We start from the raw sequence: 71,499 nt of genomic DNA, 5'->3' as shown, positions 1-71,499 counted from the left end.
AAGAAGATTATATGATATAATCAAAAGCTCCTGAACAGCTACAACATGGAGGTAACATTGTTTTGTAACTGTAAAAGTGTTAAAACGAATGTATTATTCATCTTTCTTTTAATTATATCATATTACTTTACATGTACACTACCGGTCAAAAGTTTTAGAACACACCAACTTTTCCAGAATTTAATTGAAAATGATGCAGTTTAATGTCTCAGTGTACTCTGAAATTAATGCACATTTGCAACATTTGAAATTCTTTATTGTGCATGATAGTGTTTTGAAAGTAAAAAAAAGATTCAAAATCACATTTTATGTTGGACTAAAGGACTAAAAAAGACACAAAATGACTAAAAAAAGACACAAAATGACAAAAAAGACACCAAAAGACAGAAAATGACTAAAAAAGACACAAAATGACAAAAAAAGACACAAAATGACAAAAAAAAGACACCAAAAGACACAAAATGACAAAAAAAAGACACAAAATGACAAAAAAAAGACACCAAAAGACACAAAATGACAAAAAAAAGACACAAAATGACCAAAAAAAAAGACACAAAATGACAAAAAAAGACACAAAATGACTAAAAAAAGACACAAAATGACCAAAAAAGACACAAAATGACTTACAAAGACATGAAAAGAATTAAAAAATGGACAAAATAGCCCGAGACTCCATAGAGTTAAGTTGTTAACCCATTTCTTGTTCCCTGAAAAAGGCCTACTTGTATAATTCTGAAATGTACATTATTTTCCAGTTTTGGTTAAGCTTACCTTTTTTTATTTACCTCTGGCAGTTCACCACTTACCTTTGTACCCTCCCTAGCTGTTCATTTGACTTGAACTGCTTGATTTTCAATAAAACCTGGAAAAATTGGGGTGTTCTAAAACTTTTGACCGGTAGTGTATATTGTGTTGCTCTTCACCAGAGAGAGCTTTTTTTTTTTTTTTTAAATCTTTGCTACAATTAAAATATAAATAAAGATATAATTTGTCCAAAACAATGGTACACACCCACTTAAACACAAATATGCACATGTCTTTTTTTATATACAGACAAGGCTGAACTTAGCTTTTTCCAATGAACCCAATGAAATCTGATCAACTTTACCGCGGAGACTCAGAGCCTTGAGCCTGGCGTGTCCTGTCAGGTCGTCTCCGGTCACCGTGGTGATGTTGTTAAAGGAGAGGTCAAGGGTCAGGGCTCGGTCCGTGACAGAGGGAACCTGGGTGAATCCTCTGCAGGAGCAGTTACAGGAGAGCCGCAGGTCGCAGCTTCTGCAGGACGGCCTCCCGCCGTCCGGGTTGGACATCTGAGCCCAGCAGAACGAGAGGCTGAGGAGGGCCAAGCTAAGGCTCGCCGGTCCCATTCTGCAGCAGCAAAAAAGATGTCCAGTGGACGTATAAGGCAATGGGTAAATGAGCAGAAACAAATGTGAAAGAAGCTCAGAGAGGAACTGACATATGAGAAAAGAGGAAGTGTTGCCCGTTTATGGTAAATGGTAGTATATAAAACTGGATGGTGACAGACACCTCACAAGTGACGATAGCCTCCTCAGATTTCAGACCAAGGTTATAATAGTTTTGGATTAAATAAAAGGACAATGGATTAAATAAAAGGACAAAAAAGACACCAAATTACTAAAGAAAGGGAAAAAAAGACAATAAAAGACACAAATGAGTCATAAAAGAGCAACAAAAACCATTAAAGGACAAAACAAGACACACAATTTTAAAAAATGACCAAAAAAAGAGACAAAATAAGCAAAAAAAATCATAAAATGAGCAAAAAAAGGTCATAAAAGAGCAACAAAAAACATTAAAGGAAAAAACAAGACACACAATTTTAAAAAATGACCAAAAAAAGAGACAAAATAAGCAAAAAAATTATAAAATTAGCAAAAAAAGGTCATGAAAGAGCAACAAAAAAACATTAAAGGACAAAACAAGACACACAATTTTAAAAAATGACCAAAAAAAGACACAAAATAAGCAAAACAATTATAAGATGAGCAAAAAAAAAGTCATAAAAGAGCAACAAAAAACATTGAAGGACAAAACAAGACACACAATTTTAAAAAATGACCAAAAAAAGACACAAAATTAGCAAAAAAATTATAAAATGAGCAAAAAAAAGTCATGAAAGAGCAACAAAAAACATTGAAGGACAAAACAAGACACACAATTTTAAAAAATGACCAAAAAAAGACACAAAATAAGCAAAAAAATTATAAGATGAGCAAAAAAAAGTCATAAAAGAGCAACAAAAAACATTAAAGGACAAAACAAGACACAATTTTTAAAAATGACCAAAAAAAGACAGAAAATAAGCAAAAAAAAAGTCATAAAAGAGCAACAAAAACCATTAAAGGACAAAAAAAGACATAATTTAAAAAATGACCAAAAAAAAGCAAAAAAGACACAAATGACCAAAAAAGTCATAAAAGAACAACAACAAAATAAAATGACAAAAAAGACACACAACGACCAAAAAAGACACAAAATTACAAAAAGTGACCCAAAAAAAAAAAGACAAAATGACCAAAAAAAAAGTCATAAAGAGCAACAAAAGACAACAACATCCTGAAACTGTTTGTTGGAGTTTCCGAGGGGTAATAATTCATCTTTTTGGCATATTAGAAAACGTTTTAATCATCACTCTTGTATGTGAATGTGCTCCAGTGCAAGGTTATAATAGTTTTGGATTTTTCATTAATTTTAGTTTTAATTTCGTTGTGAATTTTTGTTTTCAAATTCAGTTAGTTTTTAGAGTTAATTTTCTAGTTTTAGTTTAGTTTTTATTTTTTTTGAAAATGCTTCGTTTTAGTTTAGTTTTTATTAGTTTTAGTTTTTTGTAATGGGCTATGTGTTGGGTGCAAGATTCAAAGAGGCCATAATAAATGTTTCCTTTATTTCCTTTGGTTTATCATCTCAGCCCCAATAAGGTTATTAACTGTTTTGAATGTTGGTTCTAGTGTAAACATCCCAGTCTCAGTAAACATATTTACCATGTGTTGCATGTTCAAATAGAAACACTGAATTATGAATGAAAAAAGTTGACAAAAACGAAAACGAAGGACATTTTCACTGTAATTTTAGTTAGTTTTAGTTAGTTTTGTAACCACACAATACAGTTTCAGTTAGTTATCGTTTTTTTAAAAACTCTAGTTTTTATTTTTATTTCAGTTAACGAAAATGTTTTTTCAATCCTAGTTTTCGTTATTTCGTTAGTTTTCGTTAACTATAATAACCTTGGTTTGGACTCTTTACTGCAAAAATCTACATCGTCAATGGAGCAATTTCACGTGTCAAAGTTCAACAAATTCAGAAGAAATCATGTGAATTCACTGCATGTGGCAGTTCTGTTAAAATGAACCGATTTCACCACAAAATTCAATTTAAAATCCTTCCATGATGCTGCAGTCAAGATCTTTTACATCAAACTGGGAAAAAAACATTTTACACACAAAAATTTGAAGTAACCTTTTAGCAAAATATAAATGCATGGTAATGGTAGCATAGTTTCATAATTCAGAGCACTTAAATGCTTCAACATACTGTCAAATATATGTATTCTGTATTTTTGTACAAGAGTGAGACAGTATGTGCACACGTACCTGGCTGATAGAGATCATTCTGATTCTGATTCTGATTCTAATTCTGATTCTGATTATAAACTGTAGAAATTGAGCACTAAGCATAAAGTGTTTCCCCAAATTTGGGCATACAGTGACCAAAAGTGTACCAAAAGGCACCCTTTTTCACATAATAATTATAACATATATGAAGAATTTTTTTTTTAACAATGCACACGGATTTGCAACAAACAAGAACAAAAACAAACTGTTTTCTGCTTTAATTGTGACGTTGATGATCATGAGAAGTTAAATTCAGGTGCAGAGTTTCAGCAGTAAATACCTCACCAGGATCATCATAAAACTGACGTTGCTCTGTGTCAACCTGGGGCTAAGTTCAATAGATAACTACTTCCCGTTATTCATCTTTTTTTTTATCAGTAACACGTCAAACCTGCTGTAGAAAAACAGAGAAGTCCCAACGATTGATCGGTGTCACCTTACCTGATTTTAGTGTTTTTCACTGAGCAGATTCCTGATATTGAGGGGAAAACTGTATGAAGGTTTATAGTTATAAAAACAGATCATGCTTCAGAGTTTTATGGCTGATCAGAGAGGAAGTAACAACTTGAGGGTGACAGCTCAAACTAAAGTGTGAAAAGAGGTAGTGGTTCTTCCGGAAGGAAACCTGCTCTGAGTGTCTGTAAAAACAAATATGAGTGCATGATTATATTTAAAGAGAAGGACAGTAAATTCACTTCTCCATATCAGGTCAAAGTGTTAGAATTCAGGAGATTTCAGTCAAACTTTGACAAGTTACAAGTAAAAACAGTGTTTTTTAATTATTTTACCTGCTTTATTTATGGTTGAAAAAGCCATCTGATGTGGTGTTATTATCTTACGTGAGGTTTCTGTTACATAAGATACAGTAATCATTGGAGCATGACCACAATGACTTCCTCTCTGGCTTTGCCCAACTTCCCTTTTAACACACAGCACACAAGCTGTTAAAAATAACTATGTAGTTAAAGATGCATCACTTCACTTTGTGACTTACTTTATGACTCAACAGTATAACTATTGGTAATACTCAAATTGTCCTCAGTCTCCAAAACGTTGTATTTTAAGAGACAAGTCCCCACTTTAAAGGTAAAAAATAAGAGTTTGGAGACAAATTACAGGTTAAGTCTCAAGTCTATTTAGGTAGCACTGTCGGCCTGTTGGTCGCACCACAAGATTTCTGCGAAATTCTGCACCATCAATGGAGCAATTTCATGTGTCAGAGTTCGACAAAGTTAGAAGAAATCATGTGAATTTACTTTCTCCTGCATGTGAATTCACTGAGATTAGATGTTTTCTTTAGTCGTTTTGTGTCTTTTATTGGTAATTTTGTGTTTTTTATTGGTAATTTTGCACGTTCTTTGGTAATTCTTTGTCTTTTTTTGTAAGTTTGTGTTTTATTTGGTAATTCTGTTTCTTTTTTTGTAATTTTGTGTTTTCTTTGGTAATTTTGTGTTATTTTAATCATTATTCATCTTTTTTTGTGGTAATTTTGTGTTTTCTTTGGTAATTTTGTGTTTTTTATTGGTAATTTTGCACTTTCTTTGGTAATTTTGTGTCTTTTTTTGTAATTTTATGTGTTTTATTTGGTAATTTTGTGTTTTATTTGGTAATTTTGTGTTATTTTAGTCATTATTCGTCTTTTTTTGTGGTAATTTTGTGATTTCTTCGGTAATTTTGTGTTATTTTAGTCATTTTCGTCTTTTTTTGGTAATTTTTTTGATTTTATTTGGTCATTTTGACTTATTTTATGGATATTTGTTTATATTTTTATTTATTTATTTTATGGTTTTATTTGGTCATTTTTTGGTTATTTATTAGTCAAAAAATATGTGTATCATGGTTGTGTGTTAACATTTGACAAAGTTGAAGTTATCGCTTCAAACGGTCCGACTAATCCACTTTAGCGTCATTTACACACTACTGGTCAAAAGTTTTAGAACATCCCAATTTTTCCAGTTTATTATTGAAATTCAAGCAGTTCAAGTCAAATGAACAGCTTGAAAGGGTCCAAAGGTAAGTGGTGAACTGCCAGAGGTAAATAAAAAAAGGTAAGCTTAACCAAAACTGGAAAATAATGTACATTTCAGAATTATACAAGTAGGCCTTTTTCAGGGAACAAGAAATGGGTTAACAACTTAACTCTATGGAGTCTTGGGCTATTTTGTCCATTTTTTAATTCTTTTCATGTCTTTGTAAGTCATTTTGTGTCTTTTTTTGGTCATTTTGTGTCTTTTTTTAGTCATTTGGTGTCTTGTAGTGTCTTTTTTTGTCATTTTGTGTCGTTTTTTTGTCATTTTGTGTCTTTTTTTGTCATTTTGTTTCTTTTTTTGTCTTTTAGTGTCTTTTTATGTCATTTTGTGTCTTTTTTTGACATTTTGTGTCTTTTTTTAGTCATTTGGTGTCTTTTTTTAGTCATTTTGTGTCTTTTTTTTGTCATTTTGTGTCTTTTTTTGTCATTTTGTGTCTTTTTTTTGTCATTTTGTGTCTTTTTTTGTCATTTTGTGTCTTTTTTTGGTCATTTTGTGTCTATTTTTAGTCATTTTGTGTCTTTTTTTGGTAATTTTGTGTCTTTTTTTAGTCATTTTGTGTCGGCACAAATGTAAGTAAAAAATGACTTTTTTAGTCATTTTGTGTCTTTTTTTAGTCCTTTAGTCCACCATAAAATGTGATATTGAATCTTTTTTTTTACTTTCAAAACACTATCATGCTCAATAAAGAATTTTAAATGTTGCAAATGTGCATTAATTTCAGAGTACACTGAGACATTAAACTGCATAATTTTCAATTAAATTCTGGAAAAGTTGGTGTGTTCTAAAACGTTTGACCAGTAGTGTAAATTGTTCTTAGATTCACTTCAAACACTCCCTGTGAAATACCCCTAACTGTATGCGACTGTTTGCATTACACTTAATTCTGCCACTTGATGGAGCCAAACTCCACCAGACAATCAATGATTGTGCAGCTATAAATATCATTACATTGGAAAAGAAAGAGAAGCCCATAAAGAAGTTCATGCAGGGTTCCTACATCAAAAATTCAAGCATTTTTCAAGTATTTTCAAGGTGCATTTTGAAGCTTTTCAAGCACCTACAACTGTGGTGAATTAAATATTTATACATTCGTGCAGTATATACAACTATGGGAAAATTATTTGACAAATTTCTTCAATTTCTTCTTCATTTTAACGATAATCTTGATAAATAACCAAAATCATAATCAATAAAACCATGGAAATGTCTAGATATCAGCTCTTAAATTAAACTCTTATCAGCTATTTTTGTTATTATCTTTATATTTGTCCAAACAAATGTACATTTAGTTGTACCAGGCATTAAAATGAACAAGAAATTGAAGAAAACAAGGGTGGTGTAATACATTTTTCCACGACTGTATGTATTTTGACTTCTTTGTGAAATTAAACTACATTTTATTGTGTTTTAAACAACCCAAATTGTGTATAATAATTAAAAAATGTGTCACCTGTTTGTAAGTAGACTTGACATCTTGTATATTTTCACCAATATTATTTTATTATTTTTTAATGTAATTTTGCATTGACTTTGGAAACTTTATACATTTATTAAACATTTCTTTTTCTCATACTGTAAATATAGTTTAACTGAAAAAACCTAGATTCATAAAAAAAGGTGAATTACATGCATATACACATACTTTTCTAATATAAATATTAAAAAAATAATAAATAGATTGAGATATTTAACATTAATGATGCTCTAATGTTAGTGTGCCTACTTAAAAAAAACATATTTAATGCTTAATTTAAACTGTTTTATACAAACAAACAATCATGTTCCAACCCCTTCTAACACCAGGTTACATGTTTTTATTTGAATGCAGTAAAAAGCTTCTAGTATTAATCTATTTTCTTTGTTCTGAAATGTTTTGTCACAGTGACTCATGTAAACAGCGCTGCAGTAACAGAGGCTTGTGTTTTCACAGCTAATCTGTGTTGTTATGGTGAGTTTTGGGTTTCATCATTGTTCCTCTCATTGTTCTCTGTGTCTCCGCTGTCCAGGCTGTCTCGTCTCTTTTCCAGGTTAGTCAGGGACAAAAGATCTAAAGCAGGGGTCTCAAACTCACGGCCCGCGGGCCAATTGTGGCCCTCGTGACGATATTTTGTGGCCCTCAACTTGATATGAAAGTTTAATGTGTTTTATATGAATGGCACTTTACCGTGTTGTGTGTGGAAGGTCCCTTTAATTCCTTTTTTTGGTAATTTTGTGTCTTTTTAAAATAATTTTGTCTTTTTAAAATTTTGTCTTTTTTTTTTATTTATTTTTTTAGTAATTTAGTTTTTTTTGGTCATTGTGTCTCTTTTTTGGGGTCATTTTGTTTCTTTTTTTTTTTTTTTAAGAATTTTGTGTCTGTTTTGGTAATTCTGTGTATTTTTTTTTTCATTTTGTGTCCTTTTTTTCTCACTTTTTTGTGATTTTGTGTCTTTTTAAAGTAATTTAGTTTTAATTTCTGTCATTTTGTGTCTTTTTTTTGTAATTTTGTGTCTTTCTTTGGTCATTTTGATACTGCCTCCAGTGGCCCCCAGGTAATTTGAGTTTGAGACCCCTGATCTAAAGGATGCAGAAATAACTACAATATAATGCTGATGTGTGTTAAAATGACAGTTTTCTGAATGGAGTCTGGTGCAGCAGACCTGACCTGAATTAGATGCTTAATTAATAAAGTGAAAATACATATTTTTTCCAAGTCTTTTATTTAATCTATTCCGTCTTGTTCCGCCTTGAATAAAGTTAATTTGTTACCAACATCTGAAAAACGTATAAATATACTTGTTATTTTAATACTTCTACAATTTCTGGGGATTTTTGTGACGTAAACAGGAAGTAGGTACAAAGTTGCCATGGAGACGTCAGCTGTGGACTCTAGCTCAGTTTTTAAAACTTGGTATTCTTTAAATATCTTGTTTTGATAACAACAGATCATTTTGCTTCTCATAATTTATGAAGAAAAAACGTTTTTGTGTTATTACATAGCTAACTACTTGGCTAAGTAGCTTGCTAAGCTAACTACTTAGTCAAGAAGTTAGCTAAGTGGTTAGCTTAGCAAGCTACTTAGCTAAATACTTAGCCAAGAAGTTAGCTTAACAAGCTACTTAGCTAAAAAAAATGGATATGGCTCATTTTTCACCCATGTTGTGTATTAGAAGAGTAGTGACAGAAAAAAAGTATTTTATTTAAAAATGAATAAAGGAAAACATAAAAATTAAGATGTATGATGATCAAAAACAAACTAATTGAGGAAAACCTGGAATACTGAACGATGAATTATTGCAAAGATATAGAATATAAAAACTCTGCCGGGTCACTTTAGACCATGTTGTGCATCAAAGGGTTAAAAGGTCTCCAAACATACAGTAAAAACACATTATCATAGAAATTTGACAATACTTACACAGAGCCGAGAGGAGAGGACAGGAGAGGCTGTTTACACAGAGCAGAGAGGAGAGGACAGGAGAGGCTGTTTACACAGAAACTGGAAACATGATGATACTTCAATATTTATGTATGTAATTGTGTGTGTTCTTTGGTAATATTGTGTCTTTTCTGGAAATTTTGTGTAATTTTAGTAAATTTCTGTCTTTTTTTTGTCATTTTCTGTCTTTTTTATAACATTTGCCACACTTGTGGGCACTTGAAATAGTGTTTGTATAAAAATTGCATTTTATTCCAGTTTAAACAAATATATTCATCAGAGAAATTCAACTTGTGTTTCCTTTTTTTTTCTGATTTCTGTCATTCTAACTGTGTTATTCTGCACAAAGACATGTTTGAGTTGTTCTGATTGTGCTGATTCCACAGAGCTGCATATTTATAATATGTTGCAGTGAAATACAAGGACACAGAAAGGAGAGTGTCAAAAATCTTCATCCGGAACAATCAGGGGGTTTAGTAACTACGCCTGTTTGGTTTCAGATTTTCCAAGAAAAACAAGCACATGACAGGAAAAGACACAATTTGTCACAAGTTCTTTGTCTTTTTTTATAGTGACCTAAAAAAATTGCCTCAAAGAAACACAGAGATCATCAATCATCATCAGTTTCTCTCTGTTCATGATGAATGTGTGGGAAGGAGACACAAAAACAATGCAGGTTTGTTGGATTTTACAAGTCATGATGATTTTGCTGCACAACTTAATCCAGCCACGTTCCCAAGTGGTGTCAGTGTTTACTTTCCAAAACACTCTGTAACCCAGATTCACACAATGCAAGGACGGTAAAATAAGTTTCTGATGAGATAAGAAGCCAGACAAGACAGTCTGGGAAGCTGAGACGCTGAGATGAAAGATGATGTGACCCAAAACTCACCCACTGACAATAGCCTGAGAGATACACCAGGGATTATCTGCTCATATACATGAAAGTCATATATTAATAAGTAAGGACATGAAAGGGGTCATTGTTGGGGTAACATCTGACCCTTAAATCTGCGATGAAATCGTGAGAAATGAACTAATGCCAGCAGAGAGGCGTCACCCTAACCTGCAGGATAAAAGGCAGCAGCAGCCGAGGCTCCACACAGCTGATCCTGAGACAGGTGAGTTCAGACGCTCTTCTCTTTCTTTATTCTTCTTTTTTTATACTTATATTTTTATTAGTTTTTATGTCAGGAATAGTCAAACATGACAACATCACAGTACATTCAAATGAAAAATAACATAGCCAGGCAATTGTATCACGTGAGGACGATCAACAAATACAATTTTGCTCAGTCCAAACAATATATGTCCCTTGGAATGTATCTGGCGGTTATACACCACGTTAAACAGAGCATTAGCAAGACAATAAAATAAAAGTAGAAGGGGGGGGGGGGTCATCAGGGCCGGTTATTCCTACAGGCCACCAAGGCGGCTGCCTAGGGCGCCAAATTGGCAGGGGGCGCCCCTGCCAATATTTATTTTTATTGCATTTGTACATTTTATTTATTTTCAGTCTTTACAATCAACAGATCTGTGTTTTCTCATTTATTTATTCTTATTTTCAATTCAGTTGTTGTTGGTAAAGTTCCAAAGTTTCTAAAAATTAAAATGTTGAGACCATTATATTGCCTGTATGTAGTTCATGTATCAAATATAAATGTACATTTAAATTTCATTTTTATGTTTATTTTTATTGCATTTGTATGTCTACATTTTATTTATTTTCAGTCTTTGCCATTCTCAATTTGATGAAGATCTGTGTTTTCTTATTTATTTATTCGTATTTTCAATTCAGTTGTTGTTGGTAAAGTTCCAAAGTTTCTAAAAATCTCAATATCGCCTAGGGCAGCCGATGGGCTAGAACCGGCCCTGGGGGTCATGAATGACCCTCCTCGTTTGTCAAGAACGCCGTCCATTTTTTCCATCTTGCATAATACAGGCCTTTTCTTAGTCTGAGCAGGAAGGTTAGTTTCTCCATCTGGTGGATTTCTTTAATGACCTCTAACCAGTCAGAGGTTGTGGGTGGCTCTGGCTGCAGCCACTTACGGGTGATAGCTTTTTTTGCTGCTGCAGACATTATCCTCAAGAGATATCTATCATTTTCTGCCATCCCGTCTGGTAAATCACTCAGAAAAAGAGTTGTAAATGGCAGAGGAACCTGTTGTCCCAGTATCCTTCGTATGGTTTCCACCTCTTCTCTTTCTTTATTCTTTTTTTTTTTTGTGCCGCAAAAGACCGAAAGTCACCGAAATTGGGCAGGTTGGTTCCACTACTGAGGCACATGAATTGAGGCCTATTGAGCTAAAGGTGGCGCTGCAACAATCAGGTTTACGCTTTAACAATCACCTGCAGCTCAGGTCTTCAGTGTCTCTGAGGAGCAGAATTTAATGTTTTTAACAGGATCTGGTTCGTGCAAATGCTTTTTTTTAAAATGACACATGTAGAATACAGAGATTCTGACACAAATATCAACATTTTAACACAAGATTTGGTCACTTTCTGTTAATAAACCATTGTTTTTACCTGCTTTTTCCAAATATTCAGGACTATCCAACAAATATTCTACGTCCCTGATTTAGTCTAGGGATAGGGGAGTAACCTTTGATGCTAAAACTCAGGGAAATAGACAGAGTTTTAGCATGTTTGGACACGTTTTAAATGACACAAGTAGGATAAAGTGAATCTGACAGAAATAGCAACATTTTAAGACGGAAACGTTCGTAAACTATGATCAAATTTCTATGATAATGCCTGTTTCTACAGTTTCTTTCTACAATAAACTGTTTTTTGGAGGTTTAAAGCATGATACTTGGACAAAAGGACATCAAAATACTAGAGATTCACAATATAATGAAATATTTCATCCAAATTTGAATTGGATGCAACACATACAGGATCATCTCAATACATTAGAATATGATGGAAAAGTCCATTTCCTGTAGTTCAAGTCAAATAGCCCCAACCAAGTGTCTTCTGTTATATTCTTTTTTTTTTTGAGACACTGAATTTTAGGTCTTCATTAAATGTAAGCCATAATCATTATAGTCAGAATAAATTAAATAAATGAAGACATGAAATGTTTCATTCTGTGTGATATGGATCTACAGTCATGAAAAAAAATATTAGACCACCCATTTTTTTAAATTTCTTGTTCATTTTAATGCCTGGTACAACTAAAGGTACATTTGTTTGGACAAATATAATGATAACAACAAAAATAGCTGATAAGAGTTTAATTTAAGAGCTGATATCTAGACATTTTCCATGGTTTTCTTGATCAAGATTTTGGTTATTATCAAGAAAACCATGGAAAATGTCTAGATATCAGCTCTGAAATGAAACTCTTTTTGTTGTTATCATTATATTTGTCCAAAAAATGTAAGAATGTAAAAAAAAATATTAGAGCACCCTTGTTTTATTCAATGTCTTGTTCATTTTAATACCTGGTACAACTAAAGGTAGATTTGTTTAGACAAATATAATGATAACAACAAAAAGAGTTTAATGTAAGAGCTGATATCTAGACATTTTCCATGGTTTTCTTGATAATAACCAAAATCTTGATCAAATGTCTAGATATCAGCTCTTAAATTAAACTCTTATCAGCTATTTTTTGATTTGATTTTGAATTTAATGTTTTTAACAGGATCTGGTTCGTGCAAATGCTTTTTTTTTTTAAATGACACATGTAGAATACAGAGATTCTGACACAAATATCAACATTTTAACATAAGTTTTGGTCACTTTTTAGAACGGAAACTTTCCTAAACTATGATCTGTTGAAGTACTGTCAAATTTCTATGATAATGTGTTTTTACTGTATGTTTGGAGACCTGTTAACCCTTTGATGCACAACATGGGTCTAAAGTGACCCGACAGAGTTTTTATGTTCTATATCTTTGCAATAATTCATCATTCAGTATTCCAGGTTTTCCTCAATTAGTTTGTTTTTGATCATCATACATCTTAATTTTTATGTTTTCCTTTATTCATTTTAAAATAAAATAAGTTTTTCTGTCACTACTCTTCTAATACACAACATGGGTGAAAAATGAGCCATATCCATTTTTTTTTAGCTAAGTAGCTTGTTAAGCTAACTTCTTGGCTAAGTATTTAGCTAAGTAGCTTGCTAAGCTAACTACTTAGCTAACTTCGGTCATGTCTTCAGTGTCTCTGAGGAGCAGAATTAATGTTTTTAACAGGATCTGGTTCGTGCAAATGTTTTTTTTTTAAATGACACATGTAGAATAAAGAGATTCTGACAGAAATATCAACATTTTAACATAAGTTTTGGTCACTTTTTATAACGGAAACTTTCCTAAACTATGATCTGTTGAAGTTCTGTCAAATTTCTATGATAATGTGTTTTTACAGTTTGAACCGTATGTTTGGAGACCTTTCAAAGACGGTTACAGTGTTACAGTGTTTTAGCATGTTTGGACACGTTTTAAATGACACAAGTAGGATAAAGCGAATCTGACAGATATAGCAACATTTTAAGACAGAAACGTTCGTAAACTATGATCAAATTTCTACGATAATGCCGGTTTCTACAGTTTCTTTCTACAATAAACTGTTTTTTTTTTTTTGAGGTTTAAAGCATGATACTTGGACAAAAGGACATCAAAATATTAGAACATTTTAATGCCTGGTACAACTAAAGGTACATTTGTTTGGACAAATATGATGATAACAACAAAAATAGCTGATACGAGTTTAATTTAAGAGCTGATATCTAGACATTTTCCATGGTTTTCTTGATAATAACCAAAATCTTGATCAAGAAGACCATGGGAAAAATTAAACTCTTATCAGCTATTTTTGTTGTTATCATCATATTTGTCCAAACAAATGTACCTTTAGTTGTACCAGGCATTAAAATGAACAAGAAATTTAAGAAAATGGGTGGTCTAATATTTTTTTTCATGACTGTAGATCCATATCACACAGAATGAAACATTTCATGTCTTAATTTCGGTTTCCTAACTTTTTTTAAGTAAAGTGAACTTATTACAATTTACAGTGCTGGACTTTAGATTAACAGCATCATTTTAGATGTTTTATATCTAAACGTCATAATAAATCAGCTGTGAGAGTCACCCAAAGAATTCCACTCTTGCTCCTTTCATTCTGTGTGATATGGATCTACAGTCATGAAAAAAAATATTAGACCACCCTTTTTCTTAAATTTCTTGTTCATTTTAATGCCTGGTACAACTAAAGGTACATTTGTTTGGACAAATATAATGATAACAACAAAAATAGCTGATAAGAGTTTAATTTAAGAGCTGATATCTAGACATTTTCCATGGTTTACTTGATCAAGATTTTGGTTATTATCAAGAAAACCATGGAAAATGTCTAGATATCAGCTCTTAAAGTAAACTCTTTTTGTTGTTATCATTATATTTGTCCAAAAAAATCTACCTTTAGTTGTACCAGGCATTAAAATGAACAAGAAATTGAATAAAACAAGGGTGTTTTTTGTCCATGACTGTATATAATGTGTTATTTCCACTTTTCGAATTGAATTACTGACATAAATAAACTTTTCTATGATATTCTATATAAAAAACACATTCTGTAATGTATCGAGCATACAGGACTTTAGATTAACAGCATCATTTTAGATGTTTTATGTCTAAACATCATAATAAATCAGCTGTGAGAGTCACCCAAAGAATTCCGCTCTTGCTCCTGTTTGACAGACCACACTCCCATTCATCACCATCAGCATCATCAGCATCATCACCATGAAGGCGCTCCTCGTGTCTCTGACACTCGCCACCTTGGTGGCCCTGAGCCGAGCCATGCCGCACAACAACACCACCACTCATGACGTCGGCATGTCCCGGCAATGGGGCCTCTGCGCGTACAAGAGGGCTCACCTAGTGCCCAGGCCAGGACAGTTCATCCCGCAGTGCGACGATAATGGTAACTTCCTCCCGCAGCAGTGCGACGGCTCCACCGGGTACTGCTGGTGCGTCGACATCATCTACGGAGAGGAGATACCGAACACGAGGACGCCACCGGGGGTCACACCCATCGACTGTGGTGAGTGTAGAGCTTCACAGATTATCAGTTATTCAACTAGTTGTCAAATATTTTGTGATCAATTCAGGAAAAAAACTAGCCTGGGTATACCCAGACTGCCTTGCGCGCTCAAATTTCATTTCGAACCTCCATCCAGTCTGGCAACCAGAGAGGTTTCTTAGCCCTGTTTTAGGGATCCAATCACAGAGCGGGGAGGGACGGCAAGACGATGACGCGTACTACTCGGCACTTGGAAGCTTGTAGTTTTGTAGTTTTCTTACGGATCCAACATGGCTGCTGCAGACGCGAAACTCTCTTTAGCTGTAGATGGTGTTTTAAATAGTTTAGAGCCAAAGTTGAAAGGCGAAAGGTCTCTGGGCGGCTCCGCTGTCCCCCGGCTCATAGCGAGATCACCGGTAGCGGGGGTAGCGGCGCTAATCACCGGCGCTACCGTAACGCCGGTGATCTGGCTACGAGCCGGGGGACAGCGGAGCCCCCAGAGACCCGCAGCAGCATGTTTATTGCCCATAAAATCAGTGGATGTGTGTGGCTGAATGACATGAGGGGGAATAAAGCGTGAAAATAAATAATCTTGCAGAAAGCGAGAACTGGAGAAGCAAAGCAGCAAGCAACGCTCTCTCACCTACACACACAACAACAAACATCCATTTCTGTAGCTCTACTACGTCATCTGGTATAACTGATCTGATTGGCTAAGAGCTACCTACAGACGCTTTGATAGACATTCTAAGCGCCCAATAAACGGCTCTGGAGGATTGTAAACCACACCTCCTCTACGAAGAAATACATTGTTGGTTGCCAGACTAGACCTCATTTGAGATTAGTCTGGTGTTAGCCGTCTAGAAAAAAACACAAAATTTATCTTATTCCATCTTTTTAAATGTGTTCATTTTCTTATTAGTTAACTGAATTTATTTGAGTTGTGGACAAAACAGGACATTTGATGTGATCTTTGCATTGGGAAACAACCGATTTACAGACAACTGCTCAATTAATTTTCAGAATCAACCCACAGGTAAATCAGGGTTTCCTATTTGTGAAAATAATAACCTGGAAAGTAATAATAATACTATTAATAAAAGTTTTCAAGTAGTCTTTGAGACCTTGTGACTCTGTACTGTGCGTTTACTTCACCTCATATATCTTTTTATTAACAGATTTATTGTTGAATAATGTTGTACAATATGAACGATGTGCCAACCTCTTCTATGAAAAGAACTCCAAATTCCTTCAACCACTACTAAATATGAATATGGTATGTATATATATATATATATATATATATATATATATATATATATATATATACACACCACTACTAAATATGAATATTAATATGGTATATATATATATATATATATATATATATATATATATATGGGTAACCATATAGGGTTATCTTTTATCTGTTTTAAAGAGTGTTTTATGTTATAAAAGGGACAAAACGAAGCTTATGATTTAGATATTTCTGTCAGAATCACTTTATTCTACATGCGTCGTTTAAAAGTGTTTGCACTAACCAGATCCTGTTAGCAAAACATTAAATAAATAAAAAAACATTAAATTAAAAAAAAACATTAAAAAGTTGCTTTCAGATGGACAAACCTTTAAACCAAGTCTTCCAAAATACAAAATCTGTGCGTTTAAACGAACTGAAACGCTGCTAAATCAAACCATTAAAATACAGTAAAGGTGTTTTTCTACATATGTTTTGCAGCGTCGCACTTCTGTCCGATTGGCTGGTCCCGCTTAGGAAAACGGTGTTTCAAGTTCATGAGCGAGCCGAAGAGTTGGATCGGAGCCGAGGTGAGGACCGACGGAGCCGCTAATGTCATAACCAATCAGATGTGAGGATAACTTTGTGTCTCTCCTCTCCCATCATCTACAGTCTTACTGTCTGTTTGAATCGGCCAACCTGGCGTCAGTCCACAGTCCAGATGAGAATTACTTCATCCAGTCTCTGACCAAAGAACACACCGCCAACTTCCCCCATACCTGGATCGGCGGCCATGACACCATATATGTACGGTTATTACCTTAAACACTTTTAGAACGACGTGAGTTCGAGAGTTACTGTAGTTTTTTTTGTTTTTTTTCAAACTTTTTTTATTGGGTTTTGCAGATGAGTACAACCGTGTTAAAACATACAAAGAGTAAATTAGTCATTTTTGTCTTATAGAAAAAACAAACAAAAAAAAACAAGAGTGATCATGGAAGTATTGCTGCATACCCGAACAACCCACAGCACCAGAACAGCAAAAACAAACAAAAACAAAAAATAAATAAAATAAAAACAAACACAGGCACATCAGTCAGGTAATAGTAAAGGAGATCTGTCGTCTTAACAAATTGTAGGAATGGGCCCCATAGTTTCCCAAATTTACTGGAGCAGCCAGATAAAGATAGTCTAATTTTCTCCAATTTAAGGAAAAAAAGAGTGTCTCTAATCCAGCGGACATGACAGGGCGGTGTTGTTGATTTCCAATTAATTACAATTAGTCTTCTGGCTAACAGAGTAGCAGAAGCCAGCACATCCTTTTGGGCTTAGTGAGAGAAGAGGGAGAAACCCCAAAAAGTGCACTCAGAGCATTTGGCTTTATCTCCACCCCAATTACCTCTGACAGGGTATTGAAAATCTGAGTCCAATAATTATACAGGGATGGACGAGTTACTGTAGTTTTTAATAAACCTCAAAACCACAATCAGAAATAATACAGTTATCATGCAGTACATAATAGGTAAGGTACTTGCACTTGAGTATTTCCATTTTCTGTAACTTTATACTTGATGCACAACATATTGACACCCCTTCTAATGCACAACATGGGTCAAAAATGACCCGCATTCATTTTTTCCCATGTTATTTAATGATTGCTGTGTGTTTCTGTGCTCTATCTTTTGGTATGAACTTATTTTATGATTGAATATTCCAAGTATTCTTTAAATATCTTGTTTTTTATAACAACAGACCATTATTTCCATTTTGCCTCTCTTACTTTATGACTAACTACTTGGCTATGTAGCTTGCTAAGCTAACTACATAGCCAAGAAGTTAGCTAAGTAGTTAGCTTATCACGCTACTTAGCTAAATACCTAGCCAAGAAGTTTGCTAAGTAGTTAGCTTAGAAAGCTACTTAGCCAAGAAGTTAGCTAAGTAGTTAGCTTAGCAAGCTATTTAGTTAAAAAATGGATAGGGGTCATTTTTGACCCATGCTGCTCATTAGAAGAGTAGTGACACAAAAAGGGATTTTATTAAAAAATGAATAAAGGGAAACATAAAATTAGGATGTATGATGATCAAAAACAAACTAATTGAGGAAAACCTGGAATACTGAATGACGAAAATAATTTATTGAAAAGATATAGAACATCAAAACTGTTGGGTCACTTTAGACCCATGTTGTGCATCAAAGGGTTAAGCCGACAGCTTTAGTTACTTTTTCAGGCCGAGATTTAACATTAAAAAAAAGGATCGAATAATAATAATAATCCAAAAATGTATTTGTAATACATAAAACATTCTGCATAAAGAGTACTTTTACTTTGATATTTTTGTACTTTTGTTGGGGTTTAGGATTTAAGGTTAGGGGTTAGGGTAGGGTTATAAAATGGCTTATTAATGCAAAATTAAAAATAAGAAGATATAAATATATAGATACATTTAGGGTTATAAATTATGTTGAATACATCAGTTTCAGGGTCATCCCCAAATGTCCTTCCATTTCACCTGCAAACTAAAGCCTGATACATAATAAACAGTTGTTTTTTTGTTTTGTTTGTTTTTGGGACAGATACATACTGAGTGAGGACCAATAAACTTTTCTGTTAGTCAGTAATAATAAGTGGATAACAAAAAGAAAAATAGAAGGAACTGAAATTGTTTAAACTAACATTTTGGTGCAATTTGAATAAAATAGAATATCTTTATTCGTCATTATGCAATTTGGTACTTTAACAAAACAGTTGAAGGCAAAAACTGTAAATGTAATCATTATTAATTTGATAATAAGCTTTTTTTTGTATTAAATAAATTGACAGCTGTATGATATATTTGTTATACACTACAGGTCAAAAGTTTGGAAGCAAGGCCAATACAGGCAAAATATTGGGAAGCAACTTACATTTTTTGTTCACAATGGCTTTCTTAACCCTTTGATGCACAACATGGGTCCAAAATGACCCTCATTCATTTCCCATGTTATTTAATGCTGCTGTGTGTTTCTGTGCTCCATCTTTTGATATCAACTTATTTTATGATTGAATATTCCAAGTATTCTTTAAATATCTTGTTTTTGATAACAACAGATCATTATTTACATTTTGCCTCTCATACTTTATGAAGAAAAAAAGGTTTTGTATTATTAAATAGCTAACTACTTGGCTAAGTAGCTTGCTAAGCTAACTACTTAGCCAAGAAGTTAGTTATAAATTTGATCTTGCTTCCAAACGTTTGGCCTGTAGTGTATGTCTTTATTAATGTTTGTGTCTTTCTGTCCATAGTATGGACATTGGATGTGGAGTGATGGCTCCATGTTTGACTACACTGACTGGACCATGGAGAAGAACATCAGGGGAAACTGCCTGATGATGAATTATGGATGTAATAAGCTACACAAACACACATACAAACATTTCATATTAACCCTGGAGCATATCATCCCAACCAAGCAGCAACCTCCGGGTCTGAAAAGTGCCTTAAACCTGCATTATTTCTAACGTCCAGCAGGGGGAGACTCCACTGGCTGCTAAAAGAAATCTGGATTTTATAGATTGTTTGCACTAACCAGATCCTGTTAAAAACAGCTCTGTTTACACAGAGCCGAGAGGAGAGGACAGGAGAGGCTGTTTACACAGAGCAGAGAGGAGAGGACAGGAGAGGCTGTTTACACAGAGCAGAGAGGAGAGGACAGGACAGGCTGGAAACATGACAATACGTCAATATGTAAAATATGTGGAGAAACTGTTTTTGGTAAATTAACATAGTTTTTGTTGTCTTTTTGTGTCTTTTTTGAGAATTATATTTCCTGTTTTTGTCATTTTGTGTATTTTTTGGGTGATTTTGTGTCTTTTTTTTGGTGATTTTATGTCTTTTTTTGGTAATTTTGTGGAGCTTTTTTTTTTTTTACAACATCCGTGATACTTGAGGGCACTTGTAAAAGTGTTTATATATATATATATATATATATATATATATATATATATATATATATATATATACCTTTTTAGTGTACTATGTGTGACCAAAACTCTGGGAGGATTAGTCGACCAAAAAAACATGGAAGAAACGAAAGAATAATAAAATTAAGCCGGTGAATAGTATATAGTGCACTCTACATATATATATATATATATATATATATATATATATATATATATATATATTCATTTTTTCATCTAATACTGTGTTATTCTGCACAAAGACTTGATTGTGCGGATGACTTTTGAGAAGATTGTATATATTGCAGTGAAATACAGCATCTTCCTTCTACATTCAGCTTGAAACCCTTGAATTGACGTGTTTCTTTCGTTTTTTCAACATTGCAGACCAGAGGCAGTGGAACTGCTACTCCTGCGACGAGGAGCTGCCTTTCGTTTGTGCCAAGATGATGGATTTGAAGTCGGGGAGCGGACACTGAAGAGGTCTGAGGCTTTGTGCGCCACATCTAACCAGTTTCTCTCCTATCTGCATTAATTCATTGTGAAATCATTGTAAAGGTTTGTGTCAACGGATCAGAGGATTCTGAATCTGTACGGAGACTGTAGTGCATGAAAAGGAAAATATGAATGTGATGTCCAAATGAAGCTTCATAAACCATTGGCTGGACTTGTTGGTCCCACTAGATGGTGCTCTCAGTTGAAAGAAAATGGTTCAACGAATGGCAATAGAATAGAGAGTGCCCTCTAGTGGGCAGAAACTGGTAAATGAAGCTTCATTTAGCATTCACTAGGAAGTGTTTCGTAAATTCCTCCTTAAAATTTGTAACTTCTGCCTTCAAATAAACATCTTTGCATCTATGTTCCTTACTTATTTCGGTTTTTAGTGGATAAAGTTTTGTTAGTTGTCTAAAGCCCTTTTTTTATTGAGTGTGCTTGAAAGAGTGCACTATATACTATTCACCGGCTTAATTTTATTATTCTTCCGTTTCTTCCATGTTTTTTTCGGTCGACTAATCCTCCCAGAGTTTTGGTCACACATAGTACACTAAAAAGCAACATGGTCTCACAGAAATCCGTGAAATAGCCACGGATTTCGCTTAACTCAAAATCCGTGGAATAGCCACGGAATCGCTCAAATTTCCGTGAAACTGACACGGATTTCGCTACAATGCAAGTTAATGACAGTCATATCCCGTGGCTACTCCAACATACAAAGTGATTATGTACATTCACTGAGTGAAGATTTAGAAAATAAAACATATATTTCTCGCTAGAAATGTGATCAAAATCCATTTTTATGCAGAAACTAAGTCAAAATATTGATTTTTCACTAAAAATGAGAGAACTGTCCACCATGTTTTTTGTTCTGACCGCCGGGACCTTGAAAGTCACGTGACTTGGAACAAACCAATAGGAACAAATATCCATGGAATAGCCACGGGATATGACTGTCATTAACTTGCATTGTAGCGAAATCCGTGTCAGTTTCACGGAAATTTGAGCGATTCCGTGGCTATTCCACGGATTTTGAGTTAAGCGAAATCCGTGGCTATTTCACGGATTTCTGTGAGACCAGGTTCCTAAAAAGGTATAAAATCGACCAGCTCGGCCATGATAAGTGTGCTATGATTTTTCTAAGGGTTTCTTAGTTTTCAAATTATTCGACAAAACAAGCCAAAAAATCCCCCCAATGTAACCCTATGGAGAGGCTAGAGTGGATGACATCATCGCAAGAGTGGAGAGGGAGAGAAAAATATGTGAAAAAATAAATTTGGAAACTGCGCTAAAGGGCGCAAATGCCACTCTACAGAAATAATTTATACATAGAAACGTAGGGACATTCGTCTTCTGACTCACATTGGTCTGCAAAGAGTTTTAGTTTGGGCGTAACACGCACAGGTGCGCCACCAACACGCACCAACAGCCTCATAGACCGCCATGGTAAAAAGGCGGGAAAATTTCTGGAGGAAAGCAGAGGTACCAATTTCTTCTGATCGCTCAAAAAAAACACTTTTTCTTAATTTTTCTTCACAAAACACATATGTAGAGGTTCAGGAAGAGCTCAGGATGCTCAAAATGAAGTCGAGTTTGAGACCCCTGGTCTAGGACAACATTGAGTTTTATTCATGTAAGAAAAACAGGCAGTTAACCAAAAAAGGTGAAATGGATTATAAAAATATTCTGACACAATCTCTGCATGCTGATCACACGTCCTCTTTCCCGTAACTTTAAACAGTTCGACCAGCACATGTACGTTTTTTACAGTGTTGGTTTGTGTTTGTTTGTGTTCCCTTTTCAACTCAAACAAATCAGTTGCTCAATCGTCCTCATTTCCCGAAACTGACACACAAAAACAGCTTCACTGTGAACCGTCAGAGACATATTCACAGTAAATATCACCCTGATAATAATAAAAAATAATCATGGAAAAAATATGAATCAAGCCAACATCTCCAAAAGATGCCATCATATTTAAATATATATATTTGTAATAAAAGTAATTGATTTTTTTTTTGGCATTTGCACTTAATGAGGAAAAAAATAAAGAAAAACACTGTAAAATAATACAATTAATATAATAAATAAATCACAAAAAAAGTTAACAACTAAGTTATTTTTTTATTATTTTATTTTATTTTATTTTTTTTTATGTCTTATTAAATCTAAGATAATAAAAACTCAATATCAGTATTAAAAAAGATAGTTTTATGTCAAAACGTATCTGTAGAAAATCGAAAAAAAAAAAAAATTTACAATTTCTTTTAACATTAAATTTAAAGTTTGACTGTTTAAAAACATTCAGCAATATGAGGTTTATTTTTCTTTGACAAAAAATTCACATTCAAGATCATTAAGCAATTGAATAATACTGTAAAAATAAATAATAATAATAATAATAATAATAATGATAATAACTTCACAGTATATTAATCAACAGATTTCTTCCATATTATTTAATTTAATATTTGTAATAAAAGTAATTTTACTTTTTTATGGTACAGATTCTGGCACTTAATGTAGAAAAACAAAAGAAAACCCTGTCAAATAATACAGTAAATTAAAAAAATATATATAATTTTTACAGTGTCGACAACAATTATTTTTTTATTTATTTACCTGCACTGTAAAAATATTTTAAAAATGTATTAAAAAACGTACAGTTTTTACATTAAACTTTAAGTTTGAATGTAACAAAATAGAAAATTGTTCTAATTTACATTGAGCAATAGGTTGGATGGATGGAGGATTTTTTTTTGTCTTTTTAAATAAAATTAACTGTTATTTTAATGTTCAAGACCATTAACAAATGGAATAAAATATTTAATGTTATATTATATTAATTTATGTAGTTATTATTTGAAATAAAAGTAATTACATTTTTTTTTTTACGGCATTTGCACTTAATGTAGAAGAAATCAGGAAAAAAAACCTGAAAAACAGGAAATTGACCATAAAAGGTACAATGGATTACGAAACAGTCACCATGGAGTCCTGTCCTGGTTTTCTGTGTCTAAAAATGTCATGACTAAATAAAAAGTCATAGTTGTTCTACACTGTAAAAAAAATAAAATAAATAAAATAAAATAATAATAATAATAATTTCTAGAAATTCCAGGCTTTTTTTCCTGATTTTTCTCTACATAAAGTGCAAATGCCATAAAAATGTAAATTACTTTAATTTACAAATAATAACCATGGTAATTGATATAATGTGAATTAATTATTTTATTCCATTTTTTTAATGGTCTTGAACAATAAAATAACTGTTATATATTATTATATGTAAAAAAAAAAAAAAAGAAGTTAAAAACATTTATTTTGTTACATTAAAACTTTGCATTTAATGTAAAAAGAATTCGGAAAAATATGGTAAAAACTTAACTTTTTTAAATTATTTTTAAATATTTTACAGTGCAAGTAACATTTAAAAATGTCTTGTTTTTGTTTTGATTTTCATAGTCCATTGTACCTTTTATGGTTAATTTCCTGTTTTTCTTTATAAATAAATAAAATGTCATAGTTGTTTACACTGCAAAAAAAAGTACTTATATATTTTTAAGAAATTTGCTGTATTATTTCCCAGGATTTTTCTTTTGGTTTTCTACAATAAGTAATTTAAATTACTTTTATTACAAATATTAACCACGTTAATAATATTCCATTTGTTCAGGATTTTGAGCATTAAATTCTCAGTGAATTATATGTAAAAAAAAAAAAAGAAGATCCTTATTCCAATTTTTTTTTACAGTGTAGGACAACCACGACTTTTTAAAAACGATGGTTTTATTATTTTACGTTCCACATAACCCGAATGCACCCTACTGTATTTAAGACTTTTTTTACACCGAAAACATGAAATTAACCAAAAAAGGTACAGTGGATTATGAAACAATCTCATGGAGCCACTTTTTTTGGGTCATTTTCTGCCTTTTTTGGTCTTTTTTGCTTATTTTGTGTCTTTTTTTGGTCAATTTTTAAAATTGTGTGTCTTGTTTTGTCCTTTAATGTTTTTGTTGCTATTTTATGACTCATTTGTGTCTTTTATTGTCTTTTTTTCCCTTTCTTAAGTCATTTGGTGTCTTTTTTTGTCCTTTTATTTTGTTGTTGTTTGTCTTTTTTTGGCTTCAATGTGTTTTCGTTGCTCTTTTATGGATTTTTTTTTTTTTATCATTTTGTGCGTATTTTGGTCTTTTTTGCTCATTTTGTGTCTTTTTTTGGTCAATTTTTAAAATTGTGTGTCTTGTTTTGTCCTTTAATGTTTTTTGTTGCTCTTTTATGACTCATTTGTGTCTTTTATTGTCCTTTTTTTGCCTTTCTTTAGTCATTTGGTGCCTTTTTTTGTCTTTTTTTGTCCTTTTATTTTTGGTCATTTGTGTCTTTTTTTGCTCCTCGTGTGTCTTATTTTGGTCGTTTTTTAAATTGTGTGTCTTTTTTTGTCCTTCAATGTTTTTTTGTTGCTCTTTTATGACTTTTTTTGCTCATTTTTTCTTTTTTGCTCATTATACGATTTTTTTTTGCCCATTTTTTGCCTTTTTTGCTCATTTTGTGTCTTTTTTTTATGTTTAATGTTTGTAATGAAAGAAAACAGAAAAAACATGTAAATGTCTGTTGAAAAACTTTTTTTTTACAGTAACTATATAGGGTGGATTCGGGTAATGTGGGACACTTCAGGTTTGGCTGGTTTATTTCCTGCTTAAAGTCAAAATTGCAAAAAGTGTCCCACATTACCCGAATGCACCCTACTGTATTTAAGACTTTTTTTTTTACACACAGAAAACATGAAATTAACCAAAAAAGGTACAGTGGATTATGAAACAATCTCATGGAGCCACTTTTTTCTTCTTCTTCTTTTATTTTATTTTTTACAGTGTACATATCGAGCCCTTTTCCCACTTTTGGCTCCAGTAGCAGATTGTGAGTTATCAGTGAACTCTGTTCCTCCTCACTGACTCAGGCTGAGCAAACAGATATCGATCAGTTTCCAGCAGATCAATAAAAGAGAGGGAGGGAGGGAGGGAGGACGCCCACTCAGAGACGGAGGTAGAGAGGATAAAAGCAGGTGAATCAGGTTCAGGAGCAGAACTTTCCAACAGAGAGGATGAAGACGCTGCTGCTGCTGCTGCTGCTGTGTGTGAGCGCCGTCTGGCCTCAGGGCGTCCTGGAGTACGACGACTACGGCAACACGGTGAGTCCTTTTATTTATAAAGGACCTGGACTTAAAGGTTCCCTCTCTGCTACACTGTAAAAAATATTCTGTTTAATTTACGGTAAAATACCGGCAGCTGTGGTTGCCAGAACTTTACCGTAAAAAATACAGTGAGTGGGTTTTCTACTGTAAATTTAAATGTAAATATCAGCTAAATCTGTCATTTAGACTGAAAAACCACTTGCCATTTCATCCCTATTGTGTCTCTTTTTGGTAATTTTGTGTCTCATTTGATAATTTTACGTATTTTTTAGGTCATTTTGTGTCTTTTTTTGATAATTTCATGTCTCTTTTGGTCGTTTTCTGTCTTTTTTTGGTCATTGTGTGTCTTTTTTGATGGTTTTGTGTCTCTTTTGGTCATTTTGTGTCTTTTTTGATGGTTTTGTGTCTCTTTTGGTCATTTTGTGTCTTTTTTGATAATTTTATGTCTCTTTTGGTCATTTTGTGTCTTTTTTGATGGTTTTGTGTCTCTTTTGGTCGTTTTCTGTCTCTTTTTTTGGTCGTTTTGTGTCTTTTTAGATAGTTTTGTGTCTCTTTTGGTCGTTTTGTGTCTTTTTAGATAGTTTTATGTCTCTTTTGGTCATTTTCTGTCTTTTTTTTGGTCATTGTGTGTCTTTTTTGATGGTTTTGTGTCTCTTTTGGTCGTTTTCTGTCTCTTTTTTTGGTCGTTTTGTGACTCTTTTGGTCATTTTAGGTCCTTTGTTAGGTCCTTTGGTCTGCTATTATTTTTAGGGTAGTTATGTCCTTGTGACGTTATGGTATTTCTCCATCCATTTTAAATGAAAAATCTAATATTTTTTACAGCAAAACTGTGTTTTCTAAAGTTTATGACAGAAAAAAGTAAAAGTTTTGTGCTATTCTTTGATTTACGGTAATTAAAAGGGTCTACTACGGTGATATTACATTTTTAATTTCACGCCCTATTTCTGATATAATTTGACAGTGTTTTACTGTAATTTCTACAAACATTTTATACAGTGTGGGTTTTCTACTGTAAATGTGCATGTGAATACCAGCAAAAAAATAGTAATTTAGACTGAGTAGTCCCTTTATTTTTAGGGTAATTGTGTCCTTGTGACAATATGGTATTTCTCCATTAATTTTAAATGACATTTTTTTTATATTTTCACTGTAAAACTGTGTGTTTTCAAAAGTTTTGTACTATTCCTTGATTTACGGTTATTAAAAGTGTCTGCTACGGTGATATGCAATTTTTTATTTTACGCCCTATTTCTCATGCAATTTGACAGTGTATTACTGTAATTTCTACACATATTTTTACAGTGTACTTTACAAGAGGGAAATATTCTACTTTTTACTGGAGCACATTCATATTCACATTACAAGAGTGATGATTAAAACGTTTTCTAATGTGCCAAAAAGATGAATTATTCGGCTACCCTTCGGGAAAAAACCCAACAAACAGTTTCAGGATGTTGTCGTCTTTTGTTGCTCTTTATGGCTTTTTTTTGGTCATTTTGTCTTTTTTTTTTGGGTCACTTTTTGTAATTTTGTGGCTTTTTTGGTCGTTGTGTGTGTTTTTTTGTCCTTTTATTTTGTTGTTGTTGTTCTTTTATGAGTTTTTTTGGTCATTTGTGTCATTTTTGCTTTTTTTTTGGTCATTTTTTGATATTATGTCTTTTTTTGTCTGGAGCACATTCACATACAAGAGTGATGATTAAAAAGTTTTCTATATAGATGTATAAAGTCATAAAAAGCGAAACACATGTATGCATCAATTATATTTTCATATATTATTCTGAAATTCTACTTATACTTACTTAGGTAAAAACATGAGGGAAATATTCTACTTTTTACTGCACTGGAGCACATTCACATACAAGAGTGATGATTAAAACGTTTTCTAATATGCCAAAAAGATGAATTATATATTATATTATTATATTAAGATGAATTATTACCCCTCGGAACTCCAACAAGCAGTTTCAGGATGCTGTTTTTCTTTTGTTGCTCTTTATGACTTTTTTTTGGTCATTTTGTCTTTTTTTTTAGGTCACTTTTTGTAATTTTGTGTCTTTTTTGGTTGTTGTGTGTGTTTTTTTGTCCTTTTAATTTATTTTTTGTTGTTGTTCTTTTATTACTTTTTGGTCATTTGTGTCTTTTTTTGCTTTTTTGGGGTCATTTTTTAAATTATGTCTTTTTTTGTCCTTCAATGTTTTTTTTTTGCTCTTTTATGACCTTTTTTTGCTGATTTTATGATTTTTTTGCTTATTTTGTGTCTTTTTTTGGTCATTTTTTAAAATTGTGTGTCTTGTTTTGCTCTCTTATGACTCATTTGTGTCTTTTATTGTCTTTTTTCCCTTTCTTTAGTAATTTGGTGTCGCTTTTGTCCTTTTATTTTGTTGTTGTTGTTTTTTTAAGACTTTTATTAATAATAATAATAATAATAATAATAATAATAATAATAATAAATGTAAAAAACACCACAATGAAATATACGACATGATGAATTAAAATAAAAAAATAAAAAATTGGTTTATTTAGGTCTTTTTAACTTATTTTTGAGATTTTTTTTAGATATTCTTTATAAATGCATCATCAAACCACCACTTGTTTTATTATTTCTCTGTTTTTGTCGACTCATAAAAACAGTTTCAAATCTTCAGCTATATTCTAATGATTTTCATTTCATCTTTTCTGCAGGATGCCAATCCTGCACCTGCTGCAACAGTGAGTCAACATGTTGTTTACCTTCACACATGATTTCTGTTTAGTTTTTTCATATTTTTAACTCCTCGTCTTGTCTCGTTCCCTCTGCAGGCCGCCTCTGATGGCGTTGACGCTCGGGGTCACCGTCCATCGACCCGGGGCCGGGACCGCTACAGCCACAACACCTACGCCCCGCCCCCCATCAGCGGCGGCTCCCGGTACGTCACAACAACAACAGATACGAGAATGACCATTATAAAGTTTTCTAATGTGCCAGAAATATTTAATATTAACGGATGTTGTTGCCTTTTGTTGCTCTTTATGACTTTTTTTGGTCATTTTGTCTTTTTTTGGGTAATTTTTTTTTTTTTTTTTAACTGTGTCTTTTTGGTCACTTTGTGTCCTTTTTTTGTCCTTTTATGGTTTTTTTGTTTATCTTTTATGACTTTTTTGCTCATTTTGTGTCTTTTTTGGTCATTTTTTAAAAATTGTGTATCTTTTTTTGGTCATCTTATGAGATTTTAGGTTCTTTTTTGTCGTTTTTTTTTGTTTTTTTTTTACTGTTTTTTGTTTCTCTTTTACAACTTTATTGATCATTTGTGTTGTTTTTTGTCTTCTTTTGTCGTTTTGTTTTCGTTTTTGGGCTTTTTTTATTATTTCATAATTTTTTAATTTTTTTTTGTCTTTTTTGGTTGTTTTTGAGACTTTTTTGGTCTTTCTGTATCTTTTTTGGTCATTTTTTAAAAATTGTCTATGACATTTTAGGTTCTTTTTTGTCGTTTTTTTGTTTTTTTAATGTTTTTTTAATGTTTTTTTTGTTTCTCTTTTACAACTTTATTGATCATTTGTGTTTTTTTTTGTCTTGTTTTGTCATTTTGTGACTTGGTCATTTTTGGGCTTTTTTCATCATTTCATCATTTTTTTTAAAAAATGTTTGTCTTTTTTGGTTGTTTGTAAGACTTTTTTGGTCTTTTATGGTTTTTTTGTTTATCTTTTATGACTTTTTTGCTCATTTTGTGTCTTTTTTGGTAATTGAAAAAAAAATTGTGTGTCTTTTTTGGTAATTTTTTAAATATTGTGTATCTTTTTTGGTCATCTTATGACATTTTAGGTTCTTTTTTGTCGTTTTTTTGTTTTTTTTAATGTTTTTTTAATGTTTTTTGTTTGTCTTTTACAACTTTATTGATCATTTGTGTTATTTTTTTGTCTTTTTTCGTCGTTTTGTGACTTGGTCATTTTTTGTTTTGGCCTTTAATGTTTTTTGTTGTTCTTTTATGACTCATTTGTGTCTTTTATTGTCTTTTTTCCCTTTATTTAGTAATTTGGTGTCTTTTTTGTCCTTTTATTCTGTTGTTGTTGTTCTTTTATGACTTTTTGGTCATTTGTGTCTTTTTTGCTCCTCTTTTTGGTCGTTTATCTTTTCTGACTTTTTTGCTCATTTTGTGTCTTTTTTGGTCATTTTTTTTTTAAATTGTGCATCTTTTTTGGTCATCTTATGACATTTTAGGTTCTTTTTTTGTCGTTTTCTTGGCTGTTTTAATGTTTTTTTGTTTCTCTTTTACAACTTTATTGATCATTTGTGTTGTTTTTTGTCTTCTTTTGTCGTTTTCTGACTTGGTCATTTTTGGGCTTTTTTCATCATTTCATCATTTTTTTAAAAATTGTTTGTCTTTTTTTGGTTGTTTTTAAGACTTTTTTGGTCTTTTTGTATCTTTTTTGGTCATTTTTTAAAAATTGTCTATGACATTTTAGGTTCTTTTTTTTATGTTTTTTTGTTTTTTTTTTATGTTTTTTTAATGTTTTTTTGTTTTTTTTTATGTTTTTTTATGTTTTTTGTTTCTCTTTTACAACTTTATTGATCATTTGTGTTGTTTTTTTGTCTTCTTTTGTCGTTTTGTGACTTTTTTGGTTGTTTATAAGACTTTTTTGGTCTTTTTGTATCTTTTTTGTTGTCATTTTTACATTGTTTACTACAAAGAACTTTGAACAAAATGTTGAACTAAACTTTGATGAAGTGAAAACACGGTGAAAGGGTCTTCCGTGTGGTTGCCGTGACAGGTTGCCGTGACATGTTGCTGAAGTCTCCCTTTGTTTCTCGTCTCAGGTATCGCGGCCGTCCCACCGCGGCTCCGGTCGGAGGTCGGCAGGTGCAGGAGAAGGTTGTTCATCCGGAGGACGGAGGCTGCACGCACGCTGCAGAGGAGATGGTAGGAGCACCAATCCCACATGTCGTAGCTCAGGAACCAAAAACTGCTCGCCGTTTTACAACCAGTATAACCAGTCAGCAATATGACAGGGGCGCCATCCCCACTGTTAGCAAAAACAAGTGTTATTTGGTTGGAAATGTTGACTCACTGACCCCTTTCCCTGAATAATGATTGTGCAGGTTCAAACTTTTTCTCTGAATTACAAATCAAGCACATGTGTGTCTTTGTTATGCAATCAAACTGAATATGTTTGAAAGCAATACTTCTATTATTTAAGTTCAAGTTCAAACTCTGACAATATTTTTTTTCTACGATATAGTGTATTATTGCCGATTTCTTGTAGAAAACATACTTTTCTTTCGGCCCCCCTGTGGATTGGTGGCTTAATATTTACTTGAAGTTTTTTCTAACTAAAGGCAAAGTGCCAAATCAGCTGAAATGTACCTAAAGAGAGTTCAGTTCTCAATAGGTACATTTGTAGATTTCATCAACAGAAACCAAAACTTTTGTAAGTTTTTGACTTGCAATAATACTTTTTTTTAAAATCAAATATTTCTGTGACTCTCAATAAAACATTTTAAAAATATTTTTACTCTGAAACCTCTTTGATTGCATAATATAACACAAAAGTAACCCAATAACAAGTCACTTACTAGGTTAGGTTTGTAGACTTTCTGGACTCAACAGGCAGAAAGTTGAATTTGAAAGAAAGTTGAAGGGTGTTCCATGCAGATTTGTTCATTAAAAATGGAAGTCAATGGGTTTTCTATGCAGATGTGTTCATTAGAAATGGAAGTCAATGGGTTTTCTTTGCAGATGTGTTCATTAGAAATGGAAGTCAATGGGTTTTCTATGCCGATGTGTTCATTAGAAATGGAAGTCAATGGGTTTTCTATGCAGATTTGTTCATTAAAAATGGAAGTCAATGGGTTTTCTATGCAGATGTGTTCATTAGAAATGGAAGTCAATGGGTTTTCTATGCACATGTGTTCATTAGAAATGGAAGTCAATGGGTTTTCTATGCAGATGTGTTCATTAGAAATGGAAGTTAATAGGTTTTCTATGCAGATTTGTTCATTAGAAATGGAAGTCAATGGGTTTTCTATGCAGATGTGTTCATTAGAAATGGAAGTCAATGGGGTTTCTATGCAGATTTGTTCAGTAGAAGTCAATAGGTTTTCTATTCGGATTTGTTCATTAAAAATGGAAGTCAATGGGAGTTAGATAACTAACCAGAGAATCTGTGTCCACCAGGGTATTCTGTGTCCCAACGGCTGCGAGCTGAAGACCACGCTGCTGAAGCAGGAGAGGAACGTCAGGACGGTAAAAATTCAATAACAGTTTTATTATTTTGGCCAGTGCAAGATAATTTGGAAATCAATCAGTTTAAACTTGCTATGAATTTGAAGGCATTGAATTTGCAACGTTATATTTTTTTCGCAAGAAAGCATTGGGGTTGATTTTGTTTCGCAAACATTTCCCACAGAGCATCAACGAACTCAAACCTCAGATCAACGATTTGTCCCGAAACACCAACAACGTCTACAACTACGTCCACAGCATGTCCAACTCTCTGAGGGAGAGACAGAGGGTCGTCAACGGTGAGAGAAAAAATTACATTTCATGAGCAAAAATTACTTTAACATTATGGTGGTAAATTGTTTGGTTTAAAAGTGCAAAACGGAGCCGCGAGTTTAAATCGTTGTGCAGAACACGTCAAAGTAAACTGTGGAATCAGCATTACTTACTTTCTTTTTAAATAGTTTATTCTATAAATAGTTAATTATGTGTCATAATAAATCTTTATAAATTAGGTTTAACTCTTTTTCAGGAAGTGATTTTTATCGTTTTGTAAGTTTTTATTTAAATCAATTAATGATGACTGTAAGTGACTGTTTGTTATTGATAAATAACCCACTCTGTAGAGGATTAAAACCTGTTATTTTCTAATAATTTCTTAACATGAAAACTACAAACTTTAAAGAAAAAAAAAGAGGTTAACTAACAAAGCCTCTAATGTTAAAGAGTTAATTTATGACAAATAATAACAAAGTGTGTAGAATGCATTTTTTTGTAATTACCACAGGATTAATAACCATAACATTTTCCAAATTATGACTTCGTTTTATTTTCAAAAGATATTAAACTTTGTATAAAACAACAAAACATGCTCTTTACATAGAAAGTTTATTCTACTATTAAAATTAATTTGCAACTTATCAATTACATGATTTTTTTAATGCAGAATGTCAAATACAATGAAGGGAAAAACATTAAGGGAAAGGTGTTTTTTTTTCTTTCTTTTACTCGTTACATTTTCCCACATTTTGAATCTTCTCCTGAGAATAGGGGAAACATAATTAAACATAATTTTTAAAATGGAACAAGCCAAAAACCATAAAACATTATCCATCATGACAATGCTTATTATAGCTAATAATACACTACTGGTCAAAAGTTTTAGAACACACCAACTTTTCCAGAATTTAATTGAAAATGGTGCAGTTTAATGTCTCAGTGTACTCTGAAATTAATGCACATTTGCAACATTTAAAATTCTTGATTGAGCATGATAGGGTTTTGAAAGTGAAAAAAAGATTCAAAATCACATTTTATGTTGGACTAAAGGACTAAAAAAAGACACAAAATGACTAAAGAAAGACACAAAATTACCAAAAAAAGACACAAAATGACTTACAAAGACATGAAAATCCTCAAAAATCAATGAAAATGTAATTGTTTTGTTCAATGTTAACATTTAAATCATTCTAACTGATGGTGCCCGTCTCTCCTCAGGCAACAGCCATGTGGTCAGTCAGTACACGGACCGAGTGGAGGAACAACACGCCTACATCAAGGAGACGGTGGACACCGTCTTCCCGTCCAGCATCAGAGTTCTGCAGGTAAACGAAGAAGAAATTAATCATTGTGATCATATAGTTCATCCTTAGTCACAGCTGGAGCAAAACAGGAGGTCAGATGTCCAGATCAAAGACGTCTTTCATTAAAGTTAAAGCCAATTAGGGACGTTTCCATGGAATAAACAAAGCTGCAGTAGCGTCCTTTGGTCAGCAGGTGGCAGTTTAATGTGCTGTAGGCTAATCCATCAGTAAACAGGAGAAGAAGAAGAGAGAAAACAACAACAAAAAGAGAAAAAACAGCTATGGAAACAGCTAAATGGTTTATTGAAATAATTGGGCTGGTCTATACAATTCACTTCTATGTTTATATGCAGTATGATTATTAAATACTACAATTTATTATAATTTTGAATAATTGCGTAATTTAAAAAGTTGACAATTAAATTGACAGCATCTTAGAGTCAAGTACTAAAAAAACAAAAACAAATACGGGCAGTGGGGTAATATTTTGAAAAAAAAGAAAAAAGTCACAAATTTGACATTAAAGTGGCAAATCTATGAGAAAAAAGTGGCAGATTTGTGAGAAAAAAAGTGGCAAATCTATGAGAATTTTTTTTGCAGATTTATGAGATTTAAAGTGGCAAATCCACAAGAAAAAAGTTGCAGATTTATGAGATTAAAAATGGCAAATCTACGAGACAAAAGTCACAGATTTATGAGATGAAAAGTGGCAAATCTACGACAAAAAAGTTGCAGATTTATGAGAGGAAAAGTGGCAAATCTACGAGAAAAAAAGTCGCAGATTTATGAGATGAAAAGTGGCAAACCTTTGAAAAAAAGTAGCAATTTCATGAGAAAAAAAGTAGCAATTTTATGAGAAAAAAAAGTAGCAATTTTATGAGAAAAAAAGTAGCAATTTTATGAGAAAAAAAGTAGCTAATCTAAGAGAAAATAAGTATCAGATTTATGAGATTAAAAGTGGCAAATCTATGAGAAAAAAGTCACAGATTTATGAGGAAAAAAGTGGCAAATCTATGAGAAAAAAGTTGCAGATTCATGAGATTAAAAGTGGCAAATCTACGAGACAAAAGTCACAGATTTATGAGGAAAAAAGTGGCAAATCTTTGAAAAAAAAGTAGCAATTTTATGAGAAAAAAAGTAGCAAATCTAAGAGAAAATAAGTAGCAGATTTATGAGATTAAAAGTGGCAAATCTATGAAAAAAAAGTTGCAGATTTATGAGATTTAAAGTGGCAAACCTTTGAAAAGAGTAGCAATTTCATGAGAAAAAAAGTAGCAATTTTATGAGAAAAAAAGTAGCAATTTTAGGAGAAAAAAAGTAGCAAATCTACGAGAAAAAAAGTCGCAGATTTATGAGATTTAAAGTGGCAAACCTTTGAAAAAAATAGCAATTTTAGGAGAAAAAAAGTAGCAAATCTAAGAGAAAATAAGTAGCAGATTTATGCGATTAAAAGTGGTAAATCTACGAGAAAAATGTATTTTCGAAAATGTTTTTTTTTAGTTGTAAGTAAAGCATCGTCTTAGAATTTCTTGATTTTGAGCTTAAAACATATGAAGAAACAGACCAAAATAAAAGTACCAACAAAACAAAGAGACAGAAGCCAGAATCTGGTGTTTCCAGCCTTAAAGACCGATGACCCTGATGTAAAGTGTGCTGTGCTTCGTGGCTGCAGGGGGTCCTGGACAAGATCCGGCTGAAGATCCAGAAGCTGGAGAAGGCCATCCAGGCCCAGACAGAGGAGTGCAAAGAACCCTGCAAGACCAAGTGTCCCATCCCAGTGGTGTCCGGTACGTGAGCATTGCTAAGTTATTGGAGTATTGGACGGACAAAAGCCAACATGGTCTCACAGGAATCCGTGAAATAGCCACGGATTTACTCAAATTTCCGTGAAACTGACACGGATTTCGCTACAATGCAAGTTAATGAAGTCATATCCCGTGGCTATTCCAACATACAAAGTGATTATGTACATTCACTGAGTGAATATTTAGAAAATAAAACATATATTTCTCGCTAGAAATGTGATCAAAATCCATTTTTATGCAGAAACAAAGTCAAAATATTGATTTTTTTTCACTAAAAATGAGAGAACTGTCCGCCATGTTTTTTGTTCTGACCACCGGGACCTTGAAAGTCACGTGACTTGGAACAAACCAACAGGAACAAATATTAACTTGCATTGTAGCGAAATCCGTGTCAGTTTCACGGAAATTTGAGTGAATCCGTGGCTATTCCATAGATTTTGAGTTAAGCAAATCCGTGGCTATTCCACGGATTTCTGTGAGACCAGGTTCACAAAAGCAGTCAAACAATCTTTTGTCATCATGATAATAACTGTTTGTGTGTGTGTGATTCAGGTAAGGAGTGTGAGGACATCTTCCGCCGTGGAGGAAAAGACTCCCAGATGTACATGATCCAGCCCGACGCCTTCTACCCGCCTTACAAGGTCTACTGTGATCAGACCACCCAGAACGGAGGTGAGAGTTTAAGTCCGTTAGGCTCAATAAATGTTCCTTTTTCATGAGTTTGTTGATACTGCAGATGTTTAGACCTTTCGTAAGAGCAGCTATTCTCAACCTTGGGGTCGGGACCCCAGTTGGGGTCGCGAGATGATTTCTGGGGGTCGCCAAATCATTTTGGAAGTCAGCTCTGTCTCCACTGTGTTAAAGTGTTCATGTGTTTTGGTCTTTTTTGTAATTTTGTGTCTTTTTTTGGTCATTTTGTGTCTTTTTTTTGTAATTTTGTGTCTTTTTTTGGTCATTTTGTGTCTTTTTTTTATCATTTTGTGGTCATTTTGTGTCTTTTTTTATCATTTTGTGGTCATTTTGTGCCTTTTTTGGTCATTTTGTGTCTTTTTTTAGTAATTTTGTATCTTTTTTGGTAATTTTGTGTCCTTTTTTTGGTCATTTTGTGCCTTTTTTAAATCATTTTGTGGTCAATTTGTGCCTTTTTGTCATTTTGTGTCTTTCTTGGTCATTTTGTGTCTTTTTTTTGTCATTTTGTGTCTTTTTTTAGTCATTTTGTGTATTTTTTGGTCAATTTCTGTCTTTTTTTGGTCATTTTGTGTCTTTTTTTGTCACTTTGTGTCTTTTTGTTGCATTTTGTTTCTTTTTTGGGTGATCTGAACTGTGCGTGTGAGATTGTGTTCAGTGAGCGGTGGTCGCGGACAACATGCATGTTAAATTGGGGGTCGCTACTCAAAAAGGTTGAGAACCACTCCGTAAGAGTATCTGTGTGTTTTATTTCCTCAGGATGGCTTCTGATCCAGAACAGGCTGGACGGCAGCGTTGACTTCGGACGGCGCTGGGACGAATATCGACGCGGTTTTGGCAACATCGCTTTTGATGTCGGCAAGGGTCACTGTGAGTCTCCCGGTAAGTGCATTTACTCCGTTATTATCATTTGAGGTTTACTTTACTTGAGTATTTCCATTTTCTGCTGCTGTGACAAGTGAAACTCCACTATGTTTTATTCCTTTAACTTGTGGTTGACGAGCTTACCTTTCTCCGTCACCTGACAGGTGAATACTGGCTGGGCAATGACCGTATTAGTACGCTGACCAAGATGGGCCCCACTGAGATCCTTATTGACATGGAGGACTGGACAGGAGCCAAGGTGAGTCCTCAACACTTCTGTTTACAGCAGAATGAATACCAGAAAGAATTACAGCAATGAATCTGAAACTATATTTGTCAGTAATTTTCAAGTTAAAACTCTAAACGTTGTTTTTTTGGTTCTGAAATGGAGAGACTGGGGAATTTTCTTTGTCTTATCTTATAGTAACATTAATATCTTTCGGGTTTTAGAACGTTTTATAATACTTTAGATTGTGTCCTTTCTCTAAGTCCTTGGAATTTAAAAATGAATGGCACATGTAAATGTGTGGTTATAGCTTAGTATGTTTTTATTTTTTTTATTTTTTATATTTTTAAAGCATATTATAGTATGTGTAAGATTTTTTTTTAAAAAGGTATAGTATAATTTGTCGAAAAAAGAGGAAAAAATGGTCATATCGTACTGTCCAAAAATGCAAAAAAAAAAACACTAAAACTGTAGAGCATTCAGCATGGCATTTAAAAAAAAAAAAAAAAACACACCATATTATAATATGTCCAAAATTTGCAAAAATAAATTTATAGCAAGTATAAAATATAAATAATAAAAAATTGTCAAATTGTACTTTGTCCATAAATGCCCCCAAACACCATAAAATACTGTTTTGAGCACAGTGAGGAAAAATATTTAAAAAACACCATATGTCCAAAATATGAAAATTTATATATTGAAAATAAATGGCACATGTAAATGTGTGGTTATAGCTTAGTATGTTTTTATTTTTTTTATTTTTAAAGCATAGTATAGTATGTGTAAGATTTTTTTTAAAAAAGGTATAGTATAATTTGTCGAAAAAAGAGAAAAAATTGTCATATTGTACTGTCCAAAAATGCAAAAAAAACAATAAAACTGTAGAGCATTCAGCATGGCATTTTAAAAAAAAACACCATATTATAGTGTGTCCAAAATTTGCAAAAATAAATTCATAGCAAATATAAAATATAAATAATAAAAAATTGTCAAATTGAACTTTGTCCATAAATGCCCCCAATCACCATAAAATACTGTTTTGAGCACAGTGAGGGTATAGAATGTGCAAAAATATTTAAAAAACACCATATGTCCAAAATATGAAAAAGGACGTCGTAGCATATTATGTCGAACAAACTAAAAAAAAATGGTCAAACTTTATTCGTCCAAAAATGCCAAAGAAAAAACCCCAAAATGGAGGCCAATATTATAATATGTCCAAAAATTAAGAATAAAAAAACAAAGCAAGGCAAGTTTATTTGTATAGCACAATTCAACACAAGGTAATTCAAAGTGCTTTACATACACATTAAAAACAGCAAGACACAATTGAAAACAGTAAAAACAGTCAATTAAAACAGGAAAATAGAAATTGAAATATAAATAGGATAAAATAAGATACAGCAGGATAAGAAAAGAGATAAAATAATAAAAAGCACAAGTCAAACATTGTGTAGTTAAAAAGTAAGGGCAGTAGAGTAGAGCAGATAAGTGTTAAAGTTAAGAGTACGCTGCAGTAAACAATAGTGTTTTCAGTCCTGATTTAAAGGAGCTGACCGTTTAGAATAAGAATAATACCTAAGTATACAGTCAAAATAGATGGAAAAACATAATATTGAAATATGATAGAAATATGTTATTGTATGTTGAAAAATGTCATAACAGTCCAAAACGTCATGAATATGATAGTGTAGAATTCCATAAAAATAATTTAAAAATTATTGTATGGTCGATAGTACGCTGTGTTTGTTGTGAGATTAGAATATCATAATTATTTAAGCAAAATTACAGTTTGGTTTGATTGGTATTGATTGTTTATTTGATCATCAGGTCCAGGCCCAGTACCGCCAGTTCACCGTCCAATCAGAGACGTCCAACTACGTGCTGGCGGTCGACGGTTACTCTGGTAACGCCGGCAACGGTTTCCTGGAGGGAGCACTGGAACTGTTTGGTGAAAACCGCACGATGACCATTCACAACGGCATGATGTTCAGCACCTACGACAGAGACAACGACAACTGGTGGGTGATCATTAATAATCAATAATCATCAGTTTACTCCCTCTGTAGCAAGGTTATAATAGTTTTGGATTTTTCATTAGTTTTAGTTTTAATTTCGTTGTCAATTTTTGTTTTCAAATTCAGTTAGTTTTAGTTCGTTTTCAGAGTGAGTTCATTAGCTTTAATTTGTTTTTATTTTTTGGAAAATGCTTAGTTTTAGTTTAGTTTTAGTGTTAGTTTTAGTTTAGTTTTTATTAGTTTTAGTGTTAGTTTTAGTTTAGTTTTTATTAGTTTTAGTGTTAGTTTTAGTTTAGTTTTTACTAGTTTTAGTGTTAGTTTTAGTTTAGTTTTTATTAGTTTTAGTGTTAGTTTTAGTTTAGTTTTTATTAGTTTTAGTGTTAGTTTTAGTTTAGTTTTAGTGTTAGTTTTAGTTTAGTTTTTATTAGTTTTAGTGTTAGTTTTAGTTTAGTTTTTATTAGTTTTAGTGTTAGTTTTAGTTTAGTTTTTATTAGTTTTAATGTTAGTTTTAGTATAGTTTTTATTAGTTTTAGTGTTAGTTTTAGTTTAGTTTTTATTAGTTTTAGTGTTAGTTTTAGTTTAGTTTTTATTAGTTTTAATGTTAGTTTTAGTATAGTTTTTATTAGTTTTAGTGTTAGTTTTAGTTTAGTTTTTATTAGTTTTAGTGTTAGTTTTAGTTTAGTTTTTATTAGTTTTAGTGTTAGTTTTAGTTTAGTTTTTATTAGTTTTAGTGTTAGTTTCAGTTTAGTTTTTATTAGTTTTAGTGTAAGTTTTAGTTTAGTTTTTATTAGTTTTAGTTTTAGTTTACTTTTTACTTTTCGTTAACTATAATAACCTTGCTCTGTAGAAGTCTATGAGAAGCTTTTCATGAATCCTAACACCTCTCCCTGAACCAGGACCCCCGGTGATCCCTCCAAACAGTGCGCCAGGGAGGACGGTGGCGGCTGGTGGTACAACCGCTGCCACTCGGCCAATCCCAACGGCCGATACTACATGGGCGGAGCCTACACCAGTCACATGGCCAAGCACGGCACGGACGACGGCATGGTGTGGATGAACTGGAAGGGCAGCTGGTATTCTCTCAAGGCCATCAGCATGAAGATCAGGCCATTCTTTGCCCCGAGCTAGATGTGTCGCAGGACGCCGTCACACATCACAGGAAACCGCCAAAATAAAAGACACAGAAGTAAATTTGGTCCGGAAAAGAGCTGTCTCGAAACTTTTATAATAATAATAATAATAATACATTTTATTTGTAAAGCACTTTTCATACAGAAATCTCAAAGTGCTACAGAAACCAGAAACAAGAAAGAGAAAACTCATTAAAATCAGCAGTAGATAAAAAATACAAAATAAAAGACACGGGTAATGAAGTACATTATGCAGAGACAAAATAAAAACATCTAGGGACAGCCTAAAAATGCCTCCCTGAACAGAAAAGTTTTAAGCACTTTTTTTTAGAAGTTTTAGAAACTAATATTCAAGTGTGTCTTTTATTTTAGCGTTTACCTCTACGCTGATGATGCACACAGTTACTCACTTAACACAGCTGAAGTAAAAAAGACCCGAAGAAGATTAAATATGTTTAAAAAATGCCACAAAATGTCAGATAAACTGTGTTGTGTGTGAATGTGCTGTGATGTGTCGTCTCTCGCTGTGTGTGACGTGCAGCAGCAGGACGAGTTGATGTAAACTGTCCTCCACTACTCAATAAACACATTGAGGAACATACTTTCTGTCTCATCTGCTTCTTATTTGATTCTAGAAGAGAGAGAAAAATGGCTGAAGTAACAGGAAGCTGAAGTCATTCTTTAGTATGTCGTTTTTTGTCAAATTTCAAAAATTTCAAATGCATAAAAATGTCTTTATTATAGTCTGTTGATACATATTAGAGCAGAGTTTGTCCATAAATGACAGAAATTAACATATTAAGGGATGTTGAAAAATTTGACAGAAACAAAAAAATCATACTATGATGTTTTTTGTCAAAAATGGTCAAATTTTAAATGCCTTAAAATGCTAAAAATGACTTTATTATAGTCTGTTGATACATATTAGAGCATAGTTTGACAGAAAAACTCCATATTATGGGATGTCAAAAAATTGGCCAAAAACAAAAAAAATCATACTAGTATGTTGTTTTTTTGTCAAAAATGGTCAATTTTTAAAATGCATGAAAATGACTTTATTATATTCTGTTGAAACATAGAGTATAGTCTGTCCATGAATGACAGGAAAACACAATATTATAGTATATCGAAAAATTGGACAAAACCAAAAAAGTAATGCTATAGTATGTCATTTTTTGTCCAAAATGTTCACATTTTAAAATGCCTAAAAATGACTTTATTATAGTCTGTTGATACATATTAGAGCATAGTTTGTCCATAAATGACAGAAAAAAAACGATGTTGAAATATTGGACAAAAACCAAAAATGGTCAAATTTGAAAATGCCTTAAAATGCTAAAAATGACTTTATTAAAGTCTGTTGATACAGATACATATTGGTGCATAGCTTTTCCATAAATGAGAGAAAACACAATGTTATGGTATGATGAAAAATTGGACAAAAAAAAAAAAGTCATGCTATAGTTTATATTAGTATTTTATATAGTTTTTTATCAAAAATTGTCAAATTTTGAAATGCCTAAAAATGACTTTATTATAGTCTGTCGATACATATAAGAGCATAATTTGACAGAAAACACCATATTGTCGAAAAATTGGCCAAAAAAAACCAAAATGGTCAAATTTAAAAATGCATGAAAATGACTTTATTATAGTCTGTCGATACATATTAGAGCATAGTTTGTCCATAAATGACAGAAAAAAAAACATATTAAGGGATGTCGAAAAATTTGACAGAAACAAAAAATTCATGCTATGATGTTTTTTGTCAAAAATGGTCAAATTTTAAAATGCCTTAAAATGACTTTATTAAAGTCTGTTGATACAGATACATATTGGAGCATAGTTTTTCCATAAATGACAGAAAATACAATATTATGGTATGTCGAAAAATTGGACAAAAAAAAAAGTAATGCTATAGTATGTCGTTTTTTGTCAAAAATCATCAAATTTTGAAATGCATAAAAATGACTTCATTAAAGTCTGTTGATACATATAAGAGCATAGTTTGACAGAAAACACCATATTGTCGAAAAATTGGCCAAAAAAAAACAAAACCCCTTACTATAGTATGTTGTTTTTTGTCAAAAATGGTCAAATTTAAAAATGCATGAAAATGACTTTATTATAGTCTGTTGAAACATAGAGTATAGTCTGTCCATGAATGACAGAAAAACACAATATTATAGTATGTCGAAAAATTGGACAAAACCAAAAAAGTCATACTATAGTATGTCATTTTTTGTCAAAAATGGTCAAATTTTAAAATGCCTAAAAATGACTTTATTATAGTCTGTCGATACATATTAGAGCATAGTTTCTCCATGAATGACAGCAAAAACCGATGTTGAAATATTGGACAAAAACAAAAAAGTAATACTATGACGATTTTTGTCAAAAATGGTCAAATTTTAAAATGCCTTAAAATGCTAAAAATGACTTTATTAAAGTCTGTTGATACAGATACATATTGGTGCATAGGTTTTCCATAAATGACAGAAAAACACCATATTATGATGTGTTGAAAAATTGGAGAAAAACAGTCAGGTAAAAAAAAATTTTTTTTAAAAAGATAACATTTAAAAATGCCTAAAAATGACTTTAGTATAATCTGTTGATACATATTCGAGCATAGTTTGCTCCAGCCTTTCAAAATAAAACAGAAATACACTTAATCGGGAATAAAATAAAATAAATATATATATATAAAATAAAGGAGAGAAACCAGAATTGTGCAAAACTGTCTTTTATTAACTGTGAATATACAAATAACAAAAAATGAGGTTGATATCAACAGAAATGAGTTATTATATCTGTCTATATGTGGAGAAGGTGACATAAATATTATTACAGGAAAAAAGAGGAGTGTGTTCTCCATGCAATTATATTTTAAATATCTGTTTAACAGACGTGATGAGAGGCAGAATATTCCAGAAAAAATGCATGCTTAATAAGGAAAGATTATTATTTATTATATCCACAGTTTTGAGTTTTTTTATTTCAAATAAAATAATGTTCAAGTTGTTTTTCAGACATTAATATTTTGCTCAAAGTATCATTTTTTTGGTTGGAAAAAATGTGTTTGTTCTTTTTAATTGTTATAATTGTTTTTAATTATATTATATATAATTATTGTATAGAGCCTATGAGAAAATTAGCCTACTTCTGACTTGATTGGTGACCTCAGTAAACATTCTCGTACTGAGTTTATGGTCTCTCGTTAGTTTCAAGTTTTCTTCAACAACAGTGATGGTGTTTATTTAAATCAGCCCCTTCAAAATAAAACCACAAGGTGCTGTTACACGAGAAAAGAAAGACCCGTCGGCTGCTCCCACTGTCAGCTGTCAAACTTCAGTCCAGCAGCTCCTCCAGAACCACCCGGTTCTGCCCGATGTCCTCAAACTGGGTCAACAGTTCTCTCCGGACCGTCGGGATGGTCCGGTACTCTGGTGGCGGTGGCGGGCTGATGTCTACCGGCTGCAGGGTGACATGTGGGACGTCCTCCGGAGGCGGGGCCGACTTCCTCCTCCGGTCCATCTGCTGCAGGTCGGCGTGAAGCGTCTCGAAGCCGAGATGATCGACCGCGAACGGAAACGCGGAGCGACAGGAGCCGGAGCAGGCTCGCAGCTGCATGTCGATGTGCACCTGGAGACACAAAACAACCACAAATTATTCTCCTGGAACAGACATGTGGACGGCTGGAATACACTAAAAAAAAAAAAAATGGTGAATGGTTTTTTTGTCTATTTTTTGTGTCTTTTTCGGTAATTTTGTTTCTTTTTTTCTTTTGTTATTTTTTGTCATTTTCTGGTGATTTTACATCTTTTTTCTTGGTAGTTTTTTGGGGGAATTCGTGTTACATATGGGCACTCGAAAAAGTGTTCTTATAAAAAAATTCCAATTTATTCCAATTTTGAAAAAAAAATTCAACTTGTGTTTTGCCGTTTTATCTGAATTCTGTCATTCTTACTGTGTTTTTCTGCACAAAGACATGTTTGAGTTGTTCCCACTTCTAGCCATGATTGTGCTGATTTCATAGAGCTGCAGGACTTATAGATTTATATAGATTTTATAAGTTGCAGTGTCGTGTCATCAGGTCTCACCTCTGTCCGGTACAGCTCCTCCATCTGTTTATGGACGTTGCTCTTCAGCTCTTCGAGTCGCAGCGACAGCCGGGACGAGCGATCTCTTAGAGACATGAGGTTCTTCGCCAAACCCTCGGCCTGTTCCACGAACTTCAGCTCCGCCACTGGAGACACAGAGAGTCAGCCAGCAGCACTTTACTCACTTCTACACTGTAAAAAATATTCTGTTTAATTTACGGTAAAATACCGGCAGCTGTGGTTGCCAGAACTTTACCGTAAAAAATACAGTGAGTGGGTTTTGTACTGTAAATTTAAATGTAAATATCAGCTAAATCTGTCATTGAGACTGAAAAATCACTTGCCATTTTATCCCTATTGTGTCTCTTTTTGGTAATTTTGTGTCTCATTTGATAATTTTACGTATTTTTTTGGTCATTTTGTGTCTTTTTTTGATAATTTCATGTCTCTTTTGGTCGTTTTCTGTCTTTTTTTTGGTCATTTTGTGTCTTTTCAGATAGTTTTGTGTCTCTTTTGGTCATTTTGTGTCTTTTTTTGATGGTTTTCTGTCTTTTTTTGGTCGTTTTGTGACTCTTTTGGTCATTTTAGGTCCTTTGTTAGGTCCTTTGGTCTGCTATTATTTTTAAGGTAGTTATGTCCTTGTGACGTTTTTTGACAGAAAAAAGTAAAAGTTTTGTGCTATTCTTTGATTTACGGTAATTAAAAGTGTCTACTACGGTGATATTACATTTTTAATTTCACGCCCTATTTCTGATATAATTTGACAGTGTTTTACTGTAATTTCTACAAACATTTTTTACAGTGTACCATGTCGGGAACATTTCCGGCCTCACCGTGTCTGCTGACGATATCTCTCCGGTTGAAGCTGTAGACTCGCGTCATCGTCGACATGGATTTCTCCACCGCGTCCTCGTACATCTTCGCCTTCTTACAAAGCTTCCTCAGCCTCTGCTCCGCCTGGTTCTCCGCCTGGGAGATCAGACCCTGGAGCCTGCAGCCGGAGGGGCATTTAAGAACCTTTTGGAGAGGAACACAAGTTTACAGGAGCGTCGGGGAACGTGCAGCAGGAACTGGTCCTCCGTTGGTTACAAGTTAGTCACAAAAGTCACAAAACACAACAGGAAGACAGAAAATACATTTTCTTCTTTAGACTTTCTGTCAAAGTGACAAACTTTTATTTTATTGAAAAGGGAAACTTGAGTAACACACTTAAAAAAAAAAAAAAAAAAATGAAAAAAAAACCCTAACAAAAACAGCATATTCAAGTAAAAAAAAAAAAACGTATGTCAAAATATTAAAAAGCAAACAAACAGATATTTACTGTTTATTATAAATAAAAATTAAATCTATAAAATAAATATATTTAATATAATAAATATATAGCTTTCTGAAAATAATTAAATGTTATTATTATTTTTTGTGTTGTGATGTGTGTCTTTGTAGTAATTTTAGGTCTACTTGTGATCATTTTGCATCTCTCTGTAGATGTTTTGCATCCCTTCATTTTGCACGTCTTTCATAGTAATTCGACAGTTGTTTTGCATCAAATTATAGTTAATTTGCATCTTTTTACGGCAGTTTTGCATTTCTTTTTAGTTATTTTGTGCCTCTTTTTAGTACATTTTGTGAGTAATTGTGGTAATTTTGCATCCCCTTGTGGATGTTTTGCATCTGTTCATTTTACACATCCTTTATGATCATTCGGAGATCTTTCAATAATTAAGAGTCTAATTGTGATCATTTTGCTTCACCTTTAAGTTGTTCTGCATCCATTTTTATTTCCGCGTCTTTGTGGTAATTCTGGGTCTACTTGTGATCATTTTGCATCCCTCTGTAGATGATTTGCATCCCTTCATTTTGCACGAATTTTATAGTCGGTTGTTTTGCATCAATTTATAGTTAATTTGCATCTTTTTATGGCAGCTTTTTTATTTCTTTTTAGTTATTTTGTGCCTCTTTTTTAGAACATTTTGTGAGTAATTGTGGTCATTTTGCATCTCCTTGTGGATGTTTTGCATCTGGTAATTTTACACATCCTTTATGATCACTCGGAGATCTTTCGATTATTAAGAGTCTAATTGTGATAATTTTGCTTCACCTTTTAGTTGTTCTGCATCCATTTTTATTTGTGTGTCTTTATGGTAATTTTAGGTCTACTTATGATCATTTTGCATCCCTCTGTAGATGATTTGCATCCCTTCATTTTGCACGTCTTTTATAGACAGTTGTGCTGCATCAATTTATAGTTAATTTGCATCTTTTTATGACAGCTTTTTTATTTATTTTTAGTTATTTTGTGCCTCTTTTTTAGTACATTTTGTGAGTAATTGTGGTCATTTTGCATCCCCTTGTGGATGTTTTGCATCCATTTTTATTTGTGTGTCTTTGTGGTAATTCTGGGTCTACTTGTGATCATTTTGCATCCCCTTGGAGTCGTTTTTGCGTCTCTGGGATTATTTTGCATCCATCTTTCGTCTTTTTGTGCCTCTTTGTAACTTTAAATTCCTTTTGTGTGACATTTTGAGTCTCCTGTCGTCCACCCAGGGTTATAAATCAGATTGTCTCTCACCCAGTCGTCGTCTGAACACAGGGGGGCGTGTGCTGCTGCTCCACACTGATTCCTCCTGTGTGTGTGTGTGTGGGCGTGAGTGGGCTGTGGGACGTCTCCACTCTGCTGCCTCAGCCTTTTACAAACTGCAGAAAAACAAACAGGACTGTGGTCAGTTCACCTTCAACTCAGCTCTGAATCAAACAGAGATAAATGTGTTTACAGAGGACAAAGATCCAATATGACACATGTCAAACACTCTGAATTAACAAGCTGAATCATCCAACATCAGTTCGCTTTAGTACAATTTTGCAATAGATGTTGAGTAATTCCAGTTAAACCCCTTTATATGTCTACATCTTGGAGGTAAATATTATACTTTGTACTGCACAAAACATATCGATTTGTTCTTCTGTGTCGGAGAAGTCACCAATTTTCTCTGAATTTTCTCTTTGGAACAAACTCAATAAACTGTGTGTGCAGTTTTTCACTCGTGGCGTTTATGTTTTATTACTTTAAAAAGCATGTATAAGTTACAAATTATAAAGTTGTAAAGACATAAATATGTTTAAAACTATGCAAATCACCATTTCCATCCCTGAGGGAACATAAAGCTTTACTAAAAGTTTTTTTTTTTAAGTTTTCCTTTTTTTCCTTTTTTTTTTAAGTTTCCCTTTTAATACATCATAGAGATTTCATATCTTCATAAGGTTCCTGGGAAGTTTACAGTACGATAACAATTGCTTAATACATGAAAAATAAAAAAAAAATACACATCATATTACAACTTTTTGTTGTAAAATAAAAAGTAATAATAACAATAATTAAAAAAAAGAAAAAAAAGTCTGGCAGCATAACGTGCCAAACACAAACATTACAATAAAGTTTAAAATAAGTTATTTTAAAGAAATAAATATTTTATATACTATATTTCAAATACTATCTATATCTTTAAAGAAAGTAAAAGAAAATATCTTACTTTTTTTTTTTTTTTTTTTTTATTATTTTTTGATAGTAGCTGTTTGCTGGCAGAAGTTTTACCATTTTTTGTGCATTTAGTCATGAAGCATCATAAATATATCATAATATAGATGTTTTAAAGATTATATAACTCTGTATTTGTATTCCCAGAAAGATTTCAGACACTGAAACAGATTTAATCTGTGAAATATTTAAAAAGAAGAGATATTTATGAAAGGTGAACATTTATTAATTTACTGTTGCATTATGTTATCTTTTCTGCTTTAAATAAGTCTGCAGATGTGTTCGATGCAAAAGCTGATTTTGTTTTAAAATTCAATTGACCACTCGACACCAGAAGTCTCAAAATGTTTCACAATAAAAAAAATACAAACTAGACTTAAAACATGAAGAAAAAGTTGGACCTTTTCATTAATTTCATTCAGTTGTTTTTTTAAATCATTTTTTGTAATATAACATTATAAAGACAAAATTTGTTAGATAACTTTATATCATGGTATATTAATGTATATTTATCTATAATTTTATTATAATGGATTTATATTTTTATTTGTATTGCACTTTGCATTTCAACAATCTCAAAGTGATGCAGAGAATATAATTATATTTTTTATTTTTTGTTATTTATAATATATATATATATATATATAACATTTGTATATTAAAATATTTATAGATTTTTATTTGTATTGCACTTTGCATTTCAACAATCTCAAAGTGATGCAGAGAATATAATATATTTTTTTATTTTTGTTATTTATAATATATATATATATATATATATATATATAACATTTGTATATTAAAATATTTATCATATTTTTATAAATATTTCTGTCATTACTTTGCAATAATATGTTGTAAAATGGTATGTTTTATATATATATTGTATTTGAAATATTTAAAAATTTAACCAATTTTTTTTATTATTTAATGACGTTTATTTTATTCTCTAAATTGGACTTAAAAAAAGAGCAGGAGGCGCAGCAGCTGAAGTGAACATTGGATCTTTATTGATTGATCAGAGTTCAGTCATCGATAAACAGGTCAACGACATTTACACAGGAGTCAACTCAACAACATGATTTGGAAATCCCAGAATGATTAACGAACAAATCAACAGAAAGAAACTTTGACTTATTTCAGCCTCTTCTCTTTGTCCCTTGTCGTATCTTTTGGTTATTTAATGTCATTTGATGATTTTTTGTCCTGTCAAAAAGCAGCCGGTCGGATAAACATGCGGACAGTTTTCAGGCTGGCCGGTTTGTACGGCGCCCAGACGACGCCCACATTTCCCACCTCCAGTTGTTGCGTTCCTTTAGAATAAACCCCATTCAAGTTCGCCACCTGGCACTTGTTGTACCACCACCCGCCCCCGAACATTTCCGCGCAACTCGCCCCCCACTTGTCGTTATCTCTGTCGAAGGTGCTGAACTTCATCCCGTTGTGGGACACGCCGGGATCGGACGCCACCAGAGCGTCCCCGGCGTCCCCGGTGTACCCGGACACGTGCAGCGGGTACCCCTGCTCCTCCGTCCCCACCCTGACGGTGTACTCGGCCCCGGCCACGCCCCCCTCCCAATCCTCCAGCTCCACCTTTAACATGCTCTCGGCCCGACTCGTCAGCAGGTGGAGGTTCTGGTTGCCGAGCCAGAACTCCCCATTGCCCGTCGCGTCCACCGAGCCGAACCCGCCGCGGTACTCGGCCCAGGTTCGGTTGAAGCTGAGCGCGCCGCTCTGCCTTTGCTGGACTAACAACCACCCCCCCATAAGCCCCTCCTGCTGGCAGTAAACCTCTGCTACCTGCGTGGAGTCGGTGCCGCCGGGTTTGATCTTAAACAGGCCGTTCGTTTCCCCTTTCAGGTGGTTCTGGTGGGCGTCGACACAATCTGCGAACAGAGAGGGGCACACCGCAGACCACGAGTTAGCTTGGACCGGCTATGGCTCCGCTAGCTGAAATTAACTGCAGTCATAAAAATAAAAAAAAGAAACGCCACTTTTCCTGGAAAATGTCGAACAATCACTGATGTCAATCTGCATTTGAAAAATCAGCAGGATTCTTCAAGTGCAGATTGAAATTTAAGACTTTTTTTCCATTGTTCTGTTGGGAGAATTTGGTTTTATTCAAATGTTCTTGACAAGGAATGACAAAAAAGATCTGAAACAAGAGTAAAAGACTCCTGGCTACTTTAACGTGATCTTATGAACTCAACAAGTTTGAATCGGTCCAAAATGTCCCAATAAACTCAGAATAAACTGTGAATCTGCATTTCAAAACGACTCCATGACAATTAAACACAACAAACTGAATCCGAACATCTTTGAGCTCCAAGAATCAACAACAACAATTACTGTGCTCACTTCATATTTTTGGTACATAAGGCTAGCTAGCTGATGCTAACGCATGCTTTCTAGCTGAACGTGCGGCTCTGGGCCTTGAAGATTTCACTCCAGGTCGGATGTTTTGGTACCTTTTCCTATATAATCGGCCTGCCGCTCGGTACGCACTGTCTTCACACTGCGGGCGTGGAAATCAGGAACGTCGTCATCTGCCGGGTCCGTCAAGAAGCCGGCGATGTCGAGCCCGAACATATCTGTTTTGGAATCCACGAGGCTTCCTTTAGCGCCGCCGGAGGTAGAATAAGAGGAGGAGGAGGAGGAGGAGGAGGAGGATGTGTGGGTGTGGCCGGGGAAGGAGGAGGAGGAGGAGGATGTGTGGGTGTGGCCGGGGAAGGAGGAGGAGGAGGATGTGTGGGCGAGGTCGGGGAAGGAGGAGGAGGAGGAGGAGGAGGATGTGTGGGTGAGGCCGGGGAAGAAGGAGGACATGCTTCCCTTGTTGAGACCCGCCATGGTTTGGCACTCCGGGCCTCCCCCGATCACCTCCTCCGTCGTCTCCACCGGCCCGTCCTTCGTGTGCGTGACGACTGTCCTGAAGCTCTTGGTGCAGGAGACGGTGGTCACGTGGCTCGTACTGGACGGCTCGAACCCTCCGGCGAAGAAACCTCCAGTTCCTCCTCCTCCTCCTCCTCCGAGCTCAGTGATGGATCTGGATGAATCGGAAGCGCCGGAATGCGCGGAGGAGGAGGAGGAGGAGGAGGAGGAGGATGTAGACGAAAGGTAGGAATCACCTGAGGTCTTGGAGATGGTTGCCGGGGCGGAGGAGGAGCCTTCCTGCTCCAGGATCAGCTCGTTGGTCGTCACCTGGGAGAGAAAAGTTGTGTTTTAGTACTGATGGTAGCCAAATAACGGTTAGTCCTACAACAGGACTTCTAAGAGACAAAGAGCTCCTCACATCATGGAACACATCTACTGTCTGCTCTCCTGTCGCAACACCGCCCACGACCTTCGTCTTGAAGTTGGAGTTCGGGTCGGAGTCCTGCATCAACCGGCTCTTCATCACGTACAACGTTTTCACAGACTCGATGTTCTGAGGCGCCTGGGCGTCCAGCTGGCTCACCTGGAACCAGACAGAAAGAGTAAGCGTCTTCTAAAACCATCAAAAAAGTCAATAATGAAAATTTTCAACCTGCTGAAATTTTCAGTGTAGATTTGTGTATAAATTTCTATTGATTTTTTTAAAAAGTACTATGAAATGGAAAGTTATTTCTAAGATGTGCTGTAATTTATGTCGAAACCAATTGGATATGAAGCATTAGATTAAAAAATGTTTAACTATTCTTCTTAACATTTGTATTTTGATTAAACATAATAAAACTAACAATAATAATTCTATAAAATAAGCCCTCAGATCTTAGAATTTATTGACACAATTTATCTAACCATCAATTCTTTAAAAAAGCTCTGAACACTTGATGGTTTAAAGAAAAAAAAAGGTGTATTTTTACTCTTAAAGTTATTCACTAAATGGACATTGGAGGTATTATACTAAGACTATGTTTGTCAGGACATTAAAAAAAAAAAAAAAAAAAAAAAAAAAATTCAAAGAAAGTAACTAAAAATCCTGTTTCAGATTTGCTGTTTCTGTGAAAACAACAATAACAGATTTTGATTAAACCAAGAAAGTTTTAAGGTCTTTACGTGTTTGTCCAGGACCACGTAGCTGTCGTGGTCCACCGTGTGCTCGGTGTAGCTTTTGCAGGATCCTTTGCAGGAACGGAGCTTGATATCGATATCAACCTGACAGAGGAGACAAAAACAAAAGGATAAGCGTGTTTACATGCACAGACTCTGCAGAAATCTGTGTTCATATTGTGAACAAATAAAGGCTGAAACATCTGTTCTGCCTTACAGATTTAAAAAATAAAAAACAGATATGGTGTACCTCAGGGATCCACACACAGGCCTTTATTATTTCCCATAGAAATGATCTTTGCAGCATCTAGCATCGAATTTCTACGACTGTTTGCAGATGACACCGACCTTTTTGTCTCAAAGAAACTTTAGAGAACTGAATAATGATCTTTGCAAATAATTTCAAAACAAGAAAAAATTACCAGTTTGATGTTATTTGCAGAAAATCCATATTTCATTCCATATTCATAATGAATAATCAAAATGTAATTTTCTTGTTTAGTTGTTCTGGGTTTGTCTACCAAAAGGTCAAGAGAAATTGTTTCTCAACATTATATTTTGGCTTAATTTATCGATCGATTGTAAAAATCTTGTTATTTAAAACATAGAAAAACTTTTTTTGTTCATTTTACATACTTTTTTTGTCATTTTGTATCTTTTTGGGTTATTATGCATCTTTTTGGGGGTAATTCTGTGTTTTCTTTGTTAATTTTGTGTCGTTTCAATCATTTTGTGTTTTTTGGGGGGCAATTTTGTGTTGTTATTTACAACATTTGTGACACTTGTGCGAACCTGGAAAAGTGTTTATATAAAAATTCAATTTTATTCAAATGTAAAAAAAAATATTTATCTGTAAAAATTGTATGGCCAAGTACTTTTCTAACTTCTAACTGCTGCAGGAACAGTTTACAAAGCTAATAAAACAAGCGTGCAGCTCCTCAAAGCCTATGTAAAACATTTAAATTGTTATTATAAATGCAAAAGAGAAAAACAAAATTCACTATATTTCTTTATAGAGGTGTGAATCAGCATATCAGCCCCACGATACAATTTTACCCCGATACTTGAGTCACAATACAATGTTATTACGATTTTAAGCATTTTGTGATATGGTGAGTATTGATACAATATATTGCAATTTAACTGTTTAACTGCATTTTGTTTCACAAAATAAAATCCAATCAAGAATTGTTTTATCAATTGTCTGAAACTGCAGCATTTTATCAAACTTTCACAAACAACAAGGTTCTCTGCTCCCAATGTTTCTGAATGAAACATAAAAAAGATGAACTTTTAGCAGCGTTATTTCGATGACTTCCCAACACGATATCCTGACGCACAATTTATACTTTTTTTTGTATTTTTCACATTTTTGGTAATTTAGACTTTTTTTCTGGTAATTTAGACCATTTATTCTGGTAATTTAGACTTTTTTTCTGGTAATTTAGACTTTTTTCTGGTTATTTAGACCCTTTTCTGGTCATTTAGACTTTTTTTCTGCTAATTTAGACTTTTTTTCCTCGTGATTTTTACTGTTTTTCTGGTAATCCTACTTTCCCCTGGTTATATGGACTTTATTTTGTAATTTCTACTTTTCTATTGTAAATTTGACTTCATTCTGGTAATTCTACCTTTTTTTCTGGTTATTTAGACTCTGGTAATTTAGACTTTTTTTATGGTAATTCAGACTTTTTTTTGGTAATTTCTACTTTTTTTTCCGGTAATTCTAATGTTTATAGTGCAGGTGTTGTATCTACTTTGTATTATTTGTCTGGTTTGAGACACCAGGAGACAATAAACAAACAAGAACATTTAGATTAATAAAACACCAGATGATGCTGAAAATCAAGCATTTGTAAAGTAGTATGTCTGAATTCAAGCACATCCTTAACCAAGAAAACATAAAGCTTAAAAAACATTTAATATGACGTTTGATGTTTAACCCATGTAAGGCAGGAAATCATTACCACATTTCTACCATTAAAACCGAGAGCGCTGTTGCGTTATTCTACCATTAAAGCCTGGAAAGCGGATACGTTGTTTTGTAGTATTTGTATTTTTTTCCACCTATTTTCGGTCTCTTGGCCAATGAAATGCATCAGAATACATTTGGGAGTGTCGCAATGCAACATGGGACTTTTCCAGAACTTATAAATCATGGAGGAAGACGACTATAGCGGAGGAGCTCAGCAGGAAGTGACGGAAGAGATCTGATGAAAACAGCACCGATGATTTTATTGCTGATCCGACTTTGAACCCTCGGAACCAATCGACCGGCATTTATGGATGAGGAATATGTTTTTAGACGACATATTTTCACCAAAGAACAGACAGATTTGTGGCCATCTGGAGATAATAATAATATTATTAATAATATATTAAAAATAATAATACTAATTGATTGTGATGATGATATAAGAAATCATGACTGTTTATGTCTTATATTACTTTATGCGTCGTTGAGTACCCTGAAAAGTTCAATATAGATAAAATTTATTATTATTATTATTATTTATTATTATTTTTATTAGAGTAGGCCAATGAGAACTATGTCTATTTCTTCCAATGGTCATATCATGTTAGCATCTTGCTAATGGGCATGTATTAGTATTATGCATAGGATTTTTTATTCAGTCAAATGTAACATTTGCTGAGTTTGTTGATTTAAAAAAAAAAACTTTATTGAAGGTTTGGACAAATAAACTCAACTTCTCATGAAAGCCACGGGTATAAGCTCTCAAATACTTTTTGAATTTAATTTCTATCTGCTACAGAGGCTGAAAAATCTTCTGTTGAATTTCCAGAAAAACTTCAGGTTTTAGGGGGTTCTTTCAAAATCGCCCAGAGGTTTTACAGGCATTTTTTCCAGCCGTTTTAGGCCTTAATGGGTTAAACGATCTAAACGCTTCATCAACCACAATATGTGTAAATAAGTGTGAAAAAAGACACTTTTGACAGTTTTGTGAAGCTGCGTTATTATCTACTGTACCTCCAGCCGCTGCATCTCCACCACCTGGTCCTTGACCCGGTCCTTCAGGGCCGCCAGGATCCTCAGCTGGCGGTCGATCTTGATCTTCATCTCGGTGATCCTCTGACGGAGACGCTGGGCCAGGTCGTAGTAGTTGTTGTCGTGACCTGGTGGAGGAACGTGTCATAAACATTTCATACACTACCGGTCAAAAGTTTTAGAACACCCCAATTTTTCCAGTTTTTTATTGAAATTCAAGCAGTTCAAGTCAAATGAACAGCTTGAAAGGGTCCAAAGGTAAGTGGTGAACTGCCAGAGGTAAATAAAAAAAGGTAAGCTTAACCAAAACTGAAAAATAATGTACATTTCAGAATTATACAAGTAGGCCTTTTTCAGGGAACAAGAAATGGGTTAACAACTTAACTCTATGGAGTCTTGGGCTATTTTGTCCATTTTTGAATTCTTTTCATGTCTTTTTTTGGTCATTTTGTGTCTTTTTTTTGTCATTTTGTGTCTTTTTTTTGGTCATTTTGTGTCTTTTTTGGTAACGTTGTGTCTTTTTTTAGTCATTTTGTGTCTTTTGGTGTCTTTTTTTGATCATTTTGTGTCTTTTGGTGTCTTTTTTTAGTCATTTTGTGTCTTTTGGTGTCTTTTTTTGATCATTTTGTGTCTTTTGGTGTCTTTTTTTGGTCAGTTTGTGTCTTTTTTTAGTCATTTTGTGTCTTTTTTTAGTCCTTTAGTCCAACATAAAATGTGATTTTGAATCTTTTTTTTACTTTTTTTACTTAAGATAGTGATACTTCTGTGTTATTTAAAACATGGAGAAACTTTTGTTCGTTTTACAAAGGTTTTTTGGTAATTTTGTGTCTTCTTTTGGGTGAGTTCACCTCTCTTTTTGGTAAATTAGGTCTTTTTTGGTAAAGTAGGTCTTTTTTGGTTACTTAATGTCTTTTTTGGGTAATTTTGTGTCTTTCTTGGGAATTTTGTGGGTTTTTTTAGTCCTTTAGTCCAACATAAAATGTGATTTTGAATCATTTTTTTTAGTTTCAAAACACTATCATGCTCAATCAAGAATTTTAAATGTTGCAAATGTGCATTAATTTCAGAGTACACTGAGACATTAAACTGCATCATTTTCAATTAAATTCTGGAAAAGTTGGTGTGTTCTAAAACTTTTGACCAGTAGTGTATCTCAGCCTCTTTTCTGTCAATGCAAACTCATCTTGTTCTTCGTAAATTCAGCAGAATGAACAAAAATTGTAACAATAATCTCTTCTTTAATAACTAATTCCAGTTGATGTTTCTCACTAACTCCTCCTTTAAAACTTTCAATGCTGCAGGCATAAAAAGCATGTCATCTTTTTTTTTTAAATCCCCTAAATTACTTTTTAATTATCACAGTCAAGAACTGTAAACACAAAGAAATGATTAGACATATTAACAGATTTCGGGCCGTCCTTGAATGGATCATTTATAATGAACACAATCAGAGAAAAATACCCAAAACTAGCATGAAATTGTACTAACTTTCATCAAACCCCCCATTCAATTCACTGCATGGGTTTACACAGATCAGAGAGGAGAGGACAAGAGAGGCTGGAAACATTTTTTTAAGTAAAAAAGTCAAAAAAAAATTTAGAACTTTTCCGACGGTCCTAGGTTACGAACATTTCCGTTATAAAAAGTGACCAAAACGAAGCTTAAGATAGTGATACTGTTATTTAAAACATGGAGAAACTTTGATTCGTTTTACAAAGGTTTTGTCTTCTTTTGGGTGAGTTCACCTCTCTTTTTGGTAAATTAGGTATTTTTTGGTAAATTAGGTCTTTTTTGGTTACTTAATGTCTTTTTTTTGGGTAATTTTGTGTCTTTCTTGGGAATTTTGTGTTTTTTTGGGGGGCAATTTTGAGTCTTTTTTTGGGTGATTTTATGTCTTTTTCTGTAATTTTGTGTCTTTTTTTGCTAATTTTTTTGTGATTTTACGGTTTTATTTTTGGTAATTTTGTGTCTTCTTTTGGGTGAGTTTACCTCTCTTTTTGGTAAATTAGGTCTTTTTTGGTAAATTAGGTCTTTTTTGGTTACTTAATGTCTTTTTTGGGTAATTTTGTGTCTTTCTTGGGAATTTTGTGGGTTTTTTGGGGGCAATTTTGAGTCTTTTTTGGGTGATTTTATGTCTTTGTCTGTAATTTTGTGTCTTTTTTTGGGGGGAATTTTTTTGTGATTTTAAACATTTTTTGTGGTAATTTTGTGTCTTTTTTTTGGAAGATTTTGTGTCTTTTTTTCCTGATTTTATGTCTTTTTTCCCTGATTTTGTGTTGTTACTTTTTTTTACAACATTCGTGACACTTCTAGCACCAAAAAGTGTTTATATACCAATTCTCATCTATTACAATTTTTCATTTTTTCTGATTTCTGTCATTCTAACTGTGTTATTCAGCTCAAAGACATGTTGGAGTTGTTCCCACTTCTAGCCATGATTGTGCTGAATCCACAGAGCTGCAGGAGATTTATATAGATTTTGTGCACAAAATCGTTATTATCTTCGTTTTTACTTTGACTTGTCATTAACAACTAAATACACTTCCTTTGATATGGTTTTATCTTTTTATTGCTTGAATTCATTTGATTTTTTCTTATTTATTGTTTTTTAATGGTCTTAAAAGTTTGGCAGTTTTTATGTTTTTTATTTTTTATTTTATCTTACTCTTGCCGTCGAATACATTTTTTTTTGTCTTTTAAAGGTGTCCTATAGGTAAAATTATTTAATAATTTTATTATAATATATAAAAAAAATACTAAAATATTATAATATAAAATAATATTACAGATAGTTTGTATGCTTACCTAGGTATTAAATACATTTAAAAAAACTGAACTTTTATGGTGGAAAACTACATTTATTTGCACATTATCATTATTATTATTATTATTATTATTATTATTATTATTATTATTATTATTATTATTACCAAAAACAGTTATATACACAGAGAATATCATAATGTTAAATTAAAAACTGAAATATGACTAGAGAAATATCTTATAAAAACTGTTGGAAGAAAACATTTTTAAAAAAGTCTCTGTGAAAAATTTTCCATAATTAAAATATCTTGAATGTTTTTTTTTTTACATTATTCATATAATTAACAAAACCAACTTGACACACAGACACATACTAACCAGAATCCGTGGTGAGCCTCTCCTTCAGGTAGTCGTAGGTCTGTTTGGACGCCTGGTCAGCCGAGCGGTGCTTGGCCTTGTTCTGGTCCAGGAGGCTGCGGATCTTCTCGATCCTCTTCAGCAGGTCGTGGTCGTCTTTGTTCATCAGGCCCAGAATCCTGCAGCCGGACGGGCATTTAGGGCCCTGAGGGAGGCGAGGCGGGGAGAAAAAAATGCTTTTAGCTTTTAGCTCACAACATCTTGCAGTGGATTTAAACGTTTTTAATCGTAACCCTCTGAACTGCAGCAGTACGTTTTCTTTAACCCTTTGATGCTCAACATGGGTAAAAAAGGACCCGCATTTATTTCCCCTGTTATTTAATGCTTGCTGTGTGTTTCTGTGCTATCTGTTTTGATATCAACTTATTTTATGATTGAATATTCTAAGTATGTTTAAATATCTTGTTTTTGATAAAAACAGATCATTATTTTCATTTTGCTTCTAATCATTCATGAAGAAAAAAAGTTTTTGTATTATTACATAGCTAACTACTTGGTTATGTCGCTTGCTAAGCTAACTACTTAGCCAAGAAGTTAGCTAAGTAGTTAGCTTAGCAAGCTACTTAGTTAAATACTTAGCCAAGAAGTTAGCTAAGAAGTTAGCTTAACAAGCTACTTAGCTAAAAAATGGATATGGCTCATTTTTCGCCCATGTTGTGCATTAGAAGAGTAGTGACAGAAAAAGGGATTCTATTCAAAATAAATAAAGGAAAACATAAAAATAGGATGTATGATGATCAAAAACAAACCAATTGAGGAAAACCTGGAATAGAGATATAGAACATAAAAACTCTGTCGGGTCACTTTAGACCCATGTTGTGCATCAAAGGGTTAAAAGATTTAAAAATCCACTGTTTATCGTAGGAAAACTGTAAAAATTATACTCGAAATTTGAGCTTTCTGATAGTCCTTAAAACGGATCATCATTTACGAAAGTTTCCGTTATAAAAAGTGACCAAAACTTGTATTAAATGTTGATATTTGTGTCAATATCTCTTTATTCAAGTGTTTGCACGAACCAGATCCTGTTAAAAACATTAAATTCTGCTCCTGAGACACTGAAGACATGATTGATTCTGCTGAGAATCTGTTTACACAGAGCAGAGAGGAGAGGACAGGAGAGGCTGTTTACACAGAGCTGAGAGGAGAGGACAGGAGAGGCTGTTTACACAGAGCAGAGAGGAGAGGACAGGAGAGGCTGTTTACACAGAGCAGAGAGGAGAGGACAGGAGAGGCTGTTTACACAGAGCAGAGAGGAGAGGACAGGAGAGGCCGTTTACACAGAGAGGAGAGGAGAGGACAGGAGAGGCTGTTTACACAGAGCTGAGAGGAGAGGACAGGAGAGGCTGGAAACATGACAATACTGAGAATATGTACAATATGTGGAGAAAAATGTTTTTTGGGTCATTTTCCATAGTTTTTTGTAATTTTGTGTCATTTTAGTCATTTTTCATCTTTTTTGTCAATTTCTATCCTTTTTTGGTGATTTTACATCTTTTTTTTTTTGCACATTTAGTTCCTTTCCTGACATGAATCAACATCTCTCTTCTCCTCATTCTGTTTACACAGATCAGAGAGGAGAGGACAGGAGAAAAACGCCTTGAATCAGCTCACTGGGGTTCAGAGGGTTAACAGAAATGTGATTTTGAATTTTATTTTTACCCATTGGTCGTCTGTGCAGAAAGGCCAATCCCTCTCCGTGGCACATTTTTCATTTCTGGTGCCCTGCTCCACCGGACGGGTTCCTCTGGGGTCAATGGGAGACTGGGGAGAGAGAGAGAGAGAGAGAGAGAGAGAGAGAGAGAGAGAGAGAGAGAGAGAGAGAGAGAAAGAGAGAGAGAGAGAAAGAGAGAGAGAGAGAGAGAGAGAGAGAGAGAGAGAGAGAAAGAGAGAGAGAGAGAGAGAGAGAGAGAGAGATGATATTTTTCATTATAGGATCATTCTAATAAAGTTAAAGAAATGCAATCAAAACAATAAAATTTGTGGTAACACTTTACAATAACCATCACTTATAGAAGGTAAATAGACCATTTAAAAATGTTGAACTATGATTTATAAATGGCAAATAGATGGTATATTAATGTAAGTTGATAGTTACTTTACCATTAACAAACAAGTACATTATAATTATTAGTTTATTAATAGGTTTGCACTCATTATAACACATTTTAACACCAATCTTCAAGTATGTAAATTATTCAAAAAATGATTCATATACCTTTAAGAAAGTGTTTGAAAACCTTTAAAGATTAAATATGTATGGCACTTTGTAAATGGTTAATAATTAGTTTATAAACCATTTATATTATTTTATATATTATATATATATATATATATTATATTATTTCCTGCACTAAAATACATTTACACAAATCAAGGAAATCATTCAGTTTCATAAAGTTAAGGTTGATTCTTGTCTTGTTTTGAGGGGAATAATAACACATTAAATAATTTTTATTGCAAATGAAAAAAACAGCTGTTTAACAGCATTATGTATGTAAATACAAATAGTTTTTACACACCGTTATATTCGTTTTTACTTTTACTCGTCATTAACAACTGAATACACTTCCTTTGATATGGTTTTATCTTTTTATTGCTTGAATTCATTTGATTTTTTCTTATTTATTGTTTTTTAATGGTCTTGTCACTATAAAAGTTTGGCAGTTTTTATCTTTTTTATTTTATCTTACTTTTGCGGTCGAATACATTTTTTTTTGTCTTTTAAAGGTGTCCTATAGGTAAAAATATTTAATAATTTTATTATACTATATAAAAAATATTATTAAAATATTATAATATAGAATAATATTAGTTAGTTTGTATGCTTACCTAGGTATTAAATACATTTAAAAAAACTGAACTTTTATGGTGGAAAACTACATTTATTTGCACATTATCATTATTATTATTATTATTATTATTATTATTATTATTACCAAAAACAGTTATATATACACAGAGAATGTCATAATGTTAAATTAAAAACTGAAATATGACTAGAGAAATATCTTATAAAAACTGTTGGAAGAAAACATTTTTTTTACATTATTCATATAATTAACAAAAACAACAACAATGCATAAACCTATGACATAAAGCATAAGTAATTTAGATTCTAAAACACTGAAAATAATTACAAAAATAGCTTTAAAAAATTGTTGGAAAAAAAACATTTAAAATTATTTTAATAATATATATATATATATATATATATATATATATATATATTTAATAACTTTAAAATTTCTCTCTCTGTACTTTTTTTTTTCTTTACAATATATGGCTGATCTGGTCTTGTTTGGAAAACTTCAGTTTTTAATCCATAAATACCATTTTTTACATCAAGTCCTATTAACGAATCCTATATTTTGTTACATTGTTCAACAAATATGTGGCATTTTTTACATTATAAAGACTTTTCAAAATAAAAGTATTTTCCCACAGGATAAATAAAGTTTTATCTTATGAGTAAATACAGATAAAAAAAAACAAGAAAACAGAGAAATTAAACAAATAATAAAATATTGACTCACGTTCGCTGAAGCTGCACAGATCAGACTGAGACAGACGAGAACTCTGAGTGCCTCCATCTTTGTTTCTGAGTGAAGACTGAATGATTCTCTGACGACGAAGCCGAGCTTTAAGGCTTCACCTCGCCCCGCTGAGTGACCTCTGACCTCTGATCGACCTGCAGGCTGTTTGTTGTTCTGTGAGTCTCTGCCGCCCACTCACTGACTCACTGACTCACTGCAGCTCTTACCGGCAGCAGAGATACAAAAAAAACAGGGACAGGAACAAACATATGAGCCACAAGAGGACCTGGTCCAGGACAGAGAGTCTGTTTCTGAGGACCGATGTGGGGAAAAGTTACCCAACTTGGTATTTTTTCCAATCTGCAATCAGTAAAAGTAGGGGGGAGTGTTAGCTTAGCTTAGCACAATGAGTGAAAGCAGGTGGAAAATGTTAGCGCAAAGACATGGAGCAAAAAATTGAAAATAAAAAATAAAAATGAAAAAATAATAATCTTTAAAAAAAGTATGAAATAAGTCACAATAATTCTAATAAATTTAAACCTTGAATTAATAAAATTGTCTATTGTTGCTTTGTTTTGATCCTCTTTCATGTGCAACAGATACGTAAATAAAATCTCCACAGAAATGTTTTTTTCAGATTTTTCATTTATTATCATTTTCAAAATAAATAATAATCACAGTACAGTTACACAGCGTTTGGTTGGTATAATATATAACAACATAACATGTAAATTAAAGGCACGTAATGAAGAGAATCAGCAGCAGCACCAACAAAACAAACATTTCTAGTCTTTATATAATTTTAAAGTATAACTAGAATAACTGTTTTAGCTTCAGACAGGCTGACAGAAAGGACGCGTTCTTAAACCATTTTTAAACTCTTGTGAAAGTTGAACTTTCGGCCTCTGGAGGTCTGAATAGTCTAAATATAGAGACAAAGACTCTCTAGATTGTCTGAATAGTCTAAATATAGAGACAAAGAGTCTCTAGAGGGTCTGAATAGTCTAAATATAGAGACAAAGAGTCTCTAGAGGGTCTGAATAGTCTAAATATAGAGACAAAGAGTCTCTAGAGGGTCTGAATAGTCTAAATATAGAGACAAAGAGTCTCTAGAGGGTCTGAATAGTCTAAATATAGAGACAAATAGTCTCTAGATGGTCTGAATAGTCTAAATATAGAGACAAAGACTCTCTAGATGGTCTGAATAGTCTAAATATAGAGACAAAGAGTCTCTAGAGGGTCTGAATAGTCTTAATATAGAGACAAAGACTCTCTAGATGGTCTGAATAGTCTAAACATAGAGACAAAGAGTCTCTAGAGGGTCTGAATAGTCTAAATATAGAGACAAAGAGTCTCTAGAGGGTCTGAATAGTCTAAATATAGAGACAAAGACTCTCTAGAGGGTCTGAATAGTCTAAATATAGAGACAAAGAGTCTCTAGAGGGTCTGAATAGTCTGAATATAGAGACAAAGAGTCTCTAGAGGGTCTGAATAGTCTAAATATAGAGACAAAGAGTCTCTAGAGGGTCTGAATAGTCTAAATATAGAGACAAAGACTCTCTAGAGGGTCTGAATAGTCTAATTATAGAGACAAATAGTCTCTAGATGATCTGAATAGTCTAAATATAGAGACAAAGACTCTCTAGAGGGTCTGAATAGTCTAAATGTAGAGACAAAGACTCTCTAGAGGGTCTGAATAGTCTAAATATAGAGACAAATAGTCTCTAGATGATCTGAATAGTCTAAATAAAGAGACAAAGAGTCTCTAGAGGGTCTGAATAGTCTAAATGTAGAGACAAATAGTCTCTAGATGGTCTGAATAGTCTAAATATAGAGACAAAGACTCTCTAGATGGTCTGAATAGTCTAAATATAGAGACAAAGAGTCTCTAGAGGGTCTGAATAGTCTAAATATAGAGACAAAGAGTCTCTAGAGGGTCTGAATAGTCTAAATATAGAGACAAAGACTCTCTAGAGGGTCTGACTAGTCTAAATATAGAGACAAAGAGTCTCTAGATGGTCTGAATAGTCTAAATATAGAGACAAAGACTCTCTAGACGGTCTGAATAGTCTAAATATAGAGACAAAGACTCTCTAGAGGGTCTGACTAGTCTAAATATAGAGACAAAGAGTCTCTAGATGGTCTGAATAGTCTAAATATAGAGACAAAGACTCTCTAGATGGTCTGAATAGTCTAAATATAGAGACAAATAGTCTCTAGAGGGGTCTGAATAGTCTAAATATAGAGACAAAGACTCTCTAGATGGTCTGAATAGTCTAAATATAGAGACAAAGACTCTCTAGAGGGACTGAATAGTCTAAATATAGAGACAAAGAGTCTCTAGAGGGTCTGAATAGTCTAAATATAGAGACAAAGAGTCTCTAGAGGGTCTGAATGGTCTAAATATAGAGACAAAGACTCTCTAGAAGGTCTGAATAGTCTAAATATAGAGACAAAGAGTCTCTAGATGGTCTGAATAGTCTAAATATAGAGACAAAGACTCTCTAGAGGGTCTGAATAGTCTAAATATAGAGACAAAGACTCTCTAGAGGGTCTGAATAGTCTAAATATAGAGACAAAGACTCTCTAGATGGTCTGAATAGTCTAAATATAGAGACAAATAGTCTCTAGAGGGTCTGAATAGTCTAAATATAGAAACAAAGAGTCTCTAGATGGTCTGAATCGTCTAAATATAGAGACAAAGAGTCTCTAGAGGGTCTGAATAGTCTAAATATAGAGACAAAGAGTCTCTAGAGGGTCTGAATAGTCTAAATATAGAGACAAAGAGTCTCTAGAGGGTGTGAATAGTCTAAATATAGAGACAAAGAGTCTCTAGAGGGTCTGAATAGTCTAAATATAGAGACAAAGACTTTCTAGATGGTCTGAATAGTCTAAATATAGAGACAAAGAGTCTCTAGAGGGTCTGAATAGTCTAAATATAGAGACAAAGAGTCTCTAGGGGGTCTGAATAGTCTAAATATAGAGACAAATAGTCTCTAGAGGGTCTGAATAGTCTAAATATAGAGACAAAGAGTCTCTAGAGGGTCTGAATAGTCTAAATATAGAGACAAAGAGTCTCTAGATGGTCTGAATAGTCTAAATATAGAGACAAAGACTCTCTAGAGGGTCTGAATAGTCTAAATATAGAGACAAAGACTCTCTAGAGGGTCTGAATAGTCTAAATATAGAGACAAAAAGCATGTTTCCTATGCCAACTTATTGGCAACTTTTTTTTCTATATTTAGCGACTTTTCAGACCCCTCTAGAGACTATTTTTGAGAAAAGCGACTAGCGACAAATCTAGCGACTGATGGAAACACGCCTATTGGAACTCAGTTGGAAACAGAGGCCGAGGGGAACTAACTAGTGGGCGGAGCCAAAACACTCAGCCGCTTTCCAAAAAGTTCTCAATCGAAACACACTTAATGCCTGTTTTTACAGCTTCTTTCGACGATGGATGGTGCATTTTTGGCAATTGCTTAAAAAAAAAAACCATAGTCATGGAAAAATTGATTAGACCACCCTTGTTTTCTTCAATTTTTTGTTCATTTTAATGCCTGGTACAACTAAAGGTACATTTGTTTGGACAAATATAATGATACAAACAAAACTAGCTGATAAGAGTTTATTTTAGGAGGTGATATCTTTACATTTTTCATGGTTTTCTTGATAATAACCAAAATAATGATCAAGAAAACCATGGAAAATGGTTAGATATCAGCTTGCCATTTTCCATTCTACCAGGAATTAAAATGAACAAGAAAGCAAGGAGAAAACAAGGGTGGTCTAATCATTTTTTTCCAAATCCTCAGATCCAGAGTCAGTGTTTCTTGCTGTGAGTCAGCTGGTGGTTGGTGAGGTGCTGCAGCAACCTGAAGCCCCTCTTACACTCCCCACACTCGAAGGGTTTCTCCCCCGTGTGGATGCGTGAGTGTTTGGTGAGGTTGCCCTTGTGGTTAAATTGCTTCCCGCAGTCTTTGCAGTTATAGGGTTTTTCCCCTGAGTGAATCCTCTGGTGTGCCTTCAGGTTCACAGCCTGAACGAAGCGTTTCCCGCACTGAGAGCAGTGGTGTGGTTTCTCTGTCATGTCACTGCACTCGTGACCGGCTAGCTCCGTGAACTCTGTGAAGGTATGTCCGCACAGGGAGCAGCCAGGCGGTTTCTCCTTGTGGTTCTGCTGGTGTGTTTTCAGGGCCGACGGGTGGGCGAAGGCTTTCCCACATCTGTCGCACTTGTACGGTTTCTCGCCGGTGTGGCTGCGCTCGTGGATGACCAGGTGCTGCAGGAGTCTGAAGCTCTTGGCGCAGTGCGAGCAGCTGTACGGTTTCTCCCCGGTGTGGATCATGTGGTGCTTCTTCAGGTTGTTCTTGACGCTGAAGGCCTTGGGGCACAGGGTGCACTTGAAGGGTTTCTCCCCTGAGTGGGTGTACTGGTGCGTCACCAGCGCTGTCTGCAGCCTGAACCGCTTCGGACACAGCTTGCACTGGTACGGTTTCTCGCCCGTGTGAACGCGCTCGTGCTGCTTCAGTTTGGTCAGCTGCTTGAAGCTCTTGGGGCAGCGGCTGCAGCGGTGCGGTCTCTCCTCCGAGTGGCTCAGCATGTGTGTTTTCAGGTCTCCCTTCCTGGCGCAGGCCTTGCCGCACGTCTCACACTCAAACGGTTTCTCCCCCGTGTGCGTGAGCTGGTGCGTCCTCAGCGTTTCCTCCCTGCCGAACTGCTTCCCGCACACCTCGCAGCTGTAACTCTTCTCCCCCGTGTGGATGAGCTGGTGCTGCCGGAGGGTGTGGAGCAGGAAGAAGCTCTTGTTGCACTGCTTGCAGGCGTGACATCTCTCCCGTGGAGATATTTTACTCCCCTCCTGGTTCTCGCTGTCCTCCGTGTGAATGCGCATGTGCAGCTTTAAGTGGCGTTTACTCCGGAAAGTCATGCTGCATTTCTGACATGCAAACACCTCCCGATCCGACTCCAGCTGGCTCGGCGCCGTGCTGCAGTGGTTCCTCTGGTGTCTGGTGACGTTGCTTCTTCTTGCAAAGGATTTCCCGCAATGCTCGCAGTGATGTCGGGCTTCTGATGCTTCTTTCTGCCGCTTCTTCTTCTTCTTCTCTGCATTAAGAGAAAAAAGACAGAAATGCTCAGATAAAGTTCAGTTTCTGTCCATTCGTTTCATTGCAAAATGAGAAAACTTCTCACTTGATTTATTAACTAAGAATTTTTTTAGGACAACACTATAGTCTCAATGGCTAGTAAAACAGCTTCTTCAAGACAATTTGTTGTTAATAGTTATAATAATAATGGCCCCATTTAGAAGAAAATAGAAGATAAAGAATCATGTTTTGGGGCGGGGCTACCTTTGATTGACAGGTGGCTAACAGGTTGAGCCGTCATCAGGAGAGAACCAGAACAATGCGTATCCACAGCAACGTGTCAATAAAATTATATATAACCCGTTTGTTCTCATAACTTTTACTGTATTTTCACTTAATGACAGTTTATTCAAATGTTATGTTCATTAAAATGTCTTGTTCAGTGTTTGGTTGGACTAACAGACACTCCAAGGAGTCGCTGTTCATTTTTTGCGGTCAGTAATGAACATTTTGTTATTGTTTTTTTGCCAAAATTAACATCCAGCTAATGCTAACATGAAGTCCAAATAAGGGCCACATACCAGTGGGTGATGTCACGGTGACTAGGTTCATTATTTAAACAGTCTATGGATTGAGTCTAAGATTGTTTTTAAAACACTGAGATGACTTTAAAGAAACATTTACCTCCACCTTGGGGCTCAGCTGGGTCTCCGGCTTCTTGTTCCTCCGCAGTAGCATCATTTAGTGAGTTTGTATCAGTCTGGTTCGCCTCCTCTTGTTGCTCCTCTGACAGACGGACTGCGGCTGTTCTGATGGACTCAGGCGGTCTGGGGGATCCGGTTCCTGCTGGATCGTTTCCAGCGTTACTCGGCTGCAGCTCGTCCGCTTCCTCTGTCTTAGTTTCCTCCCAGTCACGGTCTCTGCTGTCATTCTCCGACTCTTCCAGTTCTAATTTAAAGCAACGTAGGTTTATGGTGTTGGTGTCCGGCTGCAGGTTTATGGTGTTGGTGTCCGGCTGCTCGTCCTCCTCCTCCTTCAGCTCCACCTCGACGCTGGCGGGACTCGGCTCAGCGGTCGGGGGGCTGGTCGGCGCCGGGTGTTTCAAGCAGTCCACCAGGTGGACAGACAGCCGCCTCAGAGGGAGAAGAGAGAGGCCGACTGAGGAGCCTGAAGGAGAGAAAAACAGTTCGTAAAACACAATTTACACACTGAAGCAGCTTTAAGAGATTCACATAAAAGATGTATAGGTCAGAAAGACATGCTCGGGATGTGTATCAAGGTTATAATAGTTTTGGATTTTTCATTAGTTTTAGTTTTAATTTCGTTGTCAATTTTTTGTTTTCAAATTCAGTTAGTTTTAATTAGTTTTTAGAGTGGGTTTGCTAGTTTTGATTAGTTTTATTTTTTGGAAAATGCTTAGTTTTAGTTTAGTGTTTATTAGTTTTAGTGTTAGTTTTAGTTTTTTGTAATGGGGTATTTGTTGGGTGCCAGATTCAATAAGTCACAATAAATGTTTCCTTTATTTCCTTTGTCTGATCCATCTCAGCCCCAATAAATATACTAAGTCATAAAACCAGATAGATGAAATAGATTTCATATCAACCAAAAAGGTTTATGTATGAAAAAAGTTGTCAAAGACGAAAACTAAGGACATTTTCACTATAATTTTAGTTAGTTTTAGTTAGTTTTGTAACCACACAATACAGTTTCAGTTAGTTATCGTTTTTTAAAAAACTCCCGTTTTTATTTTTATTTCAGTTAACGAAAATGTTTTTTCAATTCTAGTTTTCGTTATTTCATTAGTTTTCGTTAACTATAATAACCTTGGTGTGTATCCATTTATTTTCATTTTTTTTTATTTCTTCCAGCAATCGTTTAACAACCTGAACTCTGTTTGAATGAAATGTGTGCGTGGTCTTGAGAGATCGCCAAAACTACACCGTTTATCGTAGAAAAAAACTCACTCAAAACATGCATTGTCGTCACAGTTTGAACTTTCCCACAGTCCTTGAATGGATCATCGGTTCTGAACGTTTCCATTATAAAAAGTGACCAAAACAAAGCTTAAAATATTGATATTTCTGTCAGAATCACTTTATTATGTATGTGAAATTTAAAATGTGGAGAAACTTTTTTTGGTCTTTTTTTGGTAAAATGTTTTTCTTTTCTTTTTTGGGGGGGGGGGGGGGGGGCATTTAGTGTTTTCCTCTGTAATTTTGTATAAGTTTAGGTATTTTTTGTATTTTTTTTTATTTTGTACATTTTTTTCAGGTTCATGACACCTGTGGGACTTGAAAAGGGTCGATATTTAAATTCCATTTTATTCCATTCAAAAAAATAATTTATAAAAGAAGTTCAACTTGCGTTTTTTTTCCTTTTTCAGTGGATTTCTGTCTTTCTAACTGTGTTATTCTGCACAAAGATTTTTGAGCTGTTGCCACCTCTAGCTGTGATTGTGCTGATTCCACAGAGCTGCAGGACTTATAGATTTATAGAGAAATACAAAAACACAGAGAAAAGAGCAAACAACGCCCTGAAACATCTTGTTAGGTCGTTTAACAGAAGGTAACAGAACTGAGTGTGTGTTTCTGGAGGAACATCAGCTGCTCACCTTCTGGCTCCGGACGGCTGGAGGACGCCATGACGCCACTGAGACAGTCGGAGCTGAGAGACTCTGTGGTGGACGACGCCCTCAGCTGGACACAACCTGTAATAACAAGAACATAATATTAACTGTAGAATAAGAATGAGAAGAAATAGATGGAAAAATGTAGTTGATAATGGAAAATACTTTTTTTCATAAATAATACACAATAAATTATAATAATAATATTAATAATGATGGAAAAAAACTGTAACTAACTATAATAACAATACATAAATAATAATAATCATCATCATCATCATCATCATTATAATAATAATAATAATAATACAACAAAAAAAATAGTTTCCATTAGTAAAACAATATTTTTTAACTACCTTTTGCATGAACAATTAAATGTGGTATGTAAGATACTTATAATAACAATAATAATAATTATGTTGACATTGGTACAAGTATGCAAGAAATAAAATATATAAACTTTGTTAATTTAAGATAAGTTTTATATAAATAATACACAATATATTATAATAAAAGAAAAAAACAGCAACTAACTGTAATAACAATCAAATAATATTAGAGATAAATTATGATAATAATAATAATAATAATAATAATAATAATAATAATAATAATAATAATAATAATGAACAGAAAAAAATATCCAGTTGATATTGGTAAAATAACACAATAAAATACATAAACGTTAATTTAAAATACATTTTACATAAATGATACACTATATATAATAATGATAAAAGAACATAACTAACTGTAATAACTATCAAATAATAATAATAATAATACAAGAAAAATTTGTAGTTGATATTGGAAAAATAATAATAAAAAATCATAAAACAAGTATTTTATTTAACAAGTATAAGAAATAAACTTCATTCGATACTTTTTTTTAACATAAATAAATACACAACATATTATAAGTGAGAAAACTGTAACTGCAATAACAATCAAATACTTAATAATAATATATTAGTAATAATTAATATTAATAATAATTATTATATTAATAGTAAAACAAGAAACAAAAATTATTCAAGAAATAATATATACAAACTTATATTATACTATACATTTTACATAAAAAATACAAATATAATAATAATAATAATAATAAAATTATAAAATACTAAATAGAACAAAAACATCTAGTTGATATTGGTAAAATAATGCAATAAATAAATTACATAAAATGTGTTAATTAATTTAAGATATTTTTTTATATGAATAATAGACAATATATTATAATAATAAACGAAAAAAAATGCAACTGCAAAAACATCTAATAATAATAATAATAATAGTAATAATAATAAATACAAGGAAAAGCCTATTAAATGAGTAGCAACTGCAATAACATCTAATAATAATAATAATAATAATAATAATAATAAATACAAGGAAAAGCCTATTAAATGAGTAGCAACTGCAATAACATCTAATAATAATAATAATAGTAATAATAATAAATACAAGGAAAAGCCTATTAAATGAGTAGCAACTGCAATAACATCTAATAATAATAATAATAATAATAAATACAAGGAAAAGCCTATTAAATGAGTAGCAACTGCAATAACATCTAATAATAATAATAATAATAATAATAAATACAAGGAAAAGCCTATTAAATGAGTAGCAACTGCAATAACATCTAATAATAATAATAATAATAATAATAATAAATACAAGGAAAAGCCTATTAAATGAGTAGCAACTGCAATAACATCTAATAATAATAATAATAATAATAATAATAATAAATACAAGGAAAAGCCTATTAAATGAGTAGCAACTGCAATAACATCTAATAATAATAATAATAAATACAAGGAAAAGCCTATTAAATGAGTAGCAACTGCAATAACATCTAATAATAATAATAATAATAATAATAATAAATACAAGG

General features: G+C 33.5%; 6 protein-coding genes across 6 annotated transcripts in view; 2 read left to right on the top strand and 4 right to left on the bottom strand.

Annotated features, from left to right (window-relative positions):
- The window catches only part of LOC131989068 (toll-like receptor 2 type-2), a 13,930-nt gene extending 12,460 nt beyond the window's left edge, over positions 1-1,470 (bottom strand). Inside the window, exon 1 of the mRNA XM_059354238.1 lies at positions 1,109-1,470. Within this exon, the coding sequence (XP_059210221.1) occupies positions 1,109-1,367 (259 nt within the window). The 5' untranslated portion in view covers positions 1,368-1,470. The remainder of the gene's footprint in view (positions 1-1,108) is intronic.
- A 12,156-nt stretch (positions 1,471-13,626) lies between these two features.
- LOC131989289 (regenerating islet-derived protein 3-alpha-like) lies at positions 13,627-21,136 on the top strand. The gene is made up of 6 exons (XM_059354480.1): positions 13,627-13,632; positions 14,795-15,140; positions 16,858-16,946; positions 17,029-17,163; positions 19,641-19,740; positions 20,685-21,136. Exons 1-6 carry the CDS (start codon positions 13,627-13,629, stop codon positions 20,774-20,776), a joined length of 768 nt encoding a protein of 255 aa, XP_059210463.1. The 3' UTR covers positions 20,777-21,136.
- A 4,719-nt stretch (positions 21,137-25,855) lies between these two features.
- Positions 25,856-41,097, top strand: fgb (fibrinogen beta chain). The gene is made up of 13 exons (XM_059354252.1): positions 25,856-25,983; positions 28,669-28,695; positions 28,786-28,892; positions 30,779-30,881; positions 32,136-32,204; positions 32,368-32,482; positions 33,678-33,784; positions 35,436-35,550; positions 36,121-36,240; positions 37,015-37,137; positions 37,284-37,378; positions 39,179-39,369; positions 40,263-41,097. The coding sequence occupies exons 1-13, from the start codon at positions 25,897-25,899 to the stop codon at positions 40,492-40,494; spliced, it is 1,491 nt and encodes a 496-aa protein (XP_059210235.1). The 5' UTR covers positions 25,856-25,896; the 3' UTR covers positions 40,495-41,097.
- Positions 41,098-43,207: 2,110 nt separating this feature from the next.
- LOC131989101 (uncharacterized) lies at positions 43,208-44,793 on the bottom strand. Its single transcript, XM_059354283.1, has 2 exons — positions 44,600-44,793; positions 43,208-44,141 (listed from the first exon to the last, which is right to left on the bottom strand). The coding sequence occupies exons 1-2, from the start codon at positions 44,693-44,695 to the stop codon at positions 43,848-43,850; spliced, it is 390 nt and encodes a 129-aa protein (XP_059210266.1). The 5' UTR covers positions 44,696-44,793; the 3' UTR covers positions 43,208-43,847.
- Positions 44,794-49,119: 4,326 nt separating this feature from the next.
- On the bottom strand, positions 49,120-62,040 carry fga (fibrinogen alpha chain). Its single transcript, XM_059354240.1, has 8 exons — positions 61,884-62,040; positions 60,010-60,111; positions 58,309-58,492; positions 55,150-55,295; positions 52,167-52,265; positions 51,421-51,585; positions 50,600-51,329; positions 49,120-50,017 (listed from the first exon to the last, which is right to left on the bottom strand). Exons 1-8 carry the CDS (start codon positions 61,938-61,940, stop codon positions 49,341-49,343), a joined length of 2,160 nt encoding a protein of 719 aa, XP_059210223.1. The 5' UTR covers positions 61,941-62,040; the 3' UTR covers positions 49,120-49,340.
- A 3,640-nt stretch (positions 62,041-65,680) lies between these two features.
- On the bottom strand, positions 65,681-67,030 carry LOC131989086 (zinc finger protein 85-like). The gene has a single exon (XM_059354262.1). The coding sequence runs from the start codon at positions 66,808-66,810 to the stop codon at positions 65,704-65,706; it is 1,107 nt and encodes a 368-aa protein (XP_059210245.1). The 5' UTR covers positions 66,811-67,030; the 3' UTR covers positions 65,681-65,703.
- Between the last annotated feature and the right edge of the window lie 4,469 nt (positions 67,031-71,499).

The sequence above is a fragment of the Centropristis striata genome, chromosome 17 (assembly GCF_030273125.1).
Source record: "Centropristis striata isolate RG_2023a ecotype Rhode Island chromosome 17, C.striata_1.0, whole genome shotgun sequence".
Classification (NCBI taxonomy): Eukaryota; Metazoa; Chordata; class Actinopteri; order Perciformes; family Serranidae; genus Centropristis; species Centropristis striata.
Note: the sequence above shows the minus strand (reverse complement) of the source record. Positions and strands in the feature narration are given on the sequence as shown.

Bases quoted from the DNA above. Each gene is read 5' to 3' on its own strand.
- LOC131989289 (XM_059354480.1), top strand. The intron at 16,947-17,028 runs GTGAGGACCGAC...CATCATCTACAG, and splicing joins AGAGTTGGATCGGAGCCGAG to TCTTACTGTCTGTTTGAATC. The intron at 19,741-20,684 runs GTAATAAGCTAC...TCAACATTGCAG, and splicing joins CCTGATGATGAATTATGGAT to ACCAGAGGCAGTGGAACTGC.
- fgb (XM_059354252.1), top strand. From the start codon at position 25,897: ATGAAGACGCTGCTGCTGCTGCTGCTGCTGTGTGTGAGCGCCGTCTGG. The intron at 28,893-30,778 runs GTACGTCACAAC...TTCTCGTCTCAG, and splicing joins CCCATCAGCGGCGGCTCCCG to GTATCGCGGCCGTCCCACCG. The intron at 32,205-32,367 runs GTAAAAATTCAA...CATTTCCCACAG, and splicing joins AGGAGAGGAACGTCAGGACG to AGCATCAACGAACTCAAACC.
- LOC131989101 (XM_059354283.1), bottom strand. From the start codon at position 44,695: ATGTCTCTAAGAGATCGCTCGTCCCGGCTGTCGCTGCGACTCGAAGAG. The intron at 44,142-44,599 runs GTGAGACCTGAT...TTGTGTCTCCAG, and splicing joins AGGAGCTGTACCGGACAGAG to GTGCACATCGACATGCAGCT.
- fga (XM_059354240.1), bottom strand. From the start codon at position 61,940: ATGGAGGCACTCAGAGTTCTCGTCTGTCTCAGTCTGATCTGTGCAGCT. The intron at 51,330-51,420 runs GTGAGGAGCTCT...TTTCTCTCCCAG, and splicing joins CAGTAGATGTGTTCCATGAT to GTGACGACCAACGAGCTGAT. The intron at 50,018-50,599 runs GTACCAAAACAT...CTCTGTTCGCAG, and splicing joins GGCCGATTATATAGGAAAAG to ATTGTGTCGACGCCCACCAG.
- LOC131989086 (XM_059354262.1), bottom strand. From the start codon at position 66,810: ATGACTTTCCGGAGTAAACGCCACTTAAAGCTGCACATGCGCATTCAC.